Source organism: Oncorhynchus mykiss, chromosome 8 (assembly GCF_057628025.1).
Source record: "Oncorhynchus mykiss isolate SJ-2025 chromosome 8, ASM5762802v1, whole genome shotgun sequence".
NCBI classification, from domain to species: Eukaryota; Metazoa; Chordata; class Actinopteri; order Salmoniformes; family Salmonidae; genus Oncorhynchus; species Oncorhynchus mykiss.
Window position 1 is genome coordinate 92,954,295 of NC_143029.1, and position 53,029 is coordinate 93,007,323.

The following is a 53,029-nucleotide window of genomic DNA, read 5'->3' on the forward strand; positions in this document are numbered from 1 at the left end:
CCCCAGCTACAATAAATGATGCCTCAGGGTATGTGGTTTCCAGTTTGCATAAAGTCCAGTGAAATTCTTTGAGGGCTGTCGTGGTATCGTCTTGAGAGGGAATATACACGGCTGTGACTACAACTGAAGATAATTCTCTTGGGAGGTAATACGGTTGACATTTGATTGTGAGGTATTCTAGGTCGGGTGAACAAAAGGACTTGAGTTCCTTATCACAATCACACCATGAGTTGTTAATCATGAAACATGCACCCCCGCCCTTCTTCCCGGAGAGGTATTTATTCCTATCTGCTCGATGAACTGAGAATCCAACTGGCTGGACCGACTCAGACAGTATATCCAGAGAGCCATGTTTCCGTGAAACAGTATGTTACAATCCCTGATGTCTCGCTGGAAAGCAACCCTCGCCCTGAGCTCGTCTTTATTATCCAGAGACTGAACATTAGCAAGTAAGTACTCGGAAGCGGTGGGTGTTGTGCGTGGCTCCTGCGTCGAACTAGAAGTTTACTCCGAGTACCTCTTCTCCGCCAGTGATGTTTTGGGTCACCCTCTGGAATCAGTTCAATTGCCCTGGGGGGTACGAACAAAGGAGCCGATTCAGGAAAGTCATATTCCTGGTTGTCATGTTGGTGAGTTACCATCGCTCTGATATTCAAAATTAATTTCCAGTTCCAAGCCAAAAGTTTCCTGGGGGCAAGATGGCGCCGATAGAGACAGTTTAGTTCTTAGGAAACTATGCAGCATTTTTTATATTTTTTATGTATTATTTCTTACATTGTTACCCCATGAACTGTTATTACATACAGCCTGGAAGAACTATTGGATATAAGAGCAACGTCAATTTACCAATATCAAAACTAGGAATATGACTTTCCCCGAAGCAGATCCTCTCTTCGGCCACCACCCAGGACAATGGATCGGATCCCAGCCCGCGACCCAAAACAACGGCGCCGCAGAAGGGGGAGATGGAGTGGTCTTCTGGTCAGGCTCCATAGACGTCACATCGCACACCGTTCCCGAGCATACTACTACCTACCACACCGCTCCCGAGCATACTACTACCTACCACACCGCTCCCGAGCATACTACTACCTACCACACCGCTCCCGAGCATACTACTACCTACCACACCGCTCCCGAGCATACTACTACCTACCACACCGTTCCCGAGCATACTACTACCTACCACACCGCTCCCGAGCATACTACTACCTACCACACCGTTCCCGAGCATACTACTACCTACCACACCGCTCCCGAGCATACTACTACCTACCACACCGCTCCCGAGCATACTACTACCTACCACACCGCTCCCGAGCATACTACTACCTACCACACCGCTCCCGAGCATACTACTACCTACCACACCGCTCCCGAGCATACTACTACCTACCACACCGCTCCCGAGCATACTACTACCTACCACACCGCTCCCGAGCATACTACTACCTACCACACCGCTCCCGAGCATACTACTACCTACCACACCGCTCCCGAGCATACTACTACCTACCACACCGCTCCCGAGCATACTACTACCTACCACACCGCTCCCGAGCATACTACTACCTACCACACCGCTCCCGAGCATACTACTACCTACCACACCGTTCCCGAGCATACTACTACCTACCACACCGCTCCCGAGCATACTACTACCTACCACACCGCTCCCGAGCATACTACTACCTACCACACCGCTCCCGAGCATACTACTACCTACCACACCGCTCCCGAGCATACTACTACCTACCACACCGTTCCCGAGCATACTACTACCTACCACACCGCTCCCGAGCATACTACTACCTACCACACCGTTCCCGAGCATACTACTACCTACCACACCGCTCCCGAGCATACTACTACCTACCACACCGCTCCCGAGCATACTACTACCTACCACACCGCTCCCGAGCATACTACTACCTACCACACCGCTCCCGAGCATACTACTACCTACCACACCGCTCCCGAGCATACTACTACCTACCACACCGCTCCCGAGCATACTACTACCTACCACACCGCTCCCGAGCATACTACTACCTACCACACCGCTCCCGAGCATACTACTACCTACCACACCGCTCCCGAGCATACTACTACCTACCACACCGCTCCCGAGCATACTACTACCTACCACACCGCTCCCGAGCATACTACTACCTACCACACCGCTCCCGAGCATACTACTACCTACCACACCGTTCCCGAGCATACTACTACCTACCACACCGCTCCCGAGCATACTACTACCTACCACACCGCTCCCGAGCATACTACTACCTACCACACCGTTCCCGAGCATACTACTACCTACCACACCGCTCCCGAGCATACTACTCGCCTTGTCCAGTCTCTTGACAACAAGGTAGATGAAATTCGATCAAGGTTAGCATTCCAGAGAGACATCAGAGATTGTAACATTCTCTGTTTCCCGGAAACATGGCTCACTCGGGATATGTTATCGGAGTCGGTACAGCCACCTGGTTTCTTCACGCATCGTGCCGACAGAAACAAGCATCTCTCTGGTAAGAAGAAGGGCGTATGCCTTATGATTAACGAGACGTGGTGTGATCATAACAACATACAGGATCTCAAGTCCTTTTGTTCACCTGACCTAGACTTCCTTACAATCAAATGCCGACTGCATTATCTACCAAGAGAATTCTCTTCGATTATAATCACAGTCGTGTATATTCCCCCCCAAGCAGACACATCGACCCCCCTGAAAGAACTTCGAGGGATTCTATGTAAACTGGAAACCATATATCCTGAGGCTGCATTTATTGTAGCTGGGGATTTTAACAAAGCTAATCCGAAAACAAGGCTCCCTAAATTTTATCAGCATATCGAATGCGCGACACAGGCTGGCAACATTCTGGATCATTGCCACTCTAACTTCCGCGAAGCATACAAAGCCTTTCCTCGCCCTTTCTTCAAATCTGACCACGACTCCATTTTGTTGCTCCCAGCCTATAGACAGAAACTAAAACAGGAAACGCCTGTGCTCAGGTTTGTTCAGCGCTGGTCCGACCAATCTGATTCAATGATAGACAGCTGCCTCTGAGAACCACACCCGGCCAAACACACAGAAATAGATAACATAGAAGACAAAACATAGAATGCCCACCCCAACTCACGCCCTGACCAAACCAAAATAGAGACATAAAAAGGATCTCTTAAGGTCAGGGCGTGACAATGAAACTGGATTGATGGTAGCATTCGTGCAAAACTGAAAGCACGAACCAGTGCTTTTAATCATGGCAATGCGACTGGAAACATGACCGAATACAAACAGTGTAGTTATTCCCTCCGCAAGGCAATCAAACAAGCTAAGCGTCAGTATAGAGACAAAGTAGAGTCGCAATTCAACGGCTCAGACACGAGACCGTATGTGGCAGGTTCTACAGGAAATCACGGATTACAAAAAAGAAAACCAGCCAAGTCTCGACACCGACGTCCTTCTCCCAGACAAATTAAACAACTTCTTTGCTCACTTTGAGGACAATACAGTCCACCCCGCTGATCCTCAACACTGGTGACCCACAAGGGTGCGTTTTCAGCCCTCTCCTGTACTCCCTGTTCACCCACGACTGTGTGGCCATGCACGTCTCCAACTCAATCATCAAGTTTGCAGACGACAGTACAGTGGTAGGCTTGATTACCACGAATGACGAGACGGCCTACAGGGAGGAGGTGAGGGCCCTCGGAGTGTGGTGTCAGGAAAATAACCTCGCACTCTACATCAACAAAACAAAGGAGATGATTGTGGACTTCAGGAAACAGCAGAGGGATCACCCCCCTATCCACATCGATGGGACAATGGTGGAGAGGGTAGTAAGTTTTAAGTCCCTCGGCGTACACATCCCAGACAAACTGAAATGGTCCACCACACAGACAGCATTGTGAAGAAGGCACAGCAGCGCCTCTTCAACCTCAGGAGGCTGAAGAAATTTGGCTCGTCACAAACTTTTACAGATGCACAATTGAGAGCGTTCTGTCGGGCTGTATCACCGCCTGGTACGGCAGCTGCTCCGCCCTCAACCTTAAGGCTCTCCAGAGGGTAGTGAGGTCTGCACAACGCATCACCGGGGGCAAACTACCTAACCTCCAGGACACCTACAGCACCCGATGTCACAGGAAGGCAAAAAAGATCATCAAGGACAACAACCACCCGAGCCACTGCCTGTTCACCCCGCTATCATCCAGAAGGCGTGGTCAGTACAGGTGCATCAAAGCTGGGACCGAGAGACTGAAAAACAGCTTCTATCTCAAGGCCATCAGACTGTTAAACAGCCACCACTAACATTGAGTGGCTGCTGCCAACATACTGACTCACATCCCACTTTAATAATTAAAACATTTGATGTAATAAATGTATCACTAGTCACTTTAAACTATGCCACTTTATATAATGTTTACATACCCTACATTACTCATCTCATATTTACATACTGTACTCTATACCATCTACTGCATCTTACCTATGACGTTCTGTACCATCACTCATCCATATATTTATATGTACATATTCTTATTCATCCCTTTACACTTGTGTGTATAAGGTAGTTGTGAAATTGTTAGATTACTTGTTAGATATCACTGCACTGTCGGAACTAGAAGCACAAGCATTTCGCTACACTCACATTAACATCTGCTAACCATGTGTATGTGACCAATAAGATTTGATTCGGGCTAGAAGCCCTCTATTGGCACCGGTTCTTCTCTGCAGATCCTCTCCATCTCTGTCAGGTTGGATGGGGAGCGTCGCTGCACAGTTATTTTCAGGTCCATAGATGTTTGATCGGGTTTAAGTCCAGCCTCTCTCCCAAAGCCACTCCTGGGTTGTCTTGGCTGTGTGGTTAGGGTCGGTGTCCTGTTGGAAGGTGATCCTTCGCCACAGGCTGAGGTCCTGAGTGCTCTGGAGCATGTTTTCATCAAGGATCTCTCTGTACTTTGCTCTGTTCATCTTTCCCTCGATCCTCACTATTGTCCCAGTCCCTGCCACTGAAAAACATCCCCACAGTATGATGCTGCCACCACCATGCTTCACTGTAAGGATGGTGCCAGGTTTCCCCCAGATGTGACGCTTGGCATTCAGGCCAAAGAGTTCAATCTTGGTTTCATCAGACCAGAGAATCTTGTTTCTCATGGTCTGAGTCCTTTAGGTGCTTTTTTTTTTTTTCTCCAAGTGGGCTGTCATGTGCCTTCTACTGAGGAGTGGCTTCCATCTGGCCAATACCATACAGGCCGGATTGGTGGAGTGTTGCAGAGATGGTTGTCCTTCTGGAAGGTTCTCCCATCTCCACAGAGGAACTCTGGAGCTCTGTCCGTTACCATTGGTTTCTTTGTCACCCCTCTGACCAAGGCCCTTCTCCCCCAATTGCTCAGTTTGGCCGGGTGGCCAGCTCTAGGAAGAGTCTTGGTGGTTCCAAACTTCCTTTTAAGAATGATGGAGGCCACTGTGTTCTTGGGGACCTTCAATGCTGCAGAAATGTTTTGTTTCCTTTCCCCTGATCGGTGCCTCGACACAATCCTGTCTCGGAGCTCTACGGACAATTCCTTCCACCTCATGGCTTGGTTTTTGCTCTGACATGCACTGTCAACTGTGGGACGTTATATAGACAGGTGTGTGCCTTTCCAAATCATGTCCAATCAATTGAATTTACCTCAGGTGGACTCTAATCAAGTTGTAGAAACAACTCAAGGATGATCAATGGAAACAGGATGCACCTGAGCTCAATTTCAAGTCTCAGAGCAAAGGGTCTGAATACTTATGTAAATAAGGTATTTCTGTTATATTTTGAATACATTTGCAAACATTTGTGTGTGTGTATATTGATGAGGATTTTTACAAATTAAATCAAAATGTATTTAGAAATCCCTTTTTACATCAGCTGATATCTCAAAGTGCTGTACAGAAACCCAGAATAAATCCCCAAACAGCAAGCAATGCAGGTGTAGAAGCACGATGGCAAGGAAAAACTCCCTAGAAAGGCCAGAACCTAGGAAGAAACCTAGAGAGGAACCAGGCTATGAGGGGTGGCCAGTGCTCTTCTGGCTGTGCCGGTTGGAGATTGTAACAGAACACGGCCAAGATGTTCAAATGTTCATTGACCAGCAGGGTCAAATAATAATATTCACAGTAGTTGTCGAGGGTGCAACAGGTCAGCACCTCAGGAGTAAATGTTGGTTGGCTTTTCATAGCCGATCATTGAGAGTATCTCTACCGCTCCTGCTGTCTCTAGAGAGTTGAAAACAGCAGGTCTGGGACAGGTAGCACGTCCGGTGAACAGGTCAGGGTTCCATAGCCGCAGGCAGAACAGTTGAAACTGGAGCAGCAGCACGGCCAGGTGGACTGGGGACAGCAAGGAGTCATCAGGCCAGGTAGTCCTGAGGCATGGTCCTAGGGCTAAGGTCCTCCGAGAGAGAGAAAGAAAGAGAGAATTAGAGAGAGCATACTTAAATTCACACAGGACACCGGATAAGACAGGATAAATACTCCAGATATAACAGACTGACCCCAGCCTCCAGACACAAACTATTACAGCATAATTACAGCCATAAAACACTTCAGCAAACAGGCCTTTCTAATCGACCTGGCCGGGGTATCCTGGAATGACATTGACCTCATCCCTTCAGTAGAGGATGCCTGGTTATTCTTTAAAAGTGCCTTCCTCACCATCTTAAATAAGCATGCCCCATTCAAAAAATTGAACCAGGAACAGATATAGCACTTGGTTCTCTCCAGACCTGACTGCCCTTGACCAGCACAAAAACATCCTGTGGCGTTCTGCATTAGCATCGAATAGCCCACGTGATATGCAACTTTTTAGGGAAGTTAGGAACCAATATACACAGGCAGTTAGGAAAGCTAAGGCTAGCTTTTTCAAACAGAAATATACATCCTGTAGCACAAACTCCAAAAAGTTTGGGGACACTGTAAAGTCCATGGAGAATAAGAGCAACTCCTCCCAGCTGCCCACTGCACTGAGGCTAGGAAACACTGCCGATAAATCCACAATAATTGAACATTTCAATAAGCATTTTTCTACAGCTTGCTATGCTTTCCACCTGGCTACCCCTACCCCGGTCAACTGCCCAGCACCCTCGACAGCAAACCGCCAAAGCCCCCACCATTTCTCCTTCACCCAAATCCAGATAGCTGATGTTCTGAAAGAGCTGCAAAATCTGGACCCCTACATATCAGCCGGGCTAGACAATCTGGCCCTCAAACCATCACGGTCACCTAATAATCCCCAGTTTAGAATTGGCTCATTCATCCCCCTCCTCTCCCCTGTAACTATTCCCCAGGCCGTTGCTGTAAATGAGAACGTGTTCTCAGTCAATTTACCTGGTAAAATAACGGATAAATAAAAATAAATAATGTCTTGAGATGTTGCTTGAATACATCCATATAACTGTCCTTCCTCATGATGCCATCTATTTTGTGAAGTGCACCAGTCACTCTTGCAGCAAAGCACCCCCACAACATGATGCTGCCACCCCCGTGCTTCACGGTTGAGTGGTGTTCTTCGGCTTGCAAGCCTCCCCTTTTTCCTCCAAACATAACGATGGTCATTATGGCCCAACAGTTCTATTATTGTTTCATCAGACTGGAGGACATTTCTCCAAAAAGTACGATATATGTCCCCATGTGCAGTTGCAAACCATAGTCTGGCTTTTTTATGGCGGTTTTGGAGCAGTGGCTTCATCCTTGCTGAACGGCCTTTCAGGTTATGTCAATATAGGACTCGTTTTACTGTGGATATAGATACTTTTGTACCTGTTTCCTCCAGCATCCAGCACAAGGTCTTTTGCTGTTGTTCTGGGATTGATTTGCACTTTTCGCACCAAAGTACGTTCATCTCTAGGAGACAGAACGCGTCTCCTTCCTGAGCGGTATGGCAGCTGCGTGGTCCCATGGTGTTTATACTTGCGTACTATTGTTTGTACAGATGAACGTGGTACCTTCAGGCGTTTGCAAATTGCTCCCAAGGATGAACCAGACTTGTGGAGGTCCACAAGGTCTTGGCTGATTTCTTTTGATTTCCCCATGATGTCAAGCAAAAAGGCACTGAGTTTGAAGGTAAGCCTTGAAATAAATCCACAGGTACACTTCCAATTGACTCAAATGATGTCAATTAGCCTATCAGAAGCTTCTACAGCCATGACATCATTTTCAGGAATATTCCAAGCTGATTAAAGGCACAGTCAATTTAGTGTATGTAAACTTCTGACCCACTGGAATTGTGATACAGGGAATTATAATTTTAAAAATCTGTTTACAATTGTTGGAAAAATGACTTGTGTCGTGCACAAAGTAGATGTCCTAACTGACTTGCCAAAACTATACAAGAATCAAGAAATTTGTGGAGTGGTTGAAAAACTAGTTAACCTAAGTGTATGTAAACTTCTGACTTTATCTGTATGTTGTTCAGATTGTGTTCGTTTTGAATGGTTAGATTTATACACACTTTGTTTATAAACATTAAAAAGTTATACTTTAAATGCAAATGTTTAATAGCATTCTTTTCCATAACAAACCAATGCATTTTTAAATACATTGTGGTTAAGGTAGAGTATGATTTCATTTAATAATTTAATTTGAAATTGTTTTAACACCAATCATAGTCAAACTTTCGCAAGCTGTTTGACTTGAAAAACTAAAAAAAAAATTTTTTAAAGAGCCGATTGAGAGCCAAAAGAACCGTCTCACTGAACAGATCCGGAACGCCCATCACTATAGGACGTTATCAGTCGGCTGTAATACCGGCTGAACGCCCATCACTAAAGGACATTATCAGTCGGCTGTAATACCGGCTGAACGCCCATCACTATAGGACGTTATCAGTCGGCTGTAATACCGGCTGAATGCCCATCACTAAAGGACATTATCAGTCGGTTGTAATACCGGCTGAACGCCCATCACTATAGGACATTATCAGTCGGCTGTAATACCGGCTGAACGCCCATCACTAAAGGACATTATCAGTCGGCTGTAATACCGGCTGAACGCCCATCACTAAAGGACATTATCAGTCGGCTGTGATACCGGCTGTATCCTGGAGAGGGCGCCACAAGGGCGCTCAAAAACACGACAGATCACATGACTAGCACCGAGAAGCAGGGAGAAACATGGCCGTCTCCGGTGTGTTTAAAGCGGGTCTGTTCAACCACAAAGTGGCGGTGGTAACGGGAGGAGGCACCGGAATCGGTAAAGCCATCTCCTCCGACCTGCTGAAGCTGGGTAGGTAGTGTGTTGTGTTCAGACGTATCGATTACTCTGTGTGTGTCAGCGTTTAGACACAGGCAGGGAGTCGCTAACTAGGTTATAGCAGCACTGAGTGAACTTTACCCTAGATCAGGGGTTCTTACACTTTTTCAGCCTGGGACCCAAACGAGAAATTCTGTTTTCCTGGGACCCATGCTTAGGAAAATATGCAACTATACATAAATATCGGTATATTATTAATATTTCATTGCTCTTATGCCTCAAACAAATGCAATATAGACAAAAACAAATGACAATTAAATTAAATATTCATATGAATATGTATTCATGTTTATTTCCCCCTATTAAAAACACTCTGACATATCAGTCTAGGTTGGAACTGTTGCTGCTAAAATACAACAAATCATTTTCATTCTGAACTAGAATAAACTGATTTATCACATCACACAGATGAATAACAGAACACACACACAGGCTTTCTGATAGTGCAACCCTTAGTAACAGTACAGATGAAAAATGATCAGGCCTACTGTACATCTTACTGTAGAAAATATTGTTGAAAGTCTGGTTTGGAACTGTTGCTGTTTAAAATACAATATATATTTTTAATTCTGAACTGGAATAAAGTGATTGATCACATCTGTAGACCAGAAAACACACACAGTGCTAATGAGAGCAGATCTATTCTGGACTCTGTTCTTGACAACACTGAGGTCATGCTCAGCCTGGAGACTGTTTCTGGACTTGTTGTTTATGTACGTCAGAGTTGAGAACCCTGACTCACATAGGTATGTGAAGCCAAATTGGACCAGAACATCTACTGCTTTCTCAGTCAGGCAGGAGACCACTTCCTGTTTGTAGATGAACAACCCAGAACTGTGTGTGGGTTCTCAGTCAAGCAGGAGACCACTTCCTGTTGTAGATGAACAACCCAGAACTGTGTGTGGGTTCTCAGTCAAGCAGGAGACCACTTCCTGTTGTAGATAAACAACCCAGAACTGTGTGAGTGGGTTCTCAGTCAGGCAGGAGACCACTTCCTGTTGTAGATGAACAACCCAGAACTGTGTGAGTGGGTTCTCAGTCAGGCAGGAGACCACTTCCTGTTGTAGATGAACAACCCAGAACTGTGTGAGTGGGTTCTCAGTCAGGCAGGAGACCACTTCCTGTTGTAGATGAACAACCCAGAACTGTGTGAGTGGGTTCTCAGTCAGGCAGGAGACCACTTCCTGTTGTAGATGAATGTTTGCTTCAAACAGCATCTTGCTTCAATCAGTTTATTCCAGTTCAGAATACTAATTATTACCTGTATTTTAACAGCAACAGTTCCAACCTAGACTAGTTTTCAACAATAATTTCTACAGTGAGATGTACAGTAGGCCTGATCATTTTTAGTCTTAGTGTGTACTGTTACTAAGGGTTGCACTATCAGTAGCTAGCTTGCTTTGGCTAACGTTAGCTATTAGCTATGTACAAGGCCAGGGGATTGTTTGAAAGAGAAACTCACATCTACTACTATGAGAGATAGTACTCCCTTATTTCTGCTGATCATCACCTGTTATAAAATTACAACAATCCCTTTCTAGTTGACTGACTGGTCCACAGTCGAATCCCTGTTTCCTGAAGCCCTGTTTCCCGAATCCCTGTTTCCCGAATCCCTGTTTCCCGAATCCCTGTTTCCCGAATCCCTGTTTCCCGAAGCCCTGTTTCCCGAAGCCCTGTTTCCCGAAGCCCTGTTTCCCGAAGCCCTGTTTCCTGAAGTCCTGTTTCCCGAAGCCCTGTTTCCCGAAGCCCTGATTCCTGAAGCCCTGTTTCGCAAATCCCTGTTTCCCGAAGCCCTGTTTCCTGAAGCATGCTGCCCTGTCCTCAAAGACCTCTGGGTTTACCATCATACTGTGGATGTTTGGTCAGGACGTGTCGTTTTATTCATTTGTTTGTTATGCATTACTAAGCACTTCCACACACAAAACACATTGTGGGCGCTCCTCGTCATAAGTTTGTATGAAAGAGAGAGAGAAACTCATCGCTGTATTTGCGTTTCAGTCAGAACTTGTGGCTAGTTTGAGTCCATTTGATGACCGCGGTGAGTGACGGCGAGTGGGAATGACTAGTCCGTAACGGACAGCACGTCATCTGTTGCCTGGACAACAGCGCTGCGTCGTGGGGGTCACCGAGTGATCTTCAACAAAACGGCAGAAAAAAGGATCCGGTAACCGGGAAGCACACGGGCATCTCCCTGCCACCCTGGCGCCCTGCCACCCTGTCACCCTGGCGCCCTGCCACCCTGTCACCCTGCCACCCTGTCACCCTGCCACCCTGGCGCCCTGTCACCCTGGCAAACTGAGCAGAGTCCGCAGATGCACTTGGCCAAATCAATTCCAGTAATTTAACGAAACAATTATAAATGTACACTGACCATTAACAGGTCCGACACCAATACTTTAAGAAATGCTGCCCGAGATACACTGATCTCTGTTCAAAAGACAATATTACATTGGCACGCAGTTTTAGTAGCAGCTCCTTGTGTGAATACCATTGGCAAGGAGTTTTAGTAGCAGCTACATGTGTGAATACCATTGGCAAGGAGTTTTAGTAGCAGCTCCATGTGTGAATACCATTGGCAAGGAGTTTTAGTAGCAGCTACATGTGTGAATACCATTGGCAAGGAGTTTTAGTAGCAGCTACATGTGTGAATACCATTGGCAAGGAGTTTTAGTAGCAGCTACATGTGTGAATACCATTGGCAAGGAGTTTTAGTAGCAGCTATATGTGTGAATACCATTGGCAAGGAGTTTTAGTTGCAGCTACATGTGTGAATACCATTGGCAAGGAGTTTTCAGGTTTTCAGGTGTCAGGTTGTAACGTGGTGATCATATGTCTCTGTGTCAGGTTGTAACGTGGTGATCATATGTCTCTGTGTCAGGTTGTAACGTGGTGATCATATGTCTCTGTGTCAGGTTGTAACGTGGTGATCATATGTCTCTGTGTCAGGTTGTAACGTGGTGATCATATGTCTCTGTGTCAGGTTGTAACGTGGTGATCATATGTCTCTGTGTCAGGTTGTAACGTGGTGATCATATGTCTGTGTGTGTCAGGTTGTAACGTGGTGATTATATGTCTCTGTGTCAGGTTGTAACGTGGTGATCATATGTCTCTGTGTCAGGTTGTAACTTGGTGATCATATGTCTCTGTGTCAGGTTGTAACGTGGTGATCTCCAGTAGGAAGTTGGAGAGGCTGGAGGCTGCAGCTGAAGAGCTGAGACAGAGTATCCCTGAGTCTAGTCCTGCATCTGTCACCCCTATAGTCTGTAACATACGCAACGAGGAGGAGGTAGGTCAACATAGCATCCTGTAACTTCCACATGGAGGAAGGGGTACACACACCAACCCCATGGTGTATCAAAGGAAACCTCTTCTGTGTGCGTGGCTGTAGGTGAAGTCTCTGGTGGGGTCAGTGTTGCAGCAGTATGGTCGGATAGACTACCTGGTAAATAACGGTGGAGGTCAGTTCAGCAGCCCAGCAGAACACACCTCATCTAAGGGGTGGAAGGCTGTCATAGACACCAACCTCACAGGAACCTTCCACTGCTGCAAGGAAGGTAGGAGTGTGTGTGTGGTGTGTGTGTGTGTGTGTGCGTGTGTGTGTGTGTGTGTGTGTGTGTGTGTGTGTGTGTGTGTGTGTGTGTGTGTGTGTGTGTGTGTGTGTGTAACATGGTGTGTGTTTTCCTAGTGTATGCTGCATGGATGAAGGAGAACGGAGGAGTGATCGTCAACATCATCGCTGATATGTGGAAGGGCTTCCCAGGCATGGCGTGAGTCTACAACACTGCCTACCTACCTACCTTCCTACTACCAACTATACACACTACCTACCTACCTACCTACCTACCAACTCTACACACAACCTACCTACCTACCTACTACCAACTCTACACACTACCTACCTACCTACCAACTCTACACACAACCTACCTACCTACCTACTACCAACTCTACACACTACCTACCTACCTACCAACTCTACACACAACCTACCTACCTACCTACTACCAATTCGACACACTACCTACCTACCTACCTACCTACCTACCTACCTACCTACCTACCTACCTACCTACTACCAACTCTACACACTACCTATCTACCTACCTACTACCAACTCTACACACTACCTACCTACCTACCTACCTACCTACCAACTCTACACACAACCTACCTACCTACCTACTACCAACTCTACACACTACCTACCTACCTACCTACCTACCTACCTACCTACCTACCTACCTACCTACCTACCTACCTACCTACCTACTACCAACTCTACACACTACCTACTTACCTACCTACCTACCTACCTACCTTCCTACTACCAACTCTACACACTACCTACCTACCTACCTACCTACCTACCTTCCTACAACCAACTCTACACACAACCTACCTACTTACCTACTACCAATTCGACACACTACCTACCTACCTACCTACCTACAACCAACTCTACACACAACCTACCTACCTACCTACTACCAACTCTACACACTACCTACCTACCTACCTACCTACCTACCTACCTACCTACCTACCTACCTACCTACCTACCTACCTACCTACTACCAACTCTACACACTACCTACCTACCTACCTACCTACCTACCTACCTACCTACCTACCTACCTACCTACCTACCTACCTACCAACTCTACACACAACCTACCTACCTACCTACCACCAACTCTACACACTAACTACCTACCTACCTACCTACCTACTACCACCTCTACACCCTACCTACCTACCTACCTTACTGAGGGGACCTCACGCTGACGTCTGGGTTGTCTCTGGCCAGTCATACCGGAGCAGCGCGGGCCGCTGTAGACAACCTAACTAAGACTCTGGCCATCGAATGGGCCGTGTCTGGAGTCAGAGTCAACGCCATAGCACCGGTACGTACGTGTTCACAGTTTGCCTGATTTGTAATTGCGCTAAGATGTGACAATATGACTGACCTGTAGACTTGTGTTTGCTCCCCAAGCTCTCAAAGCGTTATCTTAAGCTCAGTGGGCTAACCCAGTCTTATGGTACCTAGCCACAGAAGCCCCCGGGTTTCAAGCCAGTCACTCTGTCACCTCTTCCAGGGTACCATCATCTCCAAGACAGCCGTTGAGAACTATAAGGAGTTTGGACCAACACTGTTTAAGATGTCTATTCCCTTCAGCCCTGCTAAAAGACTGGGAGTCCCAGAGGAGGTACACACATAATTTACACAGCACAGATTTACACATCAGCACAGTGCTTCAGACCGCTTTGAGACTGACGGTCTCTCCCCCCCTCTCTCTGTGTGTACTGACAGTCTCTCTCTCCCTCTCTCTCTGTGTGTGTTCTGAAAGTCTCTCTCTCTCTCCCTCTCTCTCTGTGTGTGTTCTGACGGTCTCTCTCCCTCTCTCTCTCTGTGTGTGTTCTGACGGTCTCTCCCTCTCTCTCTCTCTCTGTGTGTTCAGCACAGTGCTTCAGACCGCTTTGAGACTGACGGTCTCTCCCTCCCTCTCTCTGTGTGTCCTGACGGTCTCTCCCTCCCTCTCTGTGTGTGTCCTGACAGTCTCTCCCTCCCTCTCTCTCTGTGTGTGTACTGACGGTCTCTCCCTCCCTCTCTCTGTGTGTGTTCTGACGGTCTCTCCCGCCCTCTCTCTGTGTGTGTTCTGACGGTCTCTCCCTCCCTCTCTCTGTGTGTTCTGACGGTCTCTCCCTCCCTCTCTCTGTGTGTTCTGACGGTCTCTCCCTCCCTCTCTCTGTGTGTTCTGACGGTCTCTCCCTCCCTCTCTCTGTGTGTTCTGACGGTCTCTCCCTCCCTCTCTCTGTGTGTTCTGACGGTCTCTCCCTCCCTCTCTCTGTGTGTTCTGACGGTCTCTCCCTCCCTCTCTCTGTGTGTTCTGACAGTCTCTCTCTCCCCCTCCCTCTCTCTGTGTGTTCTGACGGTCTCTCTCTCCCCCTCCCTCTCTCTGTGTGTTCTGACGGTCTCTCTCTCCCCCTCCCTCTCTCTGTGTGTTCTGACGGTCTCTCTCTCCCTCTCCCTCTCTCTGTGTGTGTTCTGACGGTCTCTCCCTCCCTCTCTCTGTGTGTTCTGACAGTCTCTCTCTCCCCCTCCCTCTCTCTGTGTTCTGACGGTCTCTCTCTCCCTCTCCCTCTCTCTGTGTGTTCTGACGGTCTCTCTCTCCCTCTCCCTCTCTCTGTGTGTGTTCTAAAGGTCTCTCCCTCCCTCTCTCTGTGTGTGTTCTGACAGTCTCTCCCTCCCTCTCTCTGTGTGTGTTCTGACAGTCTCTCCCTCCCTCTCTCTGTGTGTGTTCTGACGGTCTCTCCCTCCCTCTCTCTGTGTGTGTTCTGACGGTCTCTCCCTCCCTCTCTCTGTGTGTGTTCTGACGGTCTCTCCCTCCCTCTCTCTCTCTGTGTGTTCTGACTGTCTCTCCCTCTCTCTCTGTGTGTCCTACGGTCTCTCCCTCTCTCTGTGTGTCCTGACGGTCTCTCTCCCTCCCTCTCTCTCTGTGTGTCCTGACGGTCTCTCTCCCTCCCTCTCTCTCTGTGTGTCCTGACGGTCTCTCTCCCTCCCTCTCTCTCTGTGTGTCCTGACGGTCTCTCTCCCTCCCTCTCTCTCTGTGTGTTCTGACGGTCTCTCTCTCTGTGTGTTCTGACGGTCTCTCTCTCTCTCTGTGTGTTCTGACGGTCTCTCTCTCTCTCTGTGTTCTGACGGTCTCTCCGTCCCTCTCTCTCTGTGTGTACTGACACTCTCTCTCCCTCCCTCTCTCTCTCTCTGTTCTGACGGTCTCTCCCTCTCCCTCTCTCTGTATGTGTTCTGACGATCTCTCCCTCTCCCTCTCTCTGTGTGTGTTCTGACGGTCTCTCCCTCCCTCTCTCTGTGTGTGTTCTGACGGTCTCTCCCTCCCTCTCTCTCTCTGTGTGTTTTGACTCTCTCCCTCTCTCTCTGTGTGTCCTACGGTCTCTCCCTCTCTCTGTGTGTCCTGACGGTCTCTCTCCCTCCCTCTCTCTCTGTGTGTCCTGACGGTCTCTCTCCCTCCCTTTCTCTCTGTGTGTCCTGACGGTCTCTCTCCCTCCCTCTCTCTCTGTGTGTCCTGATGGTCTCTCTCCCTCCCTCTCTCTCTCTCTCTCTCTGTGTTCTGACGGTCTCTCTCTCTCTCTGTGTGTTCTGACGGTCTCTCCCTCCCTCTCTCTGTGTGTACTGACAGTCTCTCTCTCCCTCCCTCTCTCTCTCTCTGTTCTGACGGTCTCTCCCTCTCCCTCTCTCTGTATGTGTTCTGACGATCTCTCCCTCTCTCTGTGTGTGTTCTGACGGTCTCTCCCTCCCTCTCTCTGTGTGTGTTCTGACGGTCTCTCCCTCCCTCTCTCTGTGTGTGTTCTGACGGTCTCTCCCTCGCTCTCTCTCTGTGTGTACTGACGGTCTCTCCCTCTCTCTCTGTGTGTCCTGACGGTCTCTCTCCCTCCCCCTCGCTCTCTCTGTGTGTCCTGACGGTCCCTCCCTCTCTCTCTCTGTGTGTACTGACGGTCTCTCCCTCTCCCTCTCTCGCTGTGTGTACTGACGGTCTCTCTCCCTCCCTCTCTCTCTCTCTGTGTGTACTGACGGTCTCTCCCTCTCCCTCTCTCTCTGTGTGTCCTGACAGTCTCTCTCCCTCCCTCTCTCTCTCTCTCTGTGTATTGACGGTCTCCCTCCCTCTCTCTCTGTGTGTGTTCTGACGGTCTCTCCCTTTCCCTCTCTCTCTGTGTGTCCTGACGGTCTCTCTTCCTCCCTCTCTCTCTCCCTCGCTCTGTGTGTACTGACGGTCTCTCCCTCTCCCTCTCTCTCTGTGTGTACTGACGGTCTCTCTCCCTTCCTCTCTCTCTGTGTGTGTCCTGACGGTCTCTCTCCCTCCCTCTCTCTCTCTGTGTGTACTGACGGTCTCTCCCTCTCCCTCTCTCTGTGTGTACTGATGGTCTCTCCCTCTCTCTCTGTGTGCACTAACGGTCTCTTTCCCTCCCTCTCTCTCTCTGTGTGTCCTGCCGGTCTCTCTCCCTCCCTCTCTCTCTTTCTGTGTGTACTGACGGTCTCTCCCTCTCCTTCTCTCTCTGTGTGTCCTGACGGTCTCTCTCCCTCCCTCTCTCTCTCTCTGTGTGTACTGATGGTCTCTCCCTCTCTCTCTGTGTGTACTAACGGTCTCTCCCTCTCCCTCTGTGTGTACTGACGGTCTCTCCCTCCCTCTCTCTCTGTGTGTCCTGACGGTCTCTCTCCCTCCCTCTCTCTCTGTGTGTCCTGACAGTCTCTCTCCCTCCCTCTCTCTCTGTGTGTCCTGACGGTCTCTCTCCCTCCCTCTCTCTCTCTCTCTGTGTTCTGACGGTCTCTCTCTCTCTCTGTGTGTTCTGACGGTCTCTCCCTCTCTCTCTGTGTGTACTGACGGTCTCTCTCTCCCTCCCTCTCTCTCTCTGTGTTCTGACGGTCTCTCCCTCTCCCTCTCTCTGTGTGTGTTCTGACGGTCTCTCCCTCCCTCTCTCTGTGTGTGTTCTGACGGTCTCTCCCTCGCTCTCTCTCTGTGTGTACTGACAGTCTCTCCCTCTCTCTCTGTGTGTGTTCTGACGGTCTCTCCCTCCCTCTCGCCCTGTGTGTCCTGACGGTCTCTCTCCCTCCCTCTCTCTCTTTCTGTGTGTACTGATGGTCTCTCCCTCTCTCTCTGTGTGTCCTGACGGTCTCTCTCCCTCCCTCTCTCTCTGTGTGTCCTGACGGTCTCTCTCCCTCCCTCTCTCTCTGTGTGTCCTGACGGTCTCTCTCCCTCCCTCTCTCTCTGTGTGTCCTGACGGTCTCTCTCCCTCCCTCTCTCTCTGTGTGTTCTGACGGTCTCTCTCTCTGTGTGTTCTGACGGTCTCTCTCTCTCTCTGTGTGTTCTGACGGTCTCTCTCTCTCTCTGTGTTCTGACGGTCTCTCCGTCCCTCTCTCTCTGTGTGTACTGACACTCTCTCTCCCTCCCTCTCTCTCTCTCTGTTCTGACGGTCTCTCCCTCTCCCTCTCTCTGTATGTGTTCTGACGATCTCTCCCTCTCCCTCTCTCTGTGTGTGTTCTGACGGTCTCTCCCTCCCTCTCTCTGTGTGTGTTCTGACGGTCTCTCCCTCCCTCTCTCTGTGTGCGTTCTGACGGTCTCTCCCTCCCTCTCTCTCTCTGTGTTTTGACTCTCTCCCTCTCTCTCTGTGTGTCCTACGGTCTCTCCCTCTCTCTGTGTGTCCTGACGGTCTCTCTCCCTCCCTCTCTCTCTGTGTGTCCTGACGGTCTCTCTCCCTCCCTTTCTCTCTGTGTGTCCTGACGGTCTCTCTCCCTCCCTCTCTCTCTGTGTGTCCTGACGGTCTCTCTCCCTCCCTCTCTCTCTCTCTCTTCTGACGGTCTCTCTCTCTCTCTGTGTGTTCTGACGGTCTCTCCCTCCCTCTCTCTCTGTGTGTACTGACAGTCTCTCTCTCCCTCCCTCTCTCTCTCTCTGTTCTGACGGTCTCTCCCTCTCCCTCTCTCTGTATGTGTTCTGACGATCTCTCCCTCTCCCTCTCTCTGTGTGTGTTCTGACGGTCTCTCCCTCCCTCTCTCTGTGTGTGTTCTGACGGTCTCTCCCTCCCTCTCTCTGTGTGTGTTCTGACGGTCTCTCCCTCGCTCTCTCTCTGTGTGTACTGACGGTCTCTCCCTCTCTCTCTGTGTGTGTTCTGACGGTCTCTCCCTCCCTCTCGCTCTGTGTGTCCTGACGGTCTCTCTCCCTCCCTCTCTCTCTTTCTGTGTGTACTGATGGTCTCTACCTCTCTCTCTGTGTGTCCTGACGGTCTCTCTCCCTCCCCCTCTCTCTCTCTGTGTGTCCTGACGGTCCCTCCCTCTCTCTCTCTGTGTGTACTGACGGTCTCTCCCTCTCCCTCTCTCGCTGTGTGTACTGACGGTCTCTCTCCCTCCCTCTCTCTCTCTCTGTGTGTACTGACGGTCTCTCCCTCTCCCTCTCTCTCTGTGTGTCCTGACGGTCTCTCTCCCTCCCTCTCTCTCTCTCTCTCTCTCTCTGTGTATTGACGGTCTCCCTCCCTCTCTCTCTGTGTGTGTTCTGACGGTCTCTCCCTTTCCCTCTCTCTCTGTGTGTCCTGACGGTCTCTCTTCCTCCCTCTCTCTCTCCCTCGCTCTGTGTGTACTGACGGTCTCTCCCTCTCACTCTCTCTCTGTGTGTACTGACGGTCTCTCTCCCTTCCTCTCTCTCTGTGTGTGTCCTGACTGTCTCTCTCCCTTCCTCTCTCTCTGTGTGTGTCCTGACGGTCTCTCTCCCTTCCTCTCTCTCTGTGTGTGTCCTGACGGTCTCTCTCCCTCCCTCTCTCTCTCTGTGTGTACTGACGATCTCTCCCTCTCCCTCTCTCTCTGTGTGTACTGACGGTCTCTCCCTCTCCCTCTCTCTGTGTGTACTGATGGTCTCTCCCTCTCTCTCTGTGTGCACTAACGGTCTCTTTCCCTCCCTCTCTCTCTCTGTGTGTCCTGCCGGTCTCTCTCCCTCCCTCTCTCTCTTTCTGTGTGTACTGACGGTCTCTCCCTCTCCTTCTCTCTCTGTGTGTCCTGACGGTCTCTCTCCCTCTCTCTCTCTCTCTCTCTCTGTACTGACGGTCTCTCCCTCCCTCTCTCTCTGTGTGTACTGACGGTCTCTCCCTCTCTCTCTCTGTGTGTCCTGACGGTCTCTCTCCCTCCCTCTCTCTCTGTGTGTTCTGACGGTCTCTCTCTCTGTGTGTTCTGACGGTCTCTCTCTCTCTCTGTGTGTTCTGACGGTCTCTCTCTCTCTCTGTGTTCTGACGGTCTCTCCGTCCCTCTCTCTCTGTGTGTACTGACACTCTCCCTCCCTCTCTCTCTCTCTGTTCTGACGGTCTCTCCCTCTCCCTCTCTCTGTATGTGTTCTGACGATCTCTCTCCCTCCCTCTCTCTGTGTGTGTTCTGACGGTCTCTCCCTCCCTCTCTCTGTGTGTGTTCTGACGGTCTCTCCCTCCCTCTCTCTGTGTGTGTTCTGACGGTCTCTCCCTCCCTCTCTCTCTCTGTGTGTTTTGACTCTCTCCCTCTCTCTCTGTGTGTCCTACGGTCTCTCCCTCTCTCTGTGTGTCCTGACGGTCTCTCTCCCTCCCTCTCTCTCTGTGTGTCCTGACGGTCTCTCTCCCTCCCTTTCTCTCTGTGTGTCCTGACGGTCTCTCTCCCTCCCTCTCTCTCTGTGTGTCCTGACGGTCTCTCTCCCTCCCTCTCTCTCTCTCTCTCTTCTGACGGTCTCTCTCTCTCTCTGTGTGTTCTGACGGTCTCTCTGTGTGTACTGACAGTCTCTCTCTCCCTCCCTCTCTCTCTCTCTGTTCTGACGGTCTCTCCCTCTCCCTCTCTCTGTATGTGTTCTGACGATCTCTCCCTCTCCCTCTGTCTGTGTGTGTTCTGACGGTCTCTCCCTCCCTCTCTCTGTGTGTGTTCTGACGGTCTCTCCCTCCCTCTCTCTGTGTGTGTTCTGACGGTCTCTCCCTCGCTCTCTCTCTGTGTGTACTGACGGTCTCTCCCTCTCTCTCTGTGTGTGTTCTGACGGTCTCTCCCTCCCTCTCGCTCTGTGTGTCCTGACGGTCTCTCTCCCTCCCTCTCTCTCTTTCTGTGTGTACTGATGGTCTCTCCCTCTCTCTCTGTGTCCTGACGGTCTCTCTCCCTCCCCCTCTCTCTCTCTGTGTGTCCTGACGGTCACTCCCTCTCTCTCTCTGTGTGTACTGACGGTCTCTCCCTCTCCCTCTCTCGCTGTGTGTACTGACGGTCTCTCTCCCTCCCTCTCTCTCTCTCTGTGTGTACTGACGGTCTCTCCCTCTCCCTCTCTCTCTGTGTGTCCTGACGGTCTCTCTCCCTCCCTCTCTCTCTCTCTCTCTCTGTGTATTGACGGTCTCCCTCCCTCTCTCTCTGTGTGTGTTCTGACGGTCTCTCCCTTTCCCTCTCTCTCTGTGTGTCCTGACGGTCTCTCTTCCTCCCTCTCTCTCTCCCTCGCTCTGTGTGTACTGACGGTCTCTCCCTCTCCCTCTCTCTCTGTGTGTACTGACGGTCTCTCTCCCTTCCTCTCTCTCTGTGTGTGTCCTGACTGTCTCTCTCCCTTCCTCTCTCTCTGTGTGTGTCCTGACGGTCTCTCTCCCTTCCTCTCTCTCTGTGTGTGTCCTGACGGTCTCTCTCCCTCCCTCTCTCTCTCTGTGTGTACTGACGATCTCTCCCTCTCCCTCTCTCTCTGTGTGTACTGACGGTCTCTCCCTCTCTCTCTCTCTGTGTGTACTGATGGTCTCTCCCTCTCTCTCTGTGTGCACTAACGGTCTCTTTCCCTCCCTCTCTCTCTCTGTGTGTCCTGCCGGTCTCTCTCCCTCCCTCTCTCTCTTTCTGTGTGTACTGACGGTCTCTCCCTCTCCTTCTCTCTCTGTGTGTCCTGACGGTCTCTCTCCCTCCCTCTCTCTCTCTCTCTGTGTACTGATGGTCTCTCCCTCTCTCTCTGTGTGTACTAACGGTCTCTCCCTCTCCCTCTGTGTGTACTGACGGTCTCTCCCTCCCTCTCTCTCTGTGTGTCCTGACGGTCTCTCTCCCTCCCTCTCTCTCTGTGTGTCCTGACGGTCTCTCTCCCTCCCTCTCTCTCTGTGTGTTCTGACGGTCTCTCTCCCTCCCTCTCTCTCTCTCTCTGTGTTCTGACGGTCTCTCTCTCTCTCTGTGTGTTCTGACGGTCTCTCCCTCTCTCTCTGTGTGTACTGACGGTCTCTCTCTCCCTCCCTCTCTCTCTCTGTGTTCTGACGGTCTCTCCCTCTCCCTCTCTCTGTGTGTGTTCTGACGGTCTCTCCCTCCCTCTCCCTGTGTGTGTTCTGACGGTCTCTCCCTCGCTCTCTCTCTGTGTGTACTGACAGTCTCTCCCTCTCTCTCTGTGTGTGTTCTGACGGTCTCTCCCTCCCTCTCGCTCTGTGTGTCCTGACGGTCTCTCTCCCTCCCTCTCTCTCTTTCTGTGTGTACTGATGGTCTCTCCCTCTCTCTCTGTGTGTCCTGACGGTCTCTCTCCCTCCCCCTCTCTCTCTCTGTGTGTCCTGACGGTCCCTCCCTCTCTCTCTCTGTGTGTCCTGACGGTCCCTCCCTCTCTCTCTCTGTGTGTACTGACGGTCTCTCCCTCTCCCTCTCTCGCTGTGTGTACTGACGGTCTCTCTCCCTCCCTCTCTCTCTCTCTGTGTGTACTGACGGTCTCTCCCTCTCCCTCTCTCTCTGTGTGTCCTGACGGTCTCTCTCCCTCCCTCTCTCTCTCTCTCTGTGTATTGACGGTCTCCCTCCCTCTCTCTCTTTATGTGTTCTGACGGTCTCTCCCTTTCCCTCTCTCTCTGTGTGTCCTGACGGTCTCTCTTCCTCCCTCTCTCTCTCCCTCGCTCTGTGTGTACTGATGGTCTCTCCCTCTCCCTCTCTCTCTGTGTGTACTGACGGTCTCTCTCCCTTCCTCTCTCTCTGTGTGTGTCCTGACGGTCTCTCTCCCTCCCCCTCTCTCTCTGTGTGTACTGACGGTCTCTCCCTCTCCCTCTATCTGTGTGCACTAACGGTCTCTTTCCCTCCCTCTCTCTCTCTGTGTGTCCTGACGGTCTCTCTCCCTCCCTCTCTCTCTTTCTGTGTGTACTGACGGTCTCTCTCCCTCCCTCTCTCTCTCTCTGTGTGTACTGACGGTCTCTCCCTCTCCCTCTCTCTCTGTGTGTCCTGACGGTCTCTCTCCCTCCCTCTCTCTCTTTCTGTGTGTACTGATGGTCTCTCCCTCTCTCTCTGTGTCCTGACGGTCTCTCTCCCTCCCCCTCTCTCTCTCTGTGTGTCCTGACGGTCCCTCCCTCTCTCTCTCTGTGTGTACTGACGGTCTCTCCCTCTCCCTCTCTCGCTGTGTGTACTGACGGTCTCTCTCCCTCCCTCTCTCTCTCTCTGTGTGTACTGACGGTCTCTCCCTCTCCCTCTCTCTCTGTGTGTCCTGACGGTCTCTCTCCCTCCCTCTCTCTCTCTCTCTCTCTGTGTATTGACGGTCTCCCTCCCTCTCTCTCTGTGTGTGTTCTGACGGTCTCTCCCTTTCCCTCTCTCTCTGTGTGTCCTGACGGTCTCTCTTCCTCCCTCTCTCTCTCCCTCGCTCTGTGTGTACTGACGGTCTCTCCCTCTCCCTCTCTCTCTGTGTGTACTGACGGTCTCTCTCCCTTCCTCTCTCTCTGTGTGTGTCCTGACTGTCTCTCTCCCTTCCTCTCTCTCTGTGTGTGTCCTGACGGTCTCTCTCCCTTCCTCTCTCTCTGTGTGTGTCCTGACGGTCTCTCTCCCTCCCTCTCTCTCTCTGTGTGTACTGACGATCTCTCCCTCTCCCTCTCTCTCTGTGTGTACTGACGGTCTCTCCCTCTCTCTCTCTCTGTGTGTACTGATGGTCTCTCCCTCTCTCTCTGTGTGCACTAACGGTCTCTTTCCCTCCCTCTCTCTCTCTGTGTGTCCTGCCGGTCTCTCTCCCTCCCTCTCTCTCTTTCTGTGTGTACTGACGGTCTCTCCCTCTCCTTCTCTCTCTGTGTGTCCTGACGGTCTCTCTCCCTCCCTCTCTCTCTCTCTCTGTGTACTGATGGTCTCTCCCTCTCTCTCTGTGTGTACTAACGGTCTCTCCCTCTCCCTCTGTGTGTACTGACGGTCTCTCCCTCCCTCTCTCTCTGTGTGTCCTGACGGTCTCTCTCCCTCCCTCTCTCTCTGTGTGTCCTGACGGTCTCTCTCCCTCCCTCTCTCTCTGTGTGTTCTGACGGTCTCTCTCCCTCCCTCTCTCTCTCTCTCTGTGTTCTGACGGTCTCTCTCTCTCTCTGTGTGTTCTGACGGTCTCTCCCTCTCTCTCTGTGTGTACTGACGGTCTCTCTCTCCCTCCCTCTCTCTCTCTGTGTTCTGACGGTCTCTCCCTCTCCCTCTCTCTGTGTGTGTTCTGACGGTCTCTCCCTCCCTCTCCCTGTGTGTGTTCTGACGGTCTCTCCCTCGCTCTCTCTCTGTGTGTACTGACAGTCTCTCCCTCTCTCTCTGTGTGTGTTCTGACGGTCTCTCCCTCCCTCTCGCTCTGTGTGTCCTGACGGTCTCTCTCCCTCCCTCTCTCTCTTTCTGTGTGTAATGATGGTCTCTCCCTCTCTCTCTGTGTGTCCTGACGGTCTCTCTCCCTCCCCCTCTCTCTCTCTGTGTGTCCTGACGGTCCCTCCCTCTCTCTCTCTGTGTGTCCTGACGGTCCCTCCCTCTCTCTCTCTGTGTGTACTGACGGTCTCTCCCTCTCCCTCTCTCGCTGTGTGTACTGACGGTCTCTCTCCCTCCCTCTCTCTCTCTCTGTGTGTACTGACGGTCTCTCCCTCTCCCTCTCTCTCTGTGTGTCCTGACGGTCTCTCTCCCTCCCTCTCTCTCTCTCTCTGTGTATTGACGGTCTCCCTCCCTCTCTCTCTTTATGTGTTCTGACGGTCTCTCCCTTTCCCTCTCTCTCTGTGTGTCCTGACGGTCTCTCTTCCTCCCTCTCTCTCTCCCTCGCTCTGTGTGTACTGATGGTCTCTCCCTCTCCCTCTCTCTCTGTGTGTACTGACGGTCTCTCTCCCTTCCTCTCTCTCTGTGTGTGTCCTGACGGTCTCTCTCCCTCCCCCTCTCTCTCTGTGTGTACTGACGGTCTCTCCCTCTCCCTCTATCTGTGTGCACTAACGGTCTCTTTCCCTCCCTCTCTCTCTCTGTGTGTCCTGACGGTCTCTCTCCCTCCCTCTCTCTCTTTCTGTGTGTACTGACGGTCTCTCTCCCTCCCTCTCTCTCTCTCTGTGTGTACTGACGGTCTCTCCCTCTCCCTCTCTCTCTGTGTGTCCTGACGGTCTCTCTCCCTCCCTCTCTCTCTCTCTCTGTGTGTACTGATGGTCTCTCCCTCTCTCTCTGTGTGTACTAACGGTCTCTCCCTCTCCCTCTGTGTGTACTGACGGTCTCTCCCTCTCTCTCTGTGTGTACTGACGGTCTCTCCCTCTCTCTCTATGTGTACTGACGGTCTCTCTCTCTCCCTCTCTGTGTGTACTGACGGTCTCTCTCCCTCCCTCTCTCTGTGTGTGTGTACTGACGGTCTCTCTCCCTCCCTCTCTCTCTTTCTGTGTGTACTGACGGTCTCTCCCTCTCCCTCTCTGTGTGTACTGACGGTCTCTCCCTCCCTCTCTCTCTGTGTGTACTGACGGTCTCTCCCTCCCTCTCTCTCTGTGTGTACTGACGGTCTGTCCCTCTCTCTCTCTCTGTGTGTACTGACGGTCTCTCCCTCCCTCTCTCTCTCTGTGTGTACTGACGGTCTCTCCCTCCCTCTCTATGTGTACTGACGGTCTCTCTCTCTCTCTCTCTCTCTCTCTCTCTCTCTCTCTTTGTGTGTACTGACGGTCTCTCTCTCCCTCTCTCTCTCTGTGTACTGACGGTCTCCCTCTCTCTGTGTGTTCTGACGCTCTCTCTGTGTGTTCTGACGGTCTCCCTTTCTCTGTGTGTTCTGACGGTCCCTCTCTCTCCCTCTCTCTGTGTGTACTGACAGTCTCCCTCTCTCTCTGTATACTGATGGTCTCTCCCTCCCTCTCTCTCTTTATGTGTACTGACGGTCTCTCTCTCTCTCTCTCTCTCTGTGTGTGTGTACTGACGGTCTCTCTCTCTCTCTGTGTGTACTGTCGGTCTCTCTCTCTCTCTCTCTCTGTACTGACGGTCTCTTTCTCTCTGTACTGTCGGTCTCTCTCTCCCTCTCTCTCTGTGTGTACTGACGGTCTCTCCCTCTCCCTCTGTGTGTACTGATGCTCTCTCCCTCTCTCTCTGTGTGTACTGACGGTCTCTCCCTCTCTCTCTCTGTGTGTACTGACGGTCTCTCTCTCTCCCTCTCTCTGTGTGTACTGACGGTCTCTCCCTCCCTCTCTCTGTGTGTGTGTACTGACGGTCTCTCCCTCTCTCTCTGTGTGTACTGATGGTCTCTCCCTCTCTCTGTGTGCACTAACGGTCTCTTTTCCTCCCTCTCTCTCTGTGTGTGTTCTGACGGTCTCTCCCTTTCCCTATCTCTCTGTGTGTCCTGACGGTCTCTCTCCCTCCCTCTCTCTCTTTCTGTGTGTACTGACGGTCTCTCCCTCTCTCTCTCTCGCTGTGTGTCCTGACGGTCTCCCTCCCTCTCTCTCTCTCTCTCTCTGTGTACTGACGGTCTCTCCCTCCCTCTCTCTCTGTGTGTACTGACGGTCTCTCCCTCTCTCTCTCTGTGTGTACTGACGGTCTCTCCCTCCCTCTCTCTCTGTGTGTACTGACGGTCTGTCCCTCTCTCTCTCTCTCTGTGTACTGACGGTCTCTCCCTCCCTCTCTCTCTCTGTGTGTACTGACGGTCTCTCCCTCCCTCTCTCTATGTGTACTGACGGTCTCTCTCTCTCTCTCTCTCTCTCTCTCTCTCTCTCTCTCTCTGTGTACTGACGGTCTCTCTCTCCCTCTCTCTCTCTGTGTACTGACGGTCTCCCTCTCTCTGTGTGTTCTGACGCTCTCTCTGTGTGTTCTGACGGTCTCCCTTTCTCTGTGTGTTCTGACGGTCCCTCTCTCTCCCTCTCTCTGTGTGTACTGACAGTCTCCCTCTCTCTATGTGTACTGACGGTCTCTCCCTCCCTCTCTCTCTCTCTGTATACTGACGGTCTCTCCCTCCCTCTCTCTCTTTATGTGTACTGACGGTCTCTCTCTCTCTCTCTCTCTCTGTGTGTGTACTGTCGGTCTCTCTCTCTCTCTCTCTGTGTGTACTGACGGTCTCTTTCTCTCTGTACTGTTGGTCTCTCTCTCCCTCTCTCTCTCTGTGTGTACTGACGGTCTCTCCCTCTCTCTCTCTTTGTGCACTGACGGTCTCTCCCTCCCTCTCTCTCTGTGTGTACTGATGGTCTCTCTCTCTCTCTCTCTCTGTGTGTGTTCTGACAGTCTCTCCCTCCCTCTCTCTCTCTGTGTGTTCTGACGGTCTCTCCCTCCCTCTCTCTATGTGTAATGACGGTCTCTCCCTCCCTCTCTCTATGTGTAATGACGGTCTCTCACCCCCTCTCTCTATGTGTAATGACGGTGTGTCTCTCTCTCTCTCTCTCTCTCTGTGTACTGACGGTCTCTCTCTCTCTCTCTCTCTCTCTCTCTCTCTCTGTGCTCTGACGGTCTCCCTCTCTCTGTGTGTACTGACGGTCTCTCCCTCTCTCTCTTTATGTGTACTGACGGTCTCTCCCTCCCTCTCTCTCTTTATGTGTACTGACGGTCTCTCTCTCTCTCTCTCTCTCTGTGTGTGTACTGACGGTCTCTCTCTCTCTTTCTCTCTCTCTGTGTGTGTACTGACGGTCTCTCCCTCCCTCTCTCTCTGTGTACTGACGGTCTCTCCTTCTCTTTCTCTCTCTCTGTGTGTGTACTGACGGTCTCTCCCTCCCTCTCTCTCTGTGTACTGACGGTCTCTCTCTCTCTCTCTGTGTGTACTGACGGTCTCTCTCTACCTCTCTCTGTGTGTTCTGACTGTCTCCCTCTCTCTGTGTGTTCTGATAGTCTCCCTCTCTCTCTCTCCATCTCTCTGTGTGTTCTGATGGTCTCCCTCTCTCTGTGTGTTCTGACGGTCTCCCTTTCTCTGTGTGTTCTGACGGTCTCCCTCTCTCTCTGTGTGTTCTGACGGTCTCCCTCTCTCTCTGTGTGTTCTGACGGTCTCCCTCTCTCTCTGTGTGTTCTGACGGTCTCGCTCTCTCTGTGTGTTCTGACGGTCTCTCTCTCTCTCCCTCTCTCTGTGTGTTCTGACAGTCTCTCTCTCTCCCTCTCTCTGTGTTCTGACAGTCTCTCTCCCTCCCTCTCTCTCTTTCTGTGTGTACTGATGGTCTCTCCCTCTCTCTCTGTGTGTCCTGACGGTCTCTCTCCCTCCCTCTCTCTCTGTGTGTCCTGACGGTCTCTCTCCCTCCCTCTCTCTCTGTGTGTCCTGACGGTCTCTCTCCCTCCCTCTCTCTCTGTGTGTCCTGACGGTCTCTCTCCCTCCCTCTCTCTCTGTGTGTTCTGACGGTCTCTCTCTCTGTGTGTTCTGACGGTCTCTCTCTCTCTCTGTGTGTTCTGACGGTCTCTCTCTCTCTCTGTGTTCTGACGGTCTCTCCGTCCCTCTCTCTCTGTGTGTACTGACACTCTCCCTCCCTCTCTCTCTCTCTGTTCTGACGGTCTCTCCCTCTCCCTCTCTCTGTATGTGTTCTGACGATCTCTCCCTCTCCCTCTCTCTGTGTGTGTTCTGACGGTCTCTCCCTCCCTCTCTCTGTGTGTGTTCTGACGGTCTCTCCCTCCCTCTCTCTGTGTGTGTTCTGACGGTCTCTCCCTCCCTCTCTCTCTCTGTGTGTTTTGACTCTCTCCCTCTCTCTCTGTGTGTCCTACGGTCTCTCCCTCTCTCTGTGTGTCCTGACGGTCTCTCTCCCTCCCTCTCTCTCTGTGTGTCCTGACGGTCTCTCTCCCTCCCTTTCTCTCTGTGTGTCCTGACGGTCTCTCTCCCTCCCTCTCTCTCTGTGTGTCCTGACGGTCTCTCTCCCTCCCTCTCTCTCTCTCTCTCTTCTGACGGTCTCTCTCTCTCTCTGTGTGTTCTGACGGTCTCTCCCTCCCTCTCTCTCTGTGTGTACTGACAGTCTCTCTCTCCCTCCCTCTCTCTCTCTCTGTTCTGACGGTCTCTCCCTCTCCCTCTCTCTGTATGTGTTCTGACGATCTCTCCCTCTCCCTCTCTCTGTGTGTGTTCTGACGGTCTCTCCCTCCCTCTCTCTGTGTGTGTTCTGACGGTCTCTCCCTCCCTCTCTCTGTGTGTGTTCTGACGGTCTCTCCCTCGCTCTCTCTCTGTGTGTACTGACGGTCTCTCCCTCTCTCTCTGTGTGTGTTCTGACGGTCTCTCCCTCCCTCTCGCTCTGTGTGTCCTGACGGTCTCTCTCCCTCCCTCTCTCTCTTTCTGTGTGTACTGATGGTCTCTCCCTCTCTCTCTGTGTGTCCTGACGGTCTCTCTCCCTCCCCCTCTCTCTCTCTGTGTGTCCTGACGGTCCCTCCCTCTCTCTCTCTGTGTGTACTGACGGTCTCTCCCTCTCCCTCTCTCGCTGTGTGTACTGACGGTCTCTCTCCCTCCCTCTCTCTCTCTCTGTGTGTACTGACGGTCTCTCCCTCTCCCTCTCTCTCTGTGTGTTCTGACGGTCTCCCTCTCTCTCTGTGTGTTCTGACGGTCTCCCTCTCTCTCTGTGTGTTCTGACGGTCTCGCTCTCTCTGTGTGTTCTGACGGTCTCTCTCTCTCTCCCTCTCTCTGTGTGTTCTGACAGTCTCTCTCTCTCCCTCTCTCTGTGTTCTGACAGTCTCTCTCCCTCCCTCTCTCTCTTTCTGTGTGTACTGATGGTCTCTCCCTCTCTCTCTGTGTGTCCTGACGGTCTCTCTCCCTCCCTCTCTCTCTGTGTGTCCTGACGGTCTCTCTCCCTCCCTCTCTCTCTGTGTGTCCTGATGGTCTCTCTCCCTCCCTCTCTCTCTGTGTGTCCTGACGGTCTCTCTCCCTCCCTCTCTCTCTGTGTGTTCTGACGGTCTCTCTCTCTGTGTGTTCTGACGGTCTCTCTCTCTCTCTGTGTGTTCTGACGGTCTCTCTCTCTCTCTGTGTTCTGACGGTCTCTCCGTCCCTCTCTCTCTGTGTGTACTGACACTCTCCCTCCCTCTCTCTCTCTCTGTTCTGACGGTCTCTCCCTCTCCCTCTCTCTGTATGTGTTCTGACGATCTCTCCCTCTCCCTCTCTCTGTGTGTGTTCTGACGGTCTCTCCCTCCCTCTCTCTGTGTGTGTTCTGACGGTCTCTCCCTCCCTCTCTCTGTGTGTGTTCTGACGGTCTCTCCCTCCCTCTCTCTCTCTGTGTGTTTTGACTCTCTCCCTCTCTCTCTGTGTGTCCTACGGTCTCTCCCTCTCTCTGTGTGTCCTGACGGTCTCTCTCCCTCCCTCTCTCTCTGTGTGTCCTGACGGTCTCTCTCCCTCCCTTTCTCTCTGTGTGTCCTGACGGTCTCTCTCCCTCCCTCTCTCTCTGTGTGTCCTGACGGTCTCTCTCCCTCCCTCTCTCTCTCTCTCTCTTCTGACGGTCTCTCTCTCTCTGTGTGTTCTGACGGTCTCTCCCTCTCTCTCTCTCTGTGTGTACTGACAGTCTCTCTCTCCCTCCCTCTCTCTCTCTCTGTTCTGACGGTCTCTCCCTCTCCCTCTCTCTGTATGTGTTCTGACGATCTCTCCCTCTCCCTCTCTCTGTGTGTGTTCTGACGGTCTCTCCCTCCCTCTCTCTGTGTGTGTTCTGACGGTCTCTCCCTCCCTCTCTCTGTGTGTGTTCTGACGGTCTCTCCCTCGCTCTCTCTCTGTGTGTACTGACGGTCTCTCCCTCTCTCTCTGTGTGTGTTCTGACGGTCTCTCCCTCCCTCTCGCTCTGTGTGTCCTGACGGTCTCTCTCCCTCCCTCTCTCTCTTTCTGTGTGTACTGATGGTCTCTCCCTCTCTCTCTGTGTGTCCTGACGGTCTCTCTCCCTCCCCCTCTCTCTCTCTGTGTGTCCTGACGGTCCCTCCCTCTCTCTCTCTGTGTGTACTGACGGTCTCTCCCTCTCCCTCTCTCGCTGTGTGTACTGACGGTCTCTCTCCCTCCCTCTCTCTCTCTCTGTGTGTACTGACGGTCTCTCCCTCTCCCTCTCTCTCTGTGTGTCCTGACGGTCTCTCTCCCTCCCTCTCTCTCTCTCTCTCTCTGTGTATTGACGGTCTCCCTCCCTCTCTCTCTGTGTGTGTTCTGACGGTCTCTCCCTTTCCCTCTCTCTCTGTGTGTCCTGACGGTCTCTCTTCCTCCCTCTCTCTCTCCCTCGCTCTGTGTGTACTGACGGTCTCTCCCTCTCCCTCTCTCTCTGTGTGTACTGACGGTCTCTCTCCCTTCCTCTCTCTCTGTGTGTGTCCTGACTGTCTCTCTCCCTTCCTCTCTCTCTGTGTGTGTCCTGACGGTCTCTCTCCCTTCCTCTCTCTCTGTGTGTGTCCTGACGGTCTCTCTCCCTCCCTCTCTCTCTCTGTGTGTCCTGACGGTCTCTCCCTCTCCCTCTCTCTGTGTGTACTGATGGTCTCTCCCTCTCCTTCTCTCTCTGTGTGTCCTGACGGTCTCTCTCCCTCCCTCTCTCTCTCTGTGTGTACTGACGGTCTCTCCCTCTCCCTCTCTCTGTGTGTACTGACGGTCTCTCCCTCTCCTTCTCTCTCTGTGTGTCCTGACGGTCTCTCTCCCTCCCTCTCTCTCTCTCTGTGTGTACTGATGGTCTCTCCCTCTCTCTCTGTGTGTACTAACGGTCTCTCCCTCTCCCTCTGTGTGTACTGACGGTCTCTCCCTCCCTCTCTCTCTGTGTGTCCTGACGGTCTCTCTCCCTCCCTCTCTCTCTGTGTGTCCTGACGGTCTCTCTCCCTCCCTCTCTCTCTGTGTGTTCTGACGGTCTCTCTCCCTCCCTCTCTCTCTCTCTCTGTGTTCTGACGGTCTCTCTCTCTCTCTGTGTGTTCTGACGGTCTCTCCCTCTCTCTCTGTGTGTACTGACGGTCTCTCTCTCCCTCCCTCTCTCTCTTTGTGTTCTGACGGTCTCTCCCTCTCCCTCTCTCTGTGTGTGTTCTGACGGTCTCTCCCTCCCTCTCTCTGTGTGTGTTCTGACGGTCTCTCCCTCGCTCTCTCTCTGTGTGTACTGACAGTCTCTCCCTCTCTCTCTGTGTGTGTTCTGACGGTCTCTCCCTCCCTCTCGCTCTGTGTGTCCTGACGGTCTCTCTCCCTCCCTCTCTCTCTTTCTGTGTGTACTGATGGTCTCTCCCTCTCTCTCTGTGTGTCCTGACGGTCTCTCTCCCTCCCCCTCTCTCTCTCTGTGTGTCCTGACGGTCCCTCCCTCTCTCTCTGTGTGTGTCCTGACGGTCCCTCCCTCTCTCTCTCTGTGTGTACTGACGGTCTCTCCCTCTCCCTCTCTCGCTGTGTGTACTGACGGTCTCTCTCCCTCCCTCTCTCTCTCTCTGTGTGTACTGACGGTCTCTCCCTCTCCCTCTCTCTCTGTGTGTCCTGACGGTCTCTCTCCCTCCCTCTCTCTCTCTCTCTGTGTATTAACGGTCTCCCTCCCTCTCTCTCTTTATGTGTTCTGACGGTCTCTCCCTTTCCCTCTCTCTCTGTGTGTCCTGACGGTCTCTCTTCCTCCCTCTCTCTCTCCCTCGCTCTGTGTGTACTGACGGTCTCTCCCTCTCCCTCTCTCTCTGTGTGTACTGACGGTCTCTCTCCCTTCCTCTCTCTCTGTGTGTGTCCTGACGGTCTCTCTCCCTCCCCCTCTCTCTCTGTGTGTACTGACGGTCTCTCCCTCTCCCTCTATCTGTGTGCACTAACGGTCTCTTTCCCTCCCTCTCTCTCTCTGTGTGTCCTGACGGTCTCTCTCCCTCCCTCTCTCTCTTTCTGTGTGTACTGACGGTCTCTCTCCCTCCCTCTCTCTCTCTCTGTGTGTACTGACGGTCTCTCCCTCTCCCTCTATCTCTGTGTGTCCTGACGGTCTCTCTCCCTCCCTCTCTCTCTCTCTCTGTGTGTACTGATGGTCTCTCCCTCTCTCTCTGTGTGTACTAACGGTCTCTCCCTCTCCCTCTGTGTGTACTGACGGTCTCTCCCTCTCTCTCTGTGTGTACTGACGGTCTCTCCCTCTCTCTCTATGTGTACTGACGGTCTCTCTCTCTCCCTCTCTGTGTGTACTGACGGTCTCTCTCCCTCCCTCTCTCTGTGTGTGTGTACTGACGGTCTCTCCCTCTCCCTCTCTCTCTGTGTGTACTGATGGTCTCTCCCTCTCTCTCTGTGTGCACTAACGGTCTCTTTCCCTCCCTCTCTCTCTGTGTGTGTTCTGACGGTCTCTCCCTTTCCCTATCTCTCTTTCTGTGTGTCCTGACGGTCTCTCTCCCTCCCTCTCTCTCTTTCTGTGTGTACTGACGGTCTCTCCCTCTCCCTCTCTGTGTGTACTGACGGTCTCACCCTCCCTCTCTCTCTGTGTGTACTGACGGTCTCTCCCTCCCTCTCTCTCTGTGTGTACTGACGGTCTGTCCCTCTCTCTCTCTCTGTGTGTACTGACGGTCTCTCCCTCCCTCTCTCTCTCTGTGTGTACTGACGGTCTCTCCCTCCCTCTCTCTATGTGTACTGACGGTCTCTCTCTCTCTCTCTCTCTCTCTCTCTCTCTCTCTCTCTCTCTTTGTGTGTACTGACGGTCTCTCTCTCCCTCTCTCTCTCTGTGTACTGACGGTCTCCCTCTCTCTGTGTGTTCTGACGCTCTCTCTGTGTGTTCTGACGGTCTCCCTTTCTCTATGTGTTCTGACGGTCCCTCTCTCTCCCTCTCTCTGTGTGTACTCTCTCTGTATACTGATGGTCTCTCCCTCCCTCTCTCTCTTTATGTGTACTGACGGTCTCTCTCTCTCTCTCTCTGTGTGTGTGTACTGACGGTCTCTCTCTCTCTCTGTGTGTACTGTCGGTCTCTCTCTCTCTCTCTCTCTGTACTGACGGTCTCTTTCTCTCTGTACTGTCGGTCTCTCTCTCTCTCTGTGTGTACTGACGGTCTCTCCCTCTCCCTCTGTGTGTACTGATGCTCTCTCCCTCTCTCTCTGTGTGTACTGACGGTCTCTCCCTCTCTCTCTCTGTGTGTACTGACGGTCTCTCTCTCTCCCTCTCTCTGTGTGTACTGACGGTCTCTCCCTCCCTCTCTCTGTGTGTGTGTACTGACGGTCTCTCCCTCTCTCTCTGTGTGTACTGATGGTCTCTCCCTCTCTCTGTGTGCACTAACGGTCTCTTTTCCTCCCTCTCTGTGTGTGTTCTGACGGTCTCTCCCTTTCCCTATCTCTCTGTGTGTCCTGACGGTCTCTCTCCCTCCCTCTCTCTCTTTCTGTGTGTACTGACGGTCTCTCCCTCTCCCTCTCTCGCTGTGTGTCCTGACGGTCTCCCTCCCTCTCTCTCTCTCTCTCTGTGTACTGACGGTCTCTCCCTCCCTCTCTCTCTGTGTGTACTGACGGTCTCTCCCTCTCTCTCTCTGTGTGTACTGACGGTCTCTCCCTCCCTCTCTCTCTGTGTGTACTGACGGTCTGTCCCTCTCTCTCTCTCTCTGTGTACTGACGGTCTCTCCCTCCCTCTCTCTCTCTGTGTGTACTGACGGTCTCTCCCTCCCTCTCTCTATGTGTACTGACGGTCTCTCTCTCTCTCTCTCTCTCTCTCTGTGTACTGACGGTCTCTCTCTCCCTCTCTCTCTCTGTGTACTGACGGTCTCCCTCTCTCTGTGTGTTCTGACGCTCTCTCTGTGTGTTCTGACGGTCTCCCTTTCTCTGTGTGTTCTGACGGTCCCTCTCTCTCCCTCTCTCTGTGTGTACTGACAGTCTCCCTCTCTCTATGTGTACTGACGGTCTCTCCCTCCCTCTCTCTCTCTCTGTATACTGACGGTCTCTCCCTCCCTCTCTCTCTTTATGTGTACTGACGGTCTCTCTCGCTCTCTCTCTCTCTGTGTGTGTACTGTCGGTCTCTCTCTCTCTCTCTCTGTGTGTACTGACGGTCTCTTTCTCTCTGTACTGTCGGTCTCTCTCTCCCTCTCTCTCTCTGTGTGTACTGACGGTCTCTCCCTCTCTCTCTCTTTGTGTACTGACGGTCTCTCCCTCCCTCTCTCTCTGTGTGTACTGATGGTCTCTCTCTCTCTCTCTCTCTGTGTGTGTTCTGACAGTCTCTCCCTCCCTCTCTCTCTCTGTGTGTTCTGACGGTCTCTCCCTCCCTCTCTCTATGTGTAATGACGGTCTCTCCCTCCCTCTCTCTATGTGTAATGACGGTCTCTCACCCCCTCTCTCTATGTGTAATGACGGTGTCTCTCTCTCTCTCTCTCTCTCTGTGTACTGACGGTCTCTCTCTCTCTCTCTCTCTCTCTCTCTCTCTCTCTGTGCTCTGACGGTCTCCCTCTCTCTGTGTGTACTGACGGTCTCTCCCTCTCTCTCTTTATGTGTACTGACGGTCTCTCCCTCCCTCTCTCTCTTTATGTGTACTGACGGTCTCTCTCTCTCTCTCTCTCTCTCTCTCTCTGTGTGTGTACTGACGGTCTCTCTCTCTCTTTCTCTCTCTCTGTGTGTGTACTGACGGTCTCTCCCTCCCTCTCTCTCTGTGTACTGACGGTCTCTCTCTCTCTTTCTCTCTCTCTGTGTGTGTACTGACGGTCTCTCCCTCCCTCTCTCTCTGTGTACTGACGGTCTCTCTCTCTCTCTGTGTGTACTGACGGTCTCTCTCTACCTCTCTCTGTGTGTTCTGACTGTCTCCCTCTCTCTGTGTGTTCTGATAGTCTCCCTCTCTCTCTCCATCTCTCTGTGTGTTCTGATGGTCTCCCTCTCTCTGTGTGTTCTGACGGTCTCCCTCTCTCTGTGTGTTCTGACGGTCTCCCTCTCTCTCTGTGTGTTCTGACGGTCTCCCTCTCTCTGTGTGTTCTGACGGTCTCCCTCTCTCTCTGTGTGTTCTGACGGTCTCCCTCTCTCTCTGTGTGTTCTGACGGTCTCGCTCTCTCTGTGTGTTCTGACGGTCTCTCTCTCTCTCCCTCTCTCTGTGTGTTCTGACAGTCTCTCTCTCTCCCTCTCTCTGTGTTCTGACAGTCTCTCTCTCTCCCTCTCTCTGTGTGTTCTGACGGCCTCTCTCTGTGTGTTCTGACGGTGTCTCCCTCTCTCTCTGTGTGTACTGACGGTCTCTCCCTCTCCCTCTGTGTGTACGGATGCTCTCTCCCTCTCTCTCTGTGTGTACTGACGGTCTCTCCCTCTCTCTCTCTGTGTGTACTGACGGTCTCTCTCTCTCCCTCTCTCTGTGTGTACTGACGGTCTCTCCCTCCCTCTCTCTGTGTGTGTGTACTGACGGTCTCTCCCTCTCTCTCTGTGTGTACTGATGGTCTCTCCCTCTCTCTGTGTGCACTAACGGTCTCTTTTCCTCCCTCTCTCTCTGTGTGTGTTCTGACGGTCTCTCCCTTTCCCTATCTCTCTGTGTGTCCTGACGGTCTCTCTCCCTCCCTCTCTCTCTTTCTGTGTGTACTGACGGTCTCTCCCTCTCCCTCTCTCGCTGTGTGTCCTGACGGTCTCCCTCCCTCTCTCTCTCTCTCTCTCTGTGTACTGACGGTCTCTCCCTCCCTCTCTCTCTGTGTGTACTGACGGTCTCTCCCTCTCTCTCTCTGTGTGTACTGACGGTCTCTCCCTCCCTCTCTCTCTGTGTGTACTGACGGTCTGTCCCTCTCTCTCTCTCTCTCTGTGTACTGACGGTCTCTCCCTCCCTCTCTCTCTCTGTGTGTACTGACGGTCTCTCCCTCCCTCTCTCTATGTGTACTGACGGTCTCTCTCTCTCTCTCTCTCTCTCTCTCTCTCTCTCTGTGTACTGACGGTCTCTCTCTCCCTCTCTCTCTCTGTGTACTGACGGTCTCCCTCTCTCTGTGTGTTCTGACGCTCTCTCTGTGTGTTCTGACGGTCTCCCTTTCTCTGTGTGTTCTGACGGTCCCTCTCTCTCCCTCTGTCTGTGTGTACTGACAGTCTCCCTCTCTCTATGTGTACTGACGGTCTCTCCCTCCCTCTCTCTCTCTCTGTATACTGACGGTCTCTCCCTCCCTCTCTCTCTTTATGTGTACTGACGGTCTCTCTCGCTCTCTCTCTCTCTCTGTGTGTGTACTGTCGGTCTCTCTCTCTCTCTCTCTGTGTGTACTGACGGTCTCTTTCTCTCTGTACTGTCGGTCTCTCTCTCCCTCTCTCTCTCTGTGTGTACTGACGGTCTCTCCCTCTCTCTCTCTTTGTGTACTGACGGTCTCTCCCTCCCTCTCTCTCTGTGTGTACTGATGGTCTCTCTCTCTCTCTCTCTCTGTGTGTGTTCTGACAGTCTCTCCCTCCCTCTCTCTCTCTGTGTGTTCTGACGGTCTCTCCCTCCCTCTCTCTATGTGTAATGACGGTCTCTCCCTCCCTCTCTCTATGTGTAATGACGGTCTCTCACCCCCTCTCTCTATGTGTAATGACGGTGTCTCTCTCTCTCTCTCTCTCTCTGTGTACTGACGGTCTCTCTCTCTCTCTCTCTCTCTCTCTCTCTCTGTGTACTGACGGTCTCTCCCTCCCTCTCTCTCTTTATGTGTACTGACGGTCTCTCTCTCTCTCTCTCTCTCTGTGTGTGTACTGACGGTCTCTCTCTCTCTTTCTCTCTCTCTGTGTGTGTACTGACGGTCTCTCCCTCCCTCTCTCTCTGTGTACTGACGGTCTCTCTCTCTCTCTGTGTGTACTGACGGTCTCTCTCTACCTCTCTCTGTGTGTTCTGACTGTCTCCCTCTCTCTGTGTGTTCTGATAGTCTCCCTCTCTCTCTCCATCTCTCTGTGTGTTCTGATGGTCTCCCTCTCTCTGTGTGTTCTGACGGTCTCCCTCTCTCTGTGTGTTCTGACGGTCTCCCTCTCTCTCTGTGTGTTCTGACGGTCTCCCTCTCTCTCTGTGTGTTCTGACGGTCTCCCTCTCTCTCTGTGTGTTCTGACGGTCTCCCTCTCTCTCTGTGTGTTCTGACGGTCTCGCTCTCTCTGTGTGTTCTGACGGTCTCTCTCTCTCTCCCTCTCTCTGTGTGTTCTGACAGTCTCTCTCTCTCCCTCTCTCTGTGTTCTGACAGTCTCTCTCTCTCCCTCTCTCTGTGTGTTCTGACGGCCTCTCTCTGTGTGTTCTGACGGTGTCTCTCTCTCTCCCTGTGTGTTCTGACGGTCTCTCTCTCTCAGATCTCTCCAGCAGTGTGCTTCCTCCTGTCTCCTGGTGCCTCTTATATCTCTGGAGCCACTCTGAGGGTGGACGCTGGACAGAGTCTTTACCACTCTATGTGGGAAATACCAGGCAGGTACACACACACACAGTTACTCACTTTATACACATGAGTTTATAACCTCCCTCTCGTGTGTGTAGATCACAGTGCGTGGCCTGCGGCCCCAGAGGGAGAGAATCTGGACACTCTGAAAGAGCTGCTGAAACCCAAGGCCAGGCTCTAACTATCACTACGGAAACAAGGTCATCGCTACGGAAACAACCCAGCACCGCGGTGACCAGCCCATGGCAACGGACGGACGGACGGGTGTATGATTGTAGACAGACAGTAGATGTTTAGAGAATTGTTTTTGATAACGCTGATCAGAATGCTATCAATATGAATTAATGGAAGGATTAGTGTCACTATAGAGGCTGACCTCTACATCTGTCTCCTCTCGTCCTGTCAGCCTGACCCTGTGACCCTGTATCACCCTGTGACCCTGTATCGTCCTGTGACCCTGTATCGTCCTGTGACCCTGTATCGTCCTGTGACCCTGTATCGCCCTGTGTGACCCTGTATCGCCCCCGTGTGACCCTGTATCGCCCCGTGTGACCCTGTATCGCCCCGTGTGACCCTGTATCGCCCCGTGTGACCCTGTATCGCCCCGTGTGACCCTGTATCGCCCCGTGTGACCCTGTATCGCCCCGTGTGACCCTGTATCGCCCTGTGTGACCCTGTATCTCATGTACTGTACATAATTGTAGATAATTCAGATATTATTAACATGGTAATAGGCCTATGTGACAATTCTCCTGATTATTGGCTGTTATTAGTGTTTTGATAATGCACAGCCAGTACTGATGAATATGAACCATAATGTTTTTACTAACTCGTCTCATAAAGAAACAACTCTGCCTTACAATAAACACCCTTTACATTGCACTGACTTGTCCCTCAGATCTGACCAGGTCTATGGTTCTGACTGGGGCTGTCGTTCTGACTAGGGCTGTCATGATTCACCAATACGCATCAGTCCCCGATTTAAAATGTTTAAGGTGCATCAGTCCACGGACCCCAATGCGATCCAAATGGATCATTGGTCAGAAAACCCATTCAAACGTTACGAATTGCCGGTCCACAATTTTTTGTTGTTGCTCATATTACATTATATTACATTACATTATATTACATTATATTATATTACATTATATTACATTATATTACATTATATTACATTATATTACATCATATTACATTATATTACATTATATTACATTATATTACATCATATTACATTATATTACATTATATTACATCATATTACATTACATTACATTATATTACATTATATTACATCATATTACATTACATTACATTATATTATATTATATTACATTACATTACATTATATTACATTATATTACATCATATTACATTACATTACATTATATTATATTATATTATATTACATTACATTATATTATATTATATTATATTACATCATATTACATTACATTACATTATATTACATTACATTATATTACATTATATTACATTATATTACATTATATTACATTATATTACATCATATTACATTACATTACATTATATTACATTATATTACATCATATTACATTATATTATATTATATTACATTATATTACATTATATTATATTACATTATATTACATTATATTATATTACATACATTACATACATTATATTACATTACATTACATTACATTACATTACATTATATTATATTATATTATATTACATTATATTATATTACATACATTATATTACATTACATTACATTATATTACATTACATTATATTATATTATATTATATTACATTATATTACATTATATTATATTATATTATATTACATTATATTACATTATATTATATTACATTATATTACATTACATTATATTACATTACATTATATTACATTATATTACATTACATTATATTACATTACATTACATTACATTACATTATATTACATTATATTACATTACATTATATTACATTACATTACATTATATTACATTATATTATATTACATTATATTACATTACATTATATTACATTACATTATATTACATTATATTACATTATATTATATTACATTACATTACATTATATTACATTATATTACATTACATTACATTATATTACATTATATTACATTATATTATATTATATTATATTATATTACATTATATTATATTATATTATATTATATTACATTACATTATATTATATTATATTATATTATATTACATTATATTATATTATATTATATTATATTACATTACATTATATTATATTATATTATATTATATTACATTATATTATATTACATACATTATATTACATTACATTACATTATATTACATTACATTATATTATATTATATTACATTACATTATATTACATTATATTATATTACATTATATTACATTACATTACATTACATTATATTACATACATTATATTACATTATATTATATTACATTATATTATATTACATTATATTATATTATATTATATTATATTACATTACATTATATTATATTATATTACATTACATTATATTACATTATATTACATTATATTATATTATATTATATTACATACATTACATTACATTGGTCAATCACATCCGCCCCAGTGGAGGCCGTGAGGGGATGACGGCTCTGGTCAATCACATCCGCCCCAGTGGAGGCCGTGAGGGGATGACGGCTCTGGTCAATCACATCCGCCCCAGTGGAGGCCGTGAGGGGATGACGGCTCTGGTCAATCACATCCGCCCCAGTGGAGGCCGTGAGGGGATGACGGCTCTGGTCAATCACATCCGCCCCAGTGGAGGCCGTGAGGGGATGACGGCTCTGGTCAATCACATCCGCCCCAGTGGAGGCCGTGAGGGGATGACGGCTCTGGTCAATCACATCCGCCCCAGTGGAGGCCGTGAGGGGATGACGGCTCTGGTCAATCACATCCGCCCCAGTGGAGGCCGTGAGGGGATGACGGCTCTGGTCAATCACATCCGCCCCAGTGGAGGCCGTGAGGGGATGACGGCTCTGGTCAATCACATCCGCCCCAGTGGAGACGGTGAGGGGATGACGGCTCTGGTCAATCACATCCGCCCCAGTGGAGGCCGTGAGGGGATGACGGCTCTGGTCAATCACATCCGCCCCAGTGGAGGCCGTGAGGGGATGACGGCTCTGGTCAATCACATCCGCCCCAGTGGAGGCCGTGAGGGGATGACGGCTCTGGTCAATCACATCCGCCCCAGTGGAGGCCGTGAGGAGATGACGGCTCTGGTCAATCACATCCGCCCCAGTGGAGGCCGTGAGGGGATGACGGCTCTGGTCAATCACATCCGCCCCAGAGGGGATGACGGCTCGTGATAATGGAGGTAAAAGAGCTAATGGAATGCAACCCTTTTGTTTTGATGTATTTGATACCATTCCACTTATTCCACTCCAGCCATTACCACGAGCCTGTCCTCCCCAATTAAGGTGCCACCAGCCTCCTCAGCATACAAATGGCTCGGGTGATGTGAGGCTTTATTAGTTGAGTAAAGACCTATGTAATTTGCTAGGTGATTATCTATGTTTTACCAGAATAAAAGCAGGCCTAAACTACCTGAGAAAACTCTTGTCCTGCTGAATGGGGTTTACGATACATTTGATTTGGATTGTTTAGTTTTGGTAGTTTTGCTTTGAACAAACAGTGTATATGGTCATTTTTAAATATACTAAATATTAAATGACTAAATACTAAATAAAACCTCATAACGACGACACAGTCACTTTTGCCAGCTGCAGTGCATGGCCGAAGATAATCAAGCTAAAACCTTCCCGAACTGTCAAATTATTCGGTTTTGAGATGGGGGTGAAATACAAATTTGTGCTATATATTAATTTGCTATGTCATAGCTAATTCAAACAATAAATATTGATTCATTAGCAGCTCAAACATTTAATATGCAAAAATGACAAGTTAATTAGTGGATGATGGTGATTTCAGAAACATAGTAGGGGGGAAAAAAAACAGGCTACATCCCCCCCCTCCCTAGTGGGGTGGTGGAGGCCTCGTCTCCCTTATGGCTCAGCTCAGGTGCCTACACAGTACATACATCATTTACACACTCACACGTCCATAATAAATACACTGTAGACATACATGTTACATCTCTCTCTCACACAGTCATTTCAGAGGCCCAGATCATGAGTTCTATCAGCAGCAGTCATTTAGAATGGAACGTTTAATGTTTGTAATGTGTGGGCTCCCGAGTGGCGCAGCGGTCTAAGGCACTGCGTTTTAGCGCTAGAGGCGTCACTACAGAGTCCCTGGTTCAGAGGTCTAAGGCACTGCGTTTTAGCGCTAGAGGCGTCACTACAGACTCCCTGGTTCAGCGGTCTAAGACACTGCATTTTAGTGCAGCGCTTCAAACTAAAATGTATCGTTCCCGTATCGCCTTGAAAGGGAATGTACATCCCTAGTTCTGTCCAGACTATGGTTCTGACCGACAAAAACACTGGATTGTTTGCGCTCCGACAAAAGTCTAAGACGTACTAAGTGTGGTCTCTTTTGTGTACCGTAGCAGTGCCGTACATCAGATGCAATTGTCGAAGTGCTTCATCCACAACAGAGGTCACAAACAGACAGGTACAACCGTTACGCGTTTATACTATTACAAAAACATAAGTGTTTGATATATAAATATGTTGTACTTCTGAAGACTTAGATTTAATTGTTTCATAGTTAAATGTGTCATTGCTGCTTCCCGAGGTCCTCTGCTAATGTTAAAAGCAGGCTAACTAGCTTGCTAGCTCCCTAGTCGGCAGGCTGTGCTAGTTATCTAGCTAACTACAGTACAATCCAAGAGTATCTGATCATGGAAACCTAACATCTCTATGGTACTATGAAATATTCTTACAATCTGTGGTGTGTCCTGTATGCTTTCATCAACTAATTTAGCTAGCTAGTTCCACAACTCAAACCCCCTGACGTTGTGTGTTAGGATGGGAGGAGACCACGGCAGTAAATTAAACCTGCCAGACTTTAAGCAGTGGAAGGTCGAGGGAACGCCTCTGGAGTTCACACAGCAGAGGCTGGCAGCTAGAGGACTGAAGGACCCATGGGCACGGTGAGAGAGAGGGAGATCGTTGCATTAGAGATGTGTACATGTACAGTGCCTAAGGAAACTATTCAGGCCCCTTGACTTTTTCCACATTTTGTTAAATTACAACCTTGTTCTAAAATTGATTTTAAAAATATATAAAACCCCCCAGCAATCTACACACAATACCCCATAATGACAGCGAAAACAGGTTTTTAGAAATGTTTTCTAATTCATTAAAAATAGAAAAATGGATACCTTACTTACATAAGTATTCAGAACTTTTGCTATTGCTACTTTTGCTATCAGGCCTAAATGATAGTGGTCAGAAGGAAGCCACTCCTTAGTAAAAGGCACCTAAAGGACTCAGACCATGAGAAACAAGATTCTCTGGTCTGATGAGACCAAGATTGAACTCTTTGGTCTGATTGGCAGGCGTCACATCTAGAGGAAACCTGACACCATCCCTATGGTGAAGCATGGTTGTGGCAGCATCATGCTGTGGGGATGTTTTTCAGAGGCAGGGACTGAGAGACTAGTCAGGATTGAGGCAAAGATGAACAGATCCAAGTGCAGAGATCCTCGATGAAAACCTGCTCCAGAGCGCTCAGGACCTCCGACTGGGGCGAAGGTTCACCTTCCAACAGAACTACGACCCTAAGCACACAGCCAAGACAACCCAGGATTGGCTTCGAGACAAGTCTCTGAATGTCCTTGAGTGGCCCAGCCAGAGCCTGGACTTGGAGAGACCTGGAGAGAGCTGAAAATAGCTGTATAGGGACGCTCCCCATCCAACCTGACAGAGCTTGAGAGGATCTGCAGAGAAGAATGGGAGAAACTCCAATACAGGTGTGTCAAGCTTGTAGCGTCATACCCAAGAAGACTTGAGGCTGTAATCACTGCCAAAGATGCTTCAACAAAGTACTGAGGAAAGGGTCTGAATACTGATGGAAATGTAATATTTCAGTTTAATTTTTTTTAAATACATTTGCAAAAATGTAAAAAAAAATGTTGCTTTGTCATTACAGGGTATTGTGTGTAGATTGCTGGGGGGGTTTATATATATTTTTAAATACATTACAGGGTATTGTGTGTAGATTGCTGGGGGGGTTTATATATATTTTTAAATACATTACAGGGTATTGTGTGTAGATTGCTGGGGGGGTTTATATATATTTAAATACATTACAGGGTATTGTGTGTAGATTGCTGGGGGGGTTTATATATATTTAAATACATTACAGGGTATTGTGTGTAGATTGCTGGGGGGGTTTATATATATTTAAATACATTACAGGGTATTGTGTGTAGATTGCTGGGGGGGTTTATATATATTTTTAAATACATTACAGGGTATTGTGTGTAGATTGCTGGGGGGGTTTATATATATTTTTAAATACATTACAGGGTATTGTGTGTAGATTGCTGGGGGGGTTTATATATATTTTTAAATACATTACAGGGTATTGTGTGTAGATTGCTGGGGGGGTTTATATATATTTTTAAATACATTACAGGGTATTGTGTGTAGATTGCTGGGGGGGTTTATATATTTTTAAATACATTACAGGGTATTGTGTGTAGATTGCTGGGGGGGTTTATATATATTTAAATACATTACAGGGTATTGTGTGTAGATTGCTGGGGGGGTTTATATATATTTAAATACATTACAGGGTATTGTGTGTAGATTGCTGGGGGGGTTTATATATATTTAAATACATTACAGGGTATTGTGTGTAGATTGCTGGGGGGGTTTATATATATTTTTAAATACATTACAGGGTATTGTGTGTAGATTGCTGGGGGGGGGTTTATATATTTTTTCAAATACATTACGGGGTACCGTGGCGTCATTACGGGGTATCGTGGAGTCATTACGGGGTACCGTGGCGTCATTACGGGGTATCGTGGCGTCATTACGGGGTACCGTGGCGTCATTACGGGGTACCGTGGCGTCATTACGGGGTACCGTGGCGTCATTACGGGGTATCGTGGCGTCATTACGGGGTATCGTGGCGTCATTACGGGGTATCGTGGCGTCATTACGGGGTATCGTGGCGTCATTACGGGTATTGTGTGCAGATTGTGGGAAAAGTCAAGCGGTCTGAATACTTTCCGAAGGCTCTGTGTGATACTGATGTTTCTCTCTCCCACAGTAACGAGGTGTGGAGGTACGTGGGAGGCTTCAGTCGTCCTGTATCCCTGGGAGACGTGATGCTGAGGGGCTTTAAATGGGGCTTTGCTGCCTTCGCTGTGGCTCTGACTGTAGAGTACGCTCTCTTCCCCCCAAAGAAGTCTGACCACTGACCTCTAACCCCGGAACGCTTCGGAACATGACCTGATCAGATGTTTTTTCTGTATAATAAATGTTGAGTGTTTTCATCCACTAAATGGGCTGGTTGTGTTGGTGTGGTGTGGTTGGTAATGGTATTACTCTCCCTGCTACAACTCTGACACTGAAAAAGGCACACGACCAGGGTTTCTATGTTTGCAGTGTTCCTGTAAATTAGGCTACTTTGAAAACAAAATATTGGTTGCAGGTTTTTGGGCTACTTCTAAATTGCATTGCGGCCACCATCTATTCATTTTACTGTGAGGCAGGCTGTTGCTGAGTGACTGGTGGGATGGAGGGGGATGTGCTGTTGCTGAGCAACTGGTGGGATGGAGGGGGATGGGCTGTTGCTGAGCGACTGGTGGGATGGAGGGGGATGTGCTGTTGCTGAGCGACTGGTGGGATGGAGGGGGATGTGCTGTTGCTGAGCGACTGGTGGGATGGAGGGGGATGTGCTGTTGCTGAGCGACTGGTGGGATGGAGGGGGATGGGCTGTTGCTGAGCGACTGGTGGGATGGAGGGGGATGTGCTGTTGCTGAGTGACTGGTGGGATGGAGGGGGATGTGCTGTTGCTGAGCGACTGGTGGGATGGAGGGGGATGTGTTGTTGCTGAGCGACTGGTGGGATGGAGGGGGATGTGCTGTTGCTGAGCGACTGGTGGGATGGAGGGGGATGTGTTGTTGCTGAGCGACTGGTGGGATGGAGGGGGATGTGCTGTTGCTGAGCGACTGGTGGGATGTGCTGTTGCTGAGCGACTGGTGGGATGGAGAGGGATGTGCTGTTGCTGAGCGACTGGTGGGATGGAGAGGGATGTGCTGTTGCTGAGCGACTGGTGGGATGGAGAGGGATGTGCTGTTGCTGAGCGACTGGTGGGATGGAGGGGGATGTGTTGAGAGAGTACTGCCGACAAGTCACTTGAGTGAGAGGAGAGGAGCATGTCATGACAAGTGATGTGAGAACAAGGTAATATGGAGACACCTATTGGATAAATGTGGCTATTCCTCTTGCTGCAAATTTATTTGGGGGGGATAGTTTTTAGGTCTTGTGGGTTGGTCATTGCGCAAAATGTTTTACTTGGCACAGTTCAGCTTTCACCATCTTGATTTCTTTAACACAGCTGGGGTCATTAGTCCGTAGCAAAATGTTTCACAACCCAAATTCGGCCAGGTCCCTCAACATTTTTGACCGTTTAGTTCCCTTATTCTCAGAGACTCTGTTGCTGTTTCACTCCGTTTACTCTACTGAAGAAGACCCAGGTGTGCTGGTGGTGGAATAGAACAAGTGGAATGGCTGGGAATCCTCCAGGTGTTTAGGAAATACTGGTATACACTTTTTATACACACATTTTCTGAAATTGAATGTTAAAAGGAGATTCATGTTGTGGCTCTGCTCTCACGGTCAGTCCTGCTTCCTCTTCCTGGTTGTTAACCTCGACAAGCACTTTGCCGTCAGCAGGACAACGACCATCACCACCACACCACCAGGCCGTCCAGGCTGTGGTACTGCAACCTGGATTGTAATCAATACGTTTTGCAACAGAAAGCATTTACTCCAAACAAGTTTCTATTGAACAAATCCAGGTAGGTCCCTCCCCGTTTGGTTGTCAAACACTTTCCGTAATGATTACACCCAGTTGACGTCCTGGGTTGGGGCTCAGATGGCCTGCCCCGTGGGAACAGTGTGACACACCCTCCTAAAGGCCATGGGTCCCACTGGGTCAGGAAGGCCCTCACACTGGTGAGCTAACACACACATGATCAGACACACACATGATCAGACACACACATGACCAGACACACGCATGACCAGATACACACATGATCAGACACACACATGACTTAAATGTGTAGGTGTATCCAAACTTTTGACTGGTACTGTACATACGGGGGGAACCACTGGTACTGTACATACGGGAGGAACCACTGGTACTGTACATACGGGGGGGAACCACTGGTACTGTACATACGGGAGGAACCACTGGTACTGTACATACGGGAGGAACCACTGGTACTGTACATACGGGAGGAACCACTGGTACTGTACATACGGGGGGAACCACTGGTACTGTACATACGGGGGGAACCACTGGTACTGTACATACGGGGGGGAACCACTGGTACTGTACATACGGGAGGAACCACTGGTACTGTACATACGGGGGGAACCACTGGTACTGTACATACGAGGGGAACCACTGGTACTGTACATACGAGGGGAACCACTGGTACTGTACATACGAGGGGAACCACTGGTACTGTACATACGAGGGGAACCACTGGTACTGTACATACGGGGGGAACCACTGGTACTGTACATACGGGAGGAACCACTGGTACTGTACATACGGGGGGGAACCACTGGTACTGTACATACGGGGGGGAACCACTGGTACTGTACATACGGGAGGAACCACTGGTACTGTACATACGGGGGTTGGAACCACTGGTACTGTACATACGGGGGGAACCACTGGTACTGTACATACGGGGGGAACCACTGGTACTGTACATACGGGGGGAACCACTGGTACTGTACATACGGGGGGAACCACTGGTACTGTACATACGGGAGGAACCACTGGTACTGTACATACGGGGGGAACCACTGGTACTGTACATACGGGAGGTACCACTGGTACTGTACATACGGGGGGAACCACTGGTACTGTACATACGGGAGGAACCACTGGTACTGTACATACGGGGGGAACCACTGGTACTGTACATACGGGGGGAACCACTGGTACTGTACATACGGGGGTTGGAACCACTGGTACTGTACATACGGGGGTTGGAACCACTGGTACTGTACATACCGGGGGAACCACTGGTACTGTACATACGGGGGGAACCACTGGTACTGTACATACGGGGGGGAACCACTGGTACTGTACATACGAGGGGGAACCACTGGTACTGTACATACGGGGGTTGGAACCACTGGTACTGTACATACGGGGGTTGGAACCACTGGTACTGTACATACGGGGGGAACCACTGGTACTGTACATACGGGGGGAACCACTGGTACTGTACATACGGGGGGAACCACTGGTACTGTACATACCGGGGGAACCACTGGTACTGTACATACGGGGGGGAACCACTGGTACTGTACATACGGGGGGAACCACTGGTACTGTACATACGGGGGGAACCACTGGTACTGTACATACGGGGGGAACCACTGGTACTGTACATACGGGGGGAACCACTGGTACTGTACATACGGGAGGAACCACTGGTACTGTACATACGGGGGGAACCACTGGTACTGTACATACGGGGGTTGGAACCACTGGTACTGTACATACGGGGGGAACCACTGGTACTGTACATACGGGGGGAACCACTGGTACTGTACATACGGGGGGAACCACTGGTACTGTACATACGGGGGAACCACTGGTACTGTACATACGGGAGGAACCACTGGTACTGTACATACGGGAGGAACCACTGGTACTGTACATACGGGGGGAACCACTGGTACTGTACATACGGGGGGAACCACTGGTACTGTACATACGGGGGGAACCACTGGTACTGTACATACGGGGGGGAACCACTGGTACTGTACATACGGGGGGAACCACTGGTACTGTACATACGAGGGGAACCACTGGTACTGTACATACGGGGGGAACCACTGGTACTGTACATACGGGGGGAACCACTGGTACTGTACATACGGGAGGAACCACTGGTACTGTACATACGGGGGGAACCACTGGTACTGTACATACGGGGGGAACCACTGGTACTGTACATACGGGGGGAACCACTGGTACTGTACATACGAGGGGAACCACTGGTACTGTACATACGGGGGGAACCACTGGTACTGTACATACGGGGGGAACCACTGGTACTGTACATACGGGAGGAACCACTGGTACTGTACATACGGGGGGAACCACTGGTACTGTACATACGGGGGGAACCACTGGTACTGTACATACGGGGGGAACCACTGGTACTGTACATACGGGAGGAACCACTGGTACTGTACATACGGGGGGAACCACTGGTACTGTACATACGGGGGGAACCACTGGTACTGTACGTACGGGGGGGAACCACTGGTACTGTACATACGGGGGGAACCACTGGTACTGTACATGCGGGGGGAACCACTGGTACTGTACATACGGGAGGAATCACTGGTACTGTACATACGGGGGGGAACCACTGGTACTGTACATACGGGGGAACCACTGGTACTGTACATACGGGGGTTGGAACCACTGGTACTGTACATACGGGGGTTGGAACCACTGGTACTGTACATACGGGGGTTGGAACCACTGGTACTGTACATACGGGGGTTGGAACCACTGGTACTGTACATACGGGGGTTGGAACCACTGGTACTGTACATACGGGGGTTGGAACCACTGGTACTGTACATACGGGGGTTGGAACCACTGGTACTGTACATACGGGGGGAACCACTGGTACTGTACATACGGGAGGAACCACTGGTACTGTACATACGGGAGGAACCACTGGTACTGTACATACGGGGGGAACCACTGGTACTGTACATACGGGGGGAACCCCTGGTACTGTACATACGGGGGGGAACCACTGGTACTGTACATACGGGGGGAACCACTGGTACTGTACATACGGGAGGAACCACTGGTACTGTACATACGGGAGGAACCACTGGTACTGTACATACGGGGGGAACCACTGGTACTGTACATACGGGGGGGAACCACTGGTACTGTACATACGGGGGGAACCACTGGTACTGTACATACGGGGGGGAACCACTGGTACTGTACATACGGGGGGAACCACTGGTACTGTACATACGGGGGGAACCACTGGTACTGTACATACGGGGGGGAACCACTGGTACTGTACATACGGGGGGAACCACTGGTACTGTACATACGGGGGGAACCACTGGTACTGTACATACGGGGGGAACCACTGGTACTGTACATACGGGGGGCAACCACTGGTACTGTACATACGGGAGGAACCACTGGTACTGTACATACGAGGGGGAACCACTGGTACTGTACATTCGGGAGGAACCACTGGTACTGTACATACGGGGGGGAACCACTGGTACTGTACATACGGGGGGAACCACTGGTACTGTACATACGGGGGGAACCACTGGTACTGTACATACGGGAGGAACCACTGGTACTGTACATACGGGGGGAACCACTGGTACTGTACATACGGGGGGAACCACTAGTACTGTACATACGGGGGGGAACCACTGGTACTGTACATACGGGAGGAACCACTGGTACTGTACATACGGGGGGGAACCACTGGTACTGTACATATGGGTGAACCACTGGTACTGTACATACGGGGGGAACCACTGGTACTGTACATACGGGAGGAACCACTGGTACTGTACATACGGGAGGAATCACTGGTACTGTACATACGGGGGGAACCACTGGTACTGTACATACGGGGGTTGGAACCACTGGTACTGTACATATGGGGGTTGGAACCACTGGTACTGTACATACGGGGGGGAACCACTGGTACTGTACATATGGGGGAACCACTGGTACTGTACATATGGGGGAACCACTTTTACTGTACATACGGGAGGAACCACTGGTACTGTACATACGGGGGGGAACCACTGGTACTGTACATACGGGAGGAACCACTGGTACTGTACATACGGGGGGAACCACTGGTACTGTACATACGGGAGGAACCACTGGTACTGTACATACGGGGGTTGGAACCACTGGTACTGTACATACGGGGGTTGGAACCACTGGTACTGTACATACGGGGGTTGGAACCACTGGTACTGTACATACGGGGGAACCACTGGTACTGTACATACCGGGGGAACCACTGGTACTGTACATACGGGGGTTGGAACCACTGGTACTGTACATACGGGGGGAACCACTGGTACTGTACATACGGGGGGAACCACTGGTACTGTACATACGGGGGGAACCACTGGTACTGTACATACGGGAGGAACCACTGGTACTGTACATACGGAGGGAACCACTGGTACTGTACATACGGGGGGAACCACTGGTACTGTACATACGGGGGGAACCACTGGTACTGTACATACGGGGGGAACCACTGGTACTGTACATACGGGGGGAACCACTGGTACTGTACATACGGGAGGAACCACTGGTACTGTACATACGGGAGGAACCACTGGTACTGTACATACGGGAGGAACCACTGGTACTGTACATACGGGGGGAACCACTGGTACTGTACATACGGGGGGGAACCACTGGTACTGTACATACGGGGGGAACCACTGGTACTGTACATACAGGGGGAACCACTGGTACTGTACATACGGGGGGAACCACTGGTACTGTACATACGGGGGGAACCACTGGTACTGTACATACGAGGGTGGAACCACTGGTACTGTACATACGGGGGGAACCACTGGTACTGTACATACAGGGGGAACCACTGGTACTGTACATACGGGGGGAACCACTGGTACTGTACATACGGGGGGAACCACTGGTACTGTACATACGGGGGGAACCACTGGTACTGTACATACGGGTGGAACCACTGGTACTGTACATACGGGGGTGGAACCACTGCTCTATAGTATGGGCTGTGTAATTTGATTGAGACCACACTAGAACCACTTGATATTGCTGCCCAGCAGACAATCAGGGATGAAGGGCCTCATCGGGCACACACAAAATACTAAAATAAGCAACTAATTATCAAACCCCGAGCAATAGGACTTTGAATCAATTACATGACCCTCCCCTGGAATAAAAAAGACCCCAAACTAAACCCTCCCCCCTGATTGAAATTGAAAAAGCACGACCCTCCCCATTTTCCTCCTGGTAACAATTGTGTCCCTTTTGACGGCTCCCTAATGTTTTGCATTCACTCTTTCCCCGAACATAAATATGCTGCCCATTTGATGTACTAGGGAAATAATGTACTACGGTAGGTCCTACTTACAGTGGAGCCTAAACACTTAAAAATATCAACTGTCTGCTCACCTGTTAAATTGTACTGTATGTTATGAACCACCCTGTCCTCTGTATGGAGCAAACACCTGAAATTATACTGAACTAAAGTATAAACGCAACATCTTCAAAGATTTTACTGAGTTACAATTCATATAGGGAAATCGGTCAAAATAAATTCATTAGGCCTTCATTTATGGATTTCACATGACTGGGGAGGGCTCCACCCGCTGGGGAGCCAGGCCCAGCCAATCAGAATGAGTTATTCCCCACGAAAGGGCTTTATTACAGACATAAATACTCAGCACCCCTTCCCCCTCCCCACAGGTGAATAGGCATATGGAGGTCTGGTTACACGTGGTCTGCGTTTGTGAGGCCGGTTAGATTCAAATTCTCTAAAACGACATTGAAGGCAGCTAGGGTAGAGAAATTAACATTAAATTCTCTTGCCAATTGAGACATTTTGTTGTGTGACAAACCTCATTTTAAAGTGGCCTTTTGTCCCCAGCACAAGGTGCACCTGTGTAATGATCATGCTGTTTAATCAGCTTCT

General features: G+C 50.1%; 2 protein-coding genes across 2 annotated transcripts; both read left to right on the plus strand.

Annotated features, from left to right (window-relative positions):
• Positions 1-8,962: 8,962 nt before the first annotated feature.
• pecr (peroxisomal trans-2-enoyl-CoA reductase) lies at positions 8,963-38,968 on the plus strand. Its single transcript, XM_090183013.1, has 8 exons — positions 8,963-9,259; positions 12,439-12,572; positions 12,675-12,840; positions 12,972-13,053; positions 14,094-14,190; positions 14,383-14,493; positions 38,004-38,115; positions 38,185-38,968. Exons 1-8 carry the CDS (start codon positions 9,148-9,150, stop codon positions 38,265-38,267), a joined length of 897 nt encoding a protein of 298 aa, XP_090039139.1. The 5' UTR covers positions 8,963-9,147; the 3' UTR covers positions 38,268-38,968.
• A 3,412-nt stretch (positions 38,969-42,380) lies between these two features.
• LOC110530877 (NADH dehydrogenase [ubiquinone] 1 beta subcomplex subunit 3) lies at positions 42,381-45,559 on the plus strand. The gene is made up of 3 exons (XM_036986786.2): positions 42,381-42,711; positions 43,067-43,192; positions 45,325-45,559. The coding sequence occupies exons 2-3, from the start codon at positions 43,068-43,070 to the stop codon at positions 45,473-45,475; spliced, it is 276 nt and encodes a 91-aa protein (XP_036842681.2). The 5' UTR covers positions 42,381-42,711; position 43,067; the 3' UTR covers positions 45,476-45,559.
• Positions 45,560-53,029: the final 7,470 nt, after the last annotated feature.

Excerpts from the sequence above, each read along its gene's own strand:
- pecr (XM_090183013.1), top strand. The coding sequence starts at position 9,148 with ATGGCCGTCTCCGGTGTGTTTAAAGCGGGTCTGTTCAACCACAAAGTG. Across the intron at positions 14,191-14,382 it reads GAGTCAACGCCATAGCACCG|GGTACCATCATCTCCAAGAC; the intron begins GTACGTACGTGT and ends CACCTCTTCCAG. Across the intron at positions 14,494-38,003 it reads GACTGGGAGTCCCAGAGGAG|ATCTCTCCAGCAGTGTGCTT; the intron begins GTACACACATAA and ends TCTCTCTCTCAG.
- LOC110530877 (XM_036986786.2), top strand. The coding sequence starts at position 43,068 with ATGGGAGGAGACCACGGCAGTAAATTAAACCTGCCAGACTTTAAGCAG. Across the intron at positions 43,193-45,324 it reads CTGAAGGACCCATGGGCACG|TAACGAGGTGTGGAGGTACG; the intron begins GTGAGAGAGAGG and ends TCTCTCCCACAG.